The sequence below is a fragment of the Loxodonta africana genome, chromosome 22, assembly GCF_030014295.1.
Source record: "Loxodonta africana isolate mLoxAfr1 chromosome 22, mLoxAfr1.hap2, whole genome shotgun sequence".
NCBI lineage: Eukaryota > Metazoa > Chordata > Mammalia > Proboscidea > Elephantidae > Loxodonta > Loxodonta africana.
Window position 1 is genome coordinate 1,142,229 of NC_087363.1, and position 60,948 is coordinate 1,203,176.

Genomic DNA, 60,948 nt, shown 5'->3' on the forward strand with positions numbered 1-60,948 from the left:
AATGTCGGCTGTTTACTTATCTGTGCAGAAGAGGATTCCATATAATTTATGTACCATCCAGATGTACTTTTTGAGGGCCTTTGCCAATGTGGAATGTCTCATGTCTGCTGTCATGGTCTTTGACTGTCATGTAGCCGTTTAAAATCTACTTCTTTATACAATCTACTTCTTTATACAATTTCCATTCTGTGTTACCCAATTTCAGTCTGTGCCCTGGAGCAGTTGAGCCAATGAAACTTACTCCAGGTCAGAAAGAGAGAGAAAGTTTATTAGGAGTTGACACCAAAGGAAAGTCCAGCAACAACACAGGCTGTCTTTACGGAGTTCCAAAAAGCAATTTCTGCATCAGAGCTTATATATCATTTTTGCAAGGATTACATAGCATCTTCAAGCATACAGCCCACAGATGGTTGAATGTGTACACATCACAAAACAACTGCGAGAAACTCTTTATTAAACTAAAGATATGCATGCCAGACATCTGGACTCTAATCTTTTTGTTTGTAACAGGCAAAAAAACTTATATAAAAATCTCTCGGCTAGTGGAACTGGCCTGCCACATGTACTCTGACCGAGATAAGCAGTAAGAAGAAAGTTGCAGGCCAAAAGTGCCAGACAGCCTTCCTAGCTACCACCTTGTAGGCTGAAAGCCATCTCCCAAGAGAACAAAGAAGGAGAGGGAGACCAAGGCTGCCAAGAAGGCCCTGTACCCTTTTGGAAAGAGATCAGTGCAGCTAGTAATAAAAAAGGACATTGAAAGTGAGAGCGTAAAAAATACCACATCAAAAAAAAACACACAAAAACTTATAGGTTACTTAGAGTAGACATTTCCATTACAAATGGGAGAAATTGGAGAGAAAGAAGGCATAACAGGTACCGAGCAAGTCAGCAGAACACATTACTTTAGCCCTCAAGGCTTCACAAATAATCCTTTGTTCTATATTACCATTTACGCAATAGCTCTGTCTTCCAGGCTGTACGTATTAGCCACACTCTCCAGATTCTAAGTGGAGGTCCCTTGGCCCTGTGCTTCAGCATTGCCTTCCAGGCCCACTTGGAATGACAATTCTGCTCCCTCGGCTTTAGGTACACCATTCTCCTAGTCCATCTGAGTGGTAACTACACTATTATAAACACCAGAGGCAATGGCTCCACTCTGAAACCCCAGAGATCTTTACCATACCTTTTGAGACTGAGGCAGCTTGGCTTCCTGTGTTCCTTGGCCTCTAGGCCCTCAGGTTTCATGCCCTCTTCTGCCTGTTGGGGCAAGTGTGCCAAAGCTCAGTAGCTCCACAGATAAGTGCCTGGAGGTGCCCCACTCTGCCAGGAAGCCTCCTTCCCACAGGAACTCAGCTGTCTGGCTCCATGGGTCGACTCCAGCATATCTGGAGCTAGTCTCCTGGTTCAGCTGCTGCCAGTTCGCTGTTGCTGCCGGGCCTCTGCTGATGTTTCTCGTCATCTATGCCTTCTCTGGTGTTAATAGTTTTCTTCACTTCCTTCCAAGTCTTCTATCCATTCACAGTTTCAAAACTTCTTCCACATTTTAGGTACCTGTTAGAGCAGCACTCTACTTTTGGTACCAAATTATGTCTTAGTTATCTAGTGCTGTTATAACAGAAATACCACAGGTGGATGGCTGTAACAAAGAAAAATTTATTTTCACATGGTAGGATGAGTATGAAAGTAGGAAAAAAAAATAAAAAGGATGGGTGTGATGGTTAAGGTTGTGTGTCATCTTGCCTGGGCCTTGATTCTCAGTGGTTTGACATTCGTATGATGTAGTTATTCCTTTCATAAGGAGATTTGATATAATGTTACCACCTCTATGATGGGGACTTTGTTGAGTAGCCCATCAGTTGAAGAGAGGTTCCTTGGGTGTATAGTCTACATCAAGTACATGCAGACATTCTGGCAGGACTTGGAGGGCTTTTGCTCCTTCTAGATCCTGTTTGTCTGATCTCTAGTTCTCAGGACTTGAGCTTGCAACTTACCTGCAGTCTTGCTTGCCAATGTTGGGATTCATGGATCTTCACAATCTGTGAGCAAAAGCCCACTTTTCTAACCTGTTGATCTTGGGTTCACTAGCCCCTGTGGCTATGTGAACCAGGGGAAGCATCTATCCTGACCCAGGGACTTGGGACCTTCCAGCCTCTACAATCGTGTGAGCCATATCCTTGGTATAAATCTCTGTATATACTTATGTGTTTTAGTAGTTTTGCTTCTCTAGAGAGCACAGCCTAAGACAATGGGTGATGCTTCTTTTGGACCTAATGCTTTCTCAATTAATCCTTGCTTTTTTGGAAATGTTACCTATGAACTAGTTGCTGTCTTGAATAGCAGCATGCAGGCGTTCTTTCAAATCATATTAAATTCCAAGCAAAGAAGGGTCTAATGAGTTTCCTCTATATCAGAAGGTACAAAGCTACCATCTAGCTAGCACACAGCTCTCCCATATGATGATTGTAGTGTGTTTAAAGTCAAATTTTAACTGCATATTGACCCCTATAAACTCATAGAATTATGATGATGCATTCTAATTCTAAACAGGATACTTTAATTTCATTCAATAAAGCATTTTAAGCTCAATAGAAGAGTGCCTAAATGGAATAAGCTGATTTGTAAAATTTATAAGATACCTGTGCCTAAATTTGTACAAGTAGAGGATGAATAATCCCTCATTAGACACATTGTTTGGGGAATTCATGATTCAACTAGGGGTTTGGGCAGATGACTTATAAGACCTTTCTATCTTGGTCTTCTATAGGGAAAGCTAATATTCAAATATTTTAATCTGTCCTACTCTAATTCAAACCTACCCTTTTCCTTCACTCTGTCTTTCCAACTCTTATGCTTCTCATCTTCCCACCATCTAAATACTATTTAATAATATTTTAGACATTAATAAGAAATAAGACATTAGCCATCCCTGTTTATAATGAATTAATATTTTTGGCCTTTTTTTTTTTTTTTTAAATCTTGGTTGCTTCCTTCTGCACAGCACCAGTATACCTAAACACAAGCATAACACAGCCATCACAGATTAGAGTACGTTGTTGTTGTTGTTAGGTACCATTAAGTCGATTCTGACTCATAGTGATATAGGTATAGTACTAACCACTAGCTACATATTGGTGATAACCTAGCTAGAAAAATTTGATAAACTGAAAAGGTAATAATGTTCAATAATCCAGTGTGTTTTTCACTATTAAGTGCAGTAATTCTAAGGTAGTTTGATATCCACTCTAGAAACATTATGAACTAGGAAAATAATAGAGGGAAAAATGGGTCTGAGTCTCTGTCTAAATTTACAGTAAGTGTGACCTTTAGCAAATCCTGTTTTCTTTGGGCCTTAGTTCCTTCTCTGTGAAAAGAGAGGTGTTAACTAGATAATCTTTATTGTGCTTTGTTCTGTATCTATATATACATTACGCTATGACTGCTTTAATTTATTTAGGAGAGATTAAATACATAAATAAAACAGCTGGGTGGTATGATATTTATCCAAAGGACTGTGTTGCATCTCTAGGCCAGTTTTACCTGAAATGGCAGTGACAATGATGACAGTAAAATAGCATGTGATGCAGGATTCCCAGTACCACTAAGACAGACACATTTAACCTGTCTCTGACTCCACACTTTTATTTTAATGGACACTTCATAAAAGTGGATATCCAACCGTCTTAGTCATGAATAAAATAACATGTTCTACCTAATGGCCAAACTTGAAATAACAGTCATATTAAGGATTGGTGATTGTGTGGACCAACTAGATGTTTCATACGTTGGTGAAGTGTCTCCTTCTTAGGAAAACAGTTTGGCAGCGCCTTCTAAATCTGACTGTATATAGCATATTCCAACTCCTAGTTTACCACCAAAGAGAAATGTGTACATCTCCACCAAGAGACATGCATAAGAATGTTCACAATGATATTATTGGTAACAGAAAAAAGGAAAACAATTCAACTGCCTATCAACATTAGAATAGATAAATAAATGATGACATATTTATACAATGGAATATCCACCATACAACAACGAAAATGAATTTCCTACAACTGCATGCAACAACAAGGAAGGCTCTTACAAACACCATGTTAAAAACAGCACATACTCTAAGTGTACACTCATGTATGAGTCAGAAAACAATCTATCATAATGAAAGTTAGGAAAGTAGTTAACCCTGCAGATAATGGGCTTATGACTTAAGAAGGAAGATGTAGAAAGGCAATATTTTGTTTCTTGGTTTGTATGCAAGTTATGCAAGTTTCAAGGTATTTTTGTTTTGTAAAAATTCCCATAACTGTGCGTCTATTACTTGAGTACTTTTTATGTGTTCCTTACACACCAAAAGACTTTTCTAAGCACAGCCTATTCACCATTTGATTGTAAGAAATTTCAAAATTTCTTAAGTATAAATTTTGATTTTTAGCATTGCCTTGTGTACAATAAATTTCAACATATTTTTGGAAAATTAAAGGTGAAATTTTCATCAGATATTTCAGTGAATAATTATTCTTTTTATAATTAAAACTTGCTGTCTTGCAATGAAACTTAATGTACACTGATATCAGTATATACACTTAATTTATTTCAAAAAGCCCATGCCCTAGGGCAAGACAACTATTTTCTGAAGGAAGTGTGCTTATAAGTAAACGTTTGCATTGTGTTAGTGGCACTAGTGACATTAGGGAATTTGTTTAGGTACCGTTTTTATTTTTTTCCTAACTTGCTTCCTTCTGATGTCTTAAATTCTGCCTTAAAGAATTTTTCCCCATGATCTAAGGAATCCATCTTCAATTATATATAAATACCTTTGGGAGGTTAAATAGCTTATCCAATTTTTAATGAGAATATAGCCACCATGGTTCAGTTTTAATGGGAAGGGTGGAAAGGAAGTTAGACTAGATAGTCTGGAGGGACAGTCTTGTTTTGGTAGGAAAAGTATGGGTCTTGCCTAATTAGAGTGTAGCTAGAGTGAATTTGGCATCCCAGGAGACAGGAAAATGCTTGAGGGGAAAATTAGTTTGGAAAGAAATTAGAAGAATAAGATCAAGAATGACTTTGCCTCTTCCAAATGTACACCAGAAAAGTAGGTAATTGTAGCAAAGCTCTTGAGTAACATAAAGGCATCAACTTCATGAGATTACTTGGTGGACAATTACTAACAATTAGTGAGGTTGTTGGATCTTTGTCTCAATAATGTCTAGCATAGGAGTACATTGGGTACTGTAGTATTGGAATCATCATGTAAAAAATTACAAAGAAATATGAAAAATCATTGAAATGTATCAACTAACAGCACTTTGCTCAATATCAGGAATGCTTTATTTTAATGAGTGCAGCTTAAGGCGTGATCATACTTTATAAGAAAAATGAAAAAGGCTATTTCTGTCTACTCCCAGTGAGGGTTCAGAATAAACAAGAAATTATCTGGAATGTTGAGTAGATTCACTGGCTTATGTCTATCACTTCTTTTTTTTCTTTCCCTGTATATGCAAATTTCACAATAATTTCTTTTGTTGTAAAGAAATAAGTGAACTGCTTTAAGATACAAGGTACCATGGTTGAATATAATTATTATGCATTATCTAAAAATATCAACTGACAGTAAATGCTTAATAAACGTAGAAATGTGAGCTTGCCAGTGTCCTGAAACAATTCACAATTATCAAATATGACTCAGAATGTGGCCCATACAGTCAACTTTCACAGAGCTGCCGTCTTGTACAATTTCAGGTGATACCATCTTTCTTATTATTTACGCCCTCCCTGGAATTATGCAGTACAGTACCCCATTTCACACTAAAGTTAATAACATTGAAGTTTCCAGCTAAGATAAATAAAATAGATTATGTTTCAAATCTGGTGACACTTTCTATTTGCTTTTTTTAACCTTAATTGTTGTTAGAATCCTGATTTGGTGGGACTTTGATGACCTTTATGTTCTCTTAGATCTCTGAAAATATTTGGATTGCTATTTTTGTGTATTTGCAACCTTGGTTTTAACATAAAATCACTATAAAGCCCTAAGAGTCACAAAGGAAGTTATTTTTTAAAGAGCAATCTGTTTTATTACATCATAGTAATTTTTTTTTTTTTTTTTTAGTCAGGCATCAGTTGTGAGCAAATGCTTTGGAGTCAGATAAACTTAATGCCAGTGATCCTCCAGATGTTTATTTACTAGCTCTGGTCTCACTTCCCACATTTATAAAATGCGATTGTTAGAGATAACTTAGGATGCATAAGATAATACAAGAAATACATAATATATTGTGAAAAGTTAACATATGAAAACTCCTGTCACTAGTAAGAACACTACAATGGACTATATTTAAAATCATACTTCTGTCCCTGAAAGTTCATTGTTGAATGAAAAGGTACTTAAAGTACACATTTATAGAAGGAAGGGGGGATAGATATTTTTATGATTTAGAACAAGATGAAGACATGATTGAGCTCTGGGCCCTGATGAAGAAGTCCTGTCAAGGCCAAGGCGACTGAAATGATGGACTAACATTCAGGGAATGTGGCGAAATACATTGATAGCTATGGAGATCAGGGGAAGAGTGAGTAGGTACAAAATCATGTTTCTAGTACCTCCCAATTATCCATGCGCTTAATGAAGAATAATACAAAAAAAGTTTTTTATGGTTGATTTAAAAAAAATCTATTTTGATATATATATATATATACACATACATACATATCTATATATAGATATATATGAAACACTGGTGGCATAGTGGTTAGGTGCTACAGCTCCTAACGAAAAGGTCAGTAGTTTGAATCTGCCAGGAGCTCCTTGGAAACTCTATAGGGCAGTTCTACTCTGTGATTTATGGTTGCCATGAGTCAGAATTGACACTACACCAATGGATTTTTATATATGAAAACATATATATATGTAAGTTCAAATGCTAATATGTAAGCCTAAGTTGAAACTGACAAAAATTGGAACAAGTGCCTGAGAACTAAAGTACGACCTTGAGTATACCCTATCTGAATTTAGAGACCATCTAAGAATAGATTTGACACATTGGACACAAATGATCGTAGACCAGATGAGTTGTGGAAGGACATCAAGGACATCATACATGAAGAAAGCAGGAGATCATTGAAAAGACAGGAAAGAAAGAAAAGACCAAGATGGATGTCAGAAAATACCCTGAAACTTGCTCTTGAACATCAAGTAGCTAAAGCAAAAGGAAGAAATGATGAAATAAAAGAACTGAAGAGAAGATTTCAAAGGGTGACTTGAGAAGACAAAGTAAAGTATTATAATGACATGTGCAGAGATCTGTTCTTCTCTGCGGAAAGGGAAGATCAATTTCAGCATTGCTCAAGCTGAAAGAACTGAAGAAAAAATTCAAGTCTTGAGTTGCAATATTGAAGGATTCTACAGGGAAAATATTAAATGACATAGCAAGCATCAAAAGAAGATGGAAGGAATACACAGAGTCATTATACCAAAAAGAATTGGTCAGAGTTCAACCATTTCAGGAGGTAGCATATGATCAGGAACCAATGGTACTAAACAAAGAAGTCCAAGCTATACTGAAGACATTGGCAAAAAACAAGGGTCAGGGAATTGACGGAATACCAGTTGAGATGTTTCAACAAACAGATGCAGCTCTGGAAGTAGTCACTCATTCAAGCCAAGAAATTTGGAAGACAGACACTTGACCAGCTAACTGGAAGCAATCCATATTTATGCCTATTCCAAAGAAAGGTGATCCATCCAAATGTCGGAATTACCAAACAATATCAATAATATCACAGACAAGGAAAGTTTTGCTTAAGACCATTTAAAAGCAGTTGCAGCATTACATCAGCAGGGAACTGCCAGAAATTCAACGTGGATTCAGAAGGGGATATGGAACTTGGGATACATGGGTAATGTCAGATGGATCCTGAACGAAAGTAGAGAATACCAGAAAGATGTTTACCTGTGTTTTATTGACTATGCAAAGGCATTCAACTGTGTGCATCATAAAAAATTATGGATAACGTAGGGAAGAACGCGAATTCCAGAACACTTAGCTGTGCTCCTGAGGAACCTGAAAGTAGATCAAGAGCCAGTCATTCAGACAGAACAAGGGATACTTCAGGGTTTAAAATCAGGAAAGCTGGGTGTCAGGGTTGTACCCTTTCAAAATACCTATTTAATCAGTAGAACCCTGGTGGTGCAGTGGTTAAGTATGTGGCTGCTAACCAAAAGGTCAGCAGTTTGAATCCATCCCCGCTCCTTGGAAACCCTTTGGGTTAGTTCTACTCTGTCCTATGGGGTCACTACAAGTCCAAATGAACTGAATGGCAATGGGTTTGAATTTGGTTTATTCAATCTGTATGCTGTGCAAATAATCTGAGTAGATTGACCACATGAAGAAGAATGAAACAGCAGGATTGGAGACAGACTCATTAACAACCTGCCTTGTGGAAATGGCACAACCTTGATTGCTGAAAGTGAGGAGGACTTGAAACACTTGTTTATGAAGATCAAAGGCCACAATATTCAGTATGGATTATACTTTAACATGAAGAAAATAAAACTATCATAACTGGACCAATAAACAACATTGTGATAAATGGAGAAAACACTGAAGTTGTCAAGGATTTCATTTTTCTTGGATTCACAATCAATACCCATGGAAACAGCAGTCAAGAAGTCAAAAGACACATTTCATTGGGCAAATCTGCTGCAAAAGACCTCTTTAAAGTGTTGAAGAGCAAAGATGTCATCTTGAAGACTCAGGTGTGCCTGGCCCAAGCCATGGTGTTTTCAATCACCTCATATGCTGCAAAAGCTAGCCAATGAATAAGGAAGACCAAAGAACTGACACCTTTGAATTATGATGTTGGTTAAAATATCGAATATTCCATGGACTGCCAAAAGAATGAACAAATCTGCCTTGGAAGACGCACAAGCAGAATTCAAACCTTAGAAGCCAGGATGGCAGCAACTAAGGCTCACACACTTTGGCCATGTTATGTGGAACGATCAGTCCCTGGAGAAAGACCTCAGGCTCAGTGAAGAACAGCATCAGTGAAAAGGAGAAAGACTCTCAAGAAGATGTATTGACACAGTGGCTGCAATAATGGACTCAAGCATAACACAGATTGTGAGTATGGCGCAGAACAGGGCAGTGTTTCATTCTGTTTTACACAGGGTCTCTATGAGTTGGACCTGACTGGAGGCACCTAACAACAACATAGATAGATAGAGAAAGAAAGAGAGAAAAAAGAGAACTAAGTTTATATTTTCTTGAAAGTATCATCCTAACACATATGTTTCCTTAAAAAGATTCATCATTGCACCTATCAACCATGAGAGTAGAAAGAGCCCTTAAAGTCTATTTATTTCTACTCTTCGTTCTTTATCCACCAAAGAACCAGAAAATACATAAGAGCAAACATATAATGACCCATTACTTTTGGAAATTCTTATTCTAGAGACTAAGAATTTTGAGAGAAATAAATATAAACAGAAAAAAAAATTCAAGACAGATTGGATTATGTGTAATGGATGTTATACACTCATAAAGTCATTGGATTGGGGGTGGGTGACATGTGGGTGGGGGAAGAGAATCAGACAGTGACTAATGAAATAAAAACCGTTATAGGATTGTCATATATCTAAATAAGGTAGTAAAGAAGTTTCTTCAGAAGTGGGGGGAAAAAAAAAAAACAGGATGAACAATGGAAAAGATATGAAAATCACTTAGTAGAGAGGATTTGAGCTTCATTAGATGTGTGATGTGACTGAAGGATATTGTAGATTCAAGGTGGCCATAAAGCATAGCATTAAACTCAATTGTTACTGGACATTGATCAGTTTGTATAAAAACTTCAGTCTTTGCTAAAGTTGTTGCAACATTCACAGGGGAAAAATAGCGAACAAGGAATCTAATTAATCCCATGTTTACGCAACATAGAAAAATGAGGGCACAGGCTTTAGAGACCTAAGTCCCAAATGTCACTAAGTAAAAATAAAATATGACCTGTCTAGTGTTCACCTACCCAAAATCAGAACAGAAAGACATGCTCATCTCAGATAGGTTTCTGAATTGACAAATTAAGAGACCGTAGGGGAAAAAAAAAATTTTTTTTTGGAAAAGCAGGGAGTCAACTATTGAGGACCTTGTAAATGAATCATTTTGTACCTACTTTTTTTTTTATGCTGGGTATGTGCCTAAATAAACTCTGCAATCTAACAGCCAAACCATATCTTGTTAAAGCTGTGGAATTTGACTGACCTCATTTGCATAAGTAAATATGTTATTAATTTATATTTTAACAAAAATTCATAAGCAAATCATTACGTTTTATTACTGTTTAAGTGATTTCACTACATACGTGAATTTAAGATTTGTTCTAGTGCTATTCCAACCATAAAAAAAAAAAAATTATAGCTGAGGTTAAATAAAAAAAAAAACAGTGCCCTTGAGTCGATTCCGACTCATTGTGACCCTATAGGAAGGAGTAGAACTGCCCCAGAGAGTTTCCAAGGAGCGCCTGGTGGATTCGAACTGCCGACCCTTTGGTCAGCAGCCATAGCACTTAACCACTACGCCACCAGGGTTTCCATAGTTGAGGTAGCACATTAAAAATACCAATATGTATAAATTCGAGTTCATATGGAACACACGCTATAATACATAAGTACAGAAAGAAATAAAAATCAGAACACCATTCCCGTTTCAATTTTTATGTGCTAACACAGAGATACACACACACTAACAGACACACACACAGAGTCACACACACACAGAGTCACAGAAGGAAATGAACCCTTAATATTTCTTGAAACATTTATTATTCTTCTTTCTATTTTCAATTTTTATGGAAAATTCAATGTAAAAATCCAAAGACATACAGATGTGTATGTTAAATCCTATATTTCCCACCTTGTATGATTTCTCTTCAGTTTGTCAGTGGGCATATCCCTTGGGATCTGGTCAGTCATGTAACCGGACAACACGTGGTCAGCAAAGAGGAGACGAGGGTGATGGAAAAGTTGGATAAAACAGATTGTATTCACTTTTGGTTATTCAGATAACACTAAAGACATCATACACCAAAGCACCATAAGAACTTTCATTTATTAACTTATGTGCTGTAGCATTTACAGTTTCTGAATAAATCAATTATATTTCTGTATGAATACAAAAACTGTGATCACTTCTGTGGCGCAGCTAGGTAGTGCTCTCTGCGCGTCCGACCCTGAGGCCTGTGTCTTCCGGCTGCGCCTCCCTGAATAGCGGGGGTTTATCGTTTAAAATCGGGAACGAGCCTTGGATTTATTCAGACCTACCGCCTCAGACAAGACACAAACGTCGGATACCGAGAGGGACGTATCAAAGCTCCTCACTAGTCAAGACAGTTTGGATTTTTTTAATAACAACAGTGCCACTTTGTTAGTGACATTTATCTGGGCTAATTTCCTAGGATAAAGAAGACAATTTAGAAAAAGAAAGTGTTCTGCCTTGTGATAATATTTTGTGGCTGTCCAACAGAGTTAAACCCTGATCTGTCATTGTCTTGATCATTTTTATAACCATTTAGAATAAGAACAAAGAAGAATGGATGGAGAGAATTGCTCCTCCTTGACTGGATTCCACCTCGTGGGAATTACTAATAACCCTGAGATCAAAGTGACCATATTCACCTTGTTTCTGGTGGTTTATCTCATTATTCTTATGGCAAATCTTGGAATGATCATTTTAATAAGAATGGACTCCCAGCTTCAAACACCAATGTACTTTTTCCTCAGCCACCTCTCCTTCTGTGACCTCCGCTATTCCACAGCAGTTGGGCCCAAGATGCTGATAGACCTCTTAACCAAAGACAAATCAATTTCCTTCTACGGGTGTGCTCTGCAATTCTTCATTTTCTGTATCTTTGCCGATTCCGAGTGTCTCCTGCTGGCAGTGATGGCCTTTGATAGGTACAAGGCCATTAGCAACCCCTTGCTCTATACAGTCAGCATGTCCAGCAGAGTGTGCTCCGTGCTCATGGCTGGGATTTACCTGGTGGACATGGTGGACGCTTTGATACATACGACATTAACTTTCCGCTTATGTTTCTGTGGGTCAAGTGAAATTAATCATTTCTTCTGTGATGTCCCTCCTCTTCTGTTGCTATCTTGTTCGGACACGCAGGTCAATGAATTAGTGATATTCACCATTTTTGGCTTCATTGAACTGAGTACCCTTTCAGGGGTTTTAGTCTCTTACTGTCACATCATCCTCTCAGTCTTAAAGATCCGCTCTGCTGAGGGAAAGTTCAAAGCTTTCTCCACCTGCACCTCCCACTTAGCTGCTGTTGCAATTTTCCAGGGAACTATGCTCTTTACGTATTTCCGACCAAGTTCTGCCTACTCTCTAGATCAAGACAAGATGACCTCATTGTTTTATACCCTTATTATTCCCATGTTAAACCCCCTGGTACACAGCCTAAGAAATAAAGACGTGAAAGAAGCTCTGGAAAAACTCAAAAATAAAATGTGGTTTTAAATAGTTAAACACACACTTAAGGAGTTGCAATATTCTTCAAATCATACAGTACAGCATAATGTGGTCTCAAACTCAATACAGTCAGTATTTTTACAAATTATCTACTATACCAATTATTAAGTACTTTCTTAAATATGCTATACTTTCTTAAGTGTCTTCAGTTTAAATACAGTACTGTCTAATTTTAGAAAACTTTCTGGTCTCCTTATTAGTGTTTCAAAATTTTATTTGTTCAATGTTTCCTCTATGCATTAACTGAATTATTACAGGAGTTATTGATTATTTATTTAACACCTACTACACTTCTAAGGGTTTTGTATTTTATGGTCAATCCAGTGGTTTCTATACTAATGAACTCTATAATTCAGTGTAAGTGATGAACTTTAATTAACTAATAATCTGAATAATTTATAATATCATGAAATGATAAGGTAGGGTGCTCTTAAGCCAAAGTAAAATGTTTCAATCTACTGTAAAAAGAAGAAAAACTTCTTTGAAATGGGCTCATGTATTTTCTGATCTAAATGATCAATGGATATGCAAAGTGGGGTAGAGGAAAGTATTCGAGGCAGAAGGATTGGTAATTAGTGGTCAAGAGGTGGGTATTCCTACAATTTTTTAGAGAAAATGAAGCCTCAAATTATTAGCTATAGAAGAACAAAAAGAAGGAACCTTGGTGAAGCCCATCCTTGTGCGGTAATTCTTAACTCTCCCCTCCCTTCCTCTAGGAAGACTTCCTTTCATTCCCTCCCTCCAGCCTATCTCAGGCCTGGACAAATTCCCCTAGTCTTGGGCATAAACCACCCTCTCCTCAGGGTATCACTTTATTTGTCACTTGGTTTGTTAAATCATTGTGTATAAGCTGAGATTATGAGCATTCTGTGATGATGAGTGGTCCATCCCTGTTATAGCAAGCACCTGCATTGTGTCCATGACATAGAATGGGAAAACACATACACGATAATATCAACATACTTGATAACATTTTTTGAGGGATGTTTACATGGCAGACAAAACAAAATTAACTGAGAGAATAGTATACACCTTGAACATATTTGTTTACACCTTGTAAAAATGTTCATATTATGGTTGTGGTTATTAGGGGTAATGCATCTATAAAGATATGCATATTAATTACTTGAGAATTAAAGAATATGCATTTGGGTACTTTCTTGAGGTGTGCCTACTTCATCGGCCTCTGGTCTTGTTTTTTGATAGTCAAAAGAAAGCAAGTGGCTTTTTCAGAAAACATGAATATAATCCTATATTCAAAGGACTACACAAATGGTTAAGTGCTAGGGCTGCTAACTAAAAGGTCCACAGTTCTAACCCACCAGCTGGCCCTTGGAAACCCTATAGGGCAGTTCTACTCTGTCCTACAGGGTTGCTAGAGTCTGAATCAACTTGATGGCAAAGGGTTTTTTGTTTCTTTTATTTTTTGATGCAACACCCAAGGACACTGTTAATTATTCCTAACAAACATAGAAGCTAAAAAGCCACTGAATGTCATAGGCAATATAGCTGCCACTGCAAAATGTCATTTTATGAAAACATTTCAGAATTCCAGTAAATCCCAAGAGCTCCTCTGCTTTTCCAAATGGCATTTCTGTTTTGGACACTGTGACATGTTTGTGAAAGGTAAGATGGTGGAAAAAAGTGTATGGGAATGGATTGCTTTAAATCCCTCTTCCACAATATTTTCTCAATTAATCCACACTCTTTTGGAATTGATACTTACATACGGCAGAATGGCATAAAAGTGTGCTTCACGTATATTAATGCCCAAACAACGTATTGGGGGGTACCAGCTTCAGTAGATTTTCTCTAATTCAGATTATATATTCGTGGACTCTAATTAACCCAGCTTCCTTCCATATCACAGTTATATATGACACCATCAAAGAGTGATTTGGTGGCAAAATGGCCTCTTTAATTACATCAAATGGCTTTGAGCTGAAGTAAATTTTAAGCCTGATAAATAATTCATTCTAAGCTCAAAAAATGGATATCTGAAATGGATTAAACAATTTGATTAATTTCAGGCATCTCCCTGAATTTATGCAAAGACAAGCTGAAAAACTCCTTCATGGGAATCTTTTTTAGGGATATTATGTTTCACACAGGAACTTTGTCAGATGGCTTAAACTAATCCTTCTCCATTTCTCCTTGGGATTCAACAGAAATGGAAAAAACATAATATCAAAGGCTTTAATCTATCCTAAGCCATCTATAATCCTCACTGCTATCTTCCATTCTTTCTCTCTTTACATCACACCCTTCTCATGCATTCACTAATGACCGATGGTAAATATCATTATCCAAATACTATACTACCAATGCCTGAGGATAGCGGGTTAATAAAACCAAACCAAACCTGTTGTAGTTGAGTTGATTCCGACTCATAGCGACCCTATGGGACAGAATAGAACTATCCCATAGGGTTTGTGAAGAGTATCTGGTTGATTTGAACTAACATCCTCTCGGTTAGCAGCTAAGCTCTTAACCACTGCACCACCAAAGCTCCAGTGGGCTAATACTATAGGTGAATTCCTGTATCTTGACTCCTTTCTTCAGGCTTAATGATGAAATCCCTAAACATGAGAGTGGCTAGTGATTTGGTTATATGTAAAACACAGCAAACAGATTATACTGTTGATAGGGGCTGTTTAACCACATTTGTAAGAAAAGAGCTGTAATAATGGTCTAGGACTTTGTAAGGGAGAGTGCTCTTTTAAAGACAGAGGCAGCAAATTTTAACCTTCCCAGTAAATCTTCCCCAGAAACATGCTAGGAGCCAGGCATGCAGTGCCACTCTAATCATTGTACCATTTCATAAGTTGCCCTTCCTCACAAAACCCAGTTTTCCCTATGTTAAACACGAGGTCAGAATAGCTTATCTCTCCAATCAGTTCCAACTGACAAATTCTGACTCTGTATCTAGGATTCTAAACCAAAACTGAAACAAACAAACAAAAAAATATTGCCAAGTTGATTTTAACTCATGGTGACCCCATGTATTGAGGAGTGGAACTTCTCTACAAGGTTTCCTTGACTGTAATTGTTATAGAAGCACATACCCAGGCCTTTCTTCCTTGGTGCTGTGGGGTGGGTTAAAAGCCTCCAACCTCTAGGCTGGTAGTTGAGCATAATCTGTTAGCACCTCCCAGGGACCAATATAAGATTCTACTGTTGTGTAATCCCATCCCCACTACTGAACACATTAAAAAAAAAAAAAAAAAGATTAATGACTTAATCTTCCTACAAAAGGACTACATTGCACCTCTAGTCTGTTTGATCTGAAATGCCTGTGACAATGAAGTCAGCTAATAATGTTAGTTACAGAAAGCCAAATGCCTTTAAAAATTGCTCCTTTGACTGGCCTCCTAGTCTGCATTGACAACTTAATATGCATTTTATATTTTGAAAAAAGGTTATACAACTTTATTTGTGCTCAGATTAAAAAAAGTAAATTTCAATAGAGTACAATACCTCAGCTACAGAATGGCAAAAACAAAAATAATGGACAATATCCAGTATTGGTGAGAATGCAGAAAAATCATAGCTCTCATACATAGATAGTAGAAGTGGGCATTGGCATCCCACATTGCAAAACCATATGGCAGTACCTACTATAGCTGGGTATACACATGCCCAATGGCTCAAAAATCATATTCCTAGCTTTATACCCAAGAGAAATAAGTGAATATCCACCATTCGCAACACGTACAAAAATATTAAAGGTCACATTATTTGCAATAGCATAAAACTAAGAACTCAAATTTCTATTAAAACATTCAATCAAAAACTGATTAACATTTTCTTCAAGTCAATGGCACAGTGGTTAAAGCACTCCTAACCAATAGATTGGCAGTTCGAAACCACCAACAGTTCTGCCAGAGAAAGACATGGTAGTTTGCTTCTGTAGTTTTACAGCCTTTGAAACTCTACAGGGTCACTGCGAGTTGAAATTGACAGAGTGGCAGTGGATGCATTAGAATCAGGATATGTTGGGCTTTGTTGTTGTTAGGTGCCATTGAGTTGGTTCTGGCTCATAGCCACCCCATGTACAACCTAACAAAACACTGCCCGGTCCTGCACTATTCTCAAAATCATTGTGCTTATCCTATTGTTGTAACCACTGTGTCAATCTATCTTGTTGAGGGTCTTCCTTTCTTTCACAGACCCTCTGCTTTGCCAAGCATGTGTCTTTCTCCAGGGACTGACTTCTCCTGACAACATGTCCAATGTATGTGAGATGTAGTGTCTCCACCCCTCCTTCTAAGGAGCATTCTGGTAGTACTTCTTCCAAGACAGGTTTATTCTTTCTTTTGGCAGTCCATGGTATATATAATATTTTTTGCCAACTCCACAATTCAAAGGTGTCAATTCTTCTTTAGTATTGTTCACTCTTTGTTCAGCTTTCACATGCATATGAGGCGATTGAAAACACCATGGCTTGGGTCAGGCACACCTTAGTCTTCCAGGTGACATCATTGTTTTTCAACACTTTAAAGAGTTCTTCTGCAGCGTATTTTCCCAATGCAATGCCTCTTTTGATTTCTTGACTGTTGTTTCCATGGATGCAGATTGTTGATCCAAGTAATATGAATTCCTGACAACTTCAAACTTTTCTCCATTTATCATGATATTGCTTATTGGTCCAGTTGTGAAGAGTTTGGTTTTCTTTATGTTGAGGTGTAATGCGTACTGCCAGCTGTGGTTTTTGATCTTCATCAGTAAGTGCTTCAAGTCCTCTTCACTTTGGGCAAGCAAGGTTGTGTCATCTGCATATCAAAGGTTATTAATGACTCCTCCAACTCTGATGCCCCATTCTTCTTCATATAGTCCAGGTTCTCGGATTATTTGCTCAGCATACACATTAAATAGGTATGATGAAAGGTTACAACCCTGAGGCACACCTTTCCTGACTTCAAATCACACAGTATCCTTTTGTTCTGTTTGAATGACTGCCTCTTGATCTGTGTACAGGTTCCTCATGAGCACAATTAAGTGTTCTGGAATTCCCATTCTTCACAAAGTTATCCATAATTTATTACGATCCACACAGTCAAATGTATTTGCATAGTCCATAAAACACAGGTAAGTATCTTTTTGGTATTCTCTGCTTTTAGCCAGGGTCCATCTGACATCAGCAATGTTCTCCCTCATTCCAGTTCATCTTCTGAATCTGGATTGAATTTCTTGCAGTTCCTTGTTGTTATACTGCTACAGCCACTTTTGAATGATCTTTAGCAAAATTTTACTTGTGTGTGATATTAAAGATACTGTTCAATAGTTTCTGTATTTGGTGGGATTGCCTTTCTTGGAAATAGATATGTTTTGTTCATCTAGTGCTGATATAACAGAAATACCACAAGTGAGTGACTTTAACAAAAATAAATTTATTTTCACACCATCTAGTAGGCTAGAAGTCCAAATTCAGGGTGTTGGCTCCAAGGAAGTCTTTCTCTGACAGCTTTGGAGGAAGGTTGCTGTCATCAATCTTCACCTGGACTAGGAGCTTCTCTGCACAAGGACCGGAATTCAAAGGATATACTCTGCTCCTGGCACTGCTGTCTTGGTGGTATGAGGTCCCCAATTCTCTGCTTGCTTTCCTTTCCTTTTATCTCTTGAAAGATAAAAGGTGGTATAGGCCTCAGGGAAACTCCCTTTATATTGGATCAGGGATGTGACCTGAGTAAGGATGTTACATTCCTCCCTAATCCTCTTTAACCACAGGCAGAGATTATGATCCAAAAATCATGAAATGGAGGACAACCACACAATATTGGGAATCATGGTCTGACCAAGTTGACACATATTTTGGGGGCACACAATTCAATCCATGACAGGGCATAAATATGGCTCTTTTCCAGTCAGTTGGCCAGGTAATTTTTTTAGGTTTTGGAGACCATAAACTTTGTGTTACAGCCATTTACATCTGCCCTTGTATTGATAAAACCAGCCATAGGCAATGATACATAAATGAATGAGGGGATCAATTAAGCCTTATAGGTCATAGTTTGCTTACCCTTGAACTGGATTAGATAAATAACATATGGTATGTTTGTACATTCCCCCAAGTGTCTGTCAGTTTGTCGTACTGTGGGGGCTTGTGTGTTGCTGTGATGCTGGAAACTATGCCACCAGCATTCAGATAACAGCAGGGTCAGCCATGGAGGACAGGTTTCAGCTAAGCTTCCAGACTAGGACAGACTAGGAAGAAGGGCCCAGTAGTCTACTTCTGAAAAGCATTAGCCAGTGAAAACCTTATGAATAGCAGCAGAACATTGTCTGACATAGTGCTGGAAGATGAGCCCCCCCAGGTTGGAAGGCACTCAAAAGATGGCTGGGGAAGAGCTACCTCCACAAAGTAGAGTCGACCTTAATGACGTGGATGGAGTCAAGCTTTCAGGACCTTTATTTGCTGATGTCGCACGACTCAAAATGAGAAGAAACAGCTGCAAACATCCATTAATAATCAGAACCTGGAATGTACGAAGTATGAATCTAGGAAAATTGGAAATCATCAAAAATGAAAAACAACACATAAACATCAATATCCTAGGCATTAGTGTGATGAAATGGACTGGTATTGGCCATTTTGAATTGGACAATCATATAGTCTACTATGCTGGGAATGACAACTTGAAGAAATACTATCTCTCTATCATCATTAGAAAGAACATTTCAAGATCTATTCTGAAGTACAACGCTGCCAGTGATAGGGTAATATCCATACACCTACAAGGAAGACCAATTAATATGACTCTTATTCAAATTTATGCACCAATCACTAGGGCCAAAGGTGAAGAAATAGAAGATTTTTATCAGCTGCTGCAGTGTGAAATTGATCGAATATGCAATCAAGATGCATTGATAATTACTGGCGATTGGAATGCAAAAGTTAGAAACAAAGAAGAAGGATCAGTAGTTGGAAAATATGGCCTTGGTGATAGAAACAATGCCGGAGATCGAATGATAGAATTTTGCAAGACCAATGACTTCTTCATTGCAAATACTTTCTTTCACCAATGTAAACGGTGACTATACACATGGACCTCGCAAGATGGAACACACAGAAATCAAATTGACTACCTCTGTGGAAAGCTCAATATCATCAGTCAGAACAAGGCCAGGGGCTGACTACGGAACAGAGCATCAATTGCTCATATGCTAGTTCAAGGTGAAACTGAAGAAAATCAGAGCAAGTCCATGAGAGCCAAAATATGACCTTGAGTATATCCCACCTGAATTTAGAGACCATCTCAAGAACAGATTTGATGCATTGAACACTAGTGACCAAAGACCAGACAAGTTGTGAAATGACATCAAGGACACCATCCATGAAGAAAGCAAGAGGTCACTGAAAAGACAGGAAAGAAAGACCAAGATGGATGTCAGAGGGAGACTCTGAAACTTGCTCTTGAGCATCGAGCAGCTAAAGCAAAAGGAAGAATTGATGAAGTAAGAGAACCGAATAGAACATTTCAAAGGAACTCTCGAGAAGACAAAGTGAAGTATTCTAATGACATGTGCAAAGAGCTGAAGATGGAAAACCAAAAGGGAAAAACACACTCGGTGTTTCTCAAGCTGAAAGAACTGAAGAAAAAAAATCAAGCCTCAAGTTGCAATAGTGAAGGATTCTATGAGGAAAATATTAAACGATGCAGGAAACATCAAAAGAAGATAGAAGGAATACACAGAGTCATTATACCAAAAAGAATTAGTTGGTATTCAACCATTTCAAGAGGTGGCATATGATCAGGAACTGATGGTACTGAAGGAAGAAGTCCAAGCTGTTCTGAAGGCATTGGCTAAAACAAGGCTCCAGGAATTGATGGAATATCAATTGAGATGTTTCAACAAACAGATGCAGCACTGGAGGTGCTCACTCGTCCATGCCAAGAAATATGGAAGACAGCTTCCTGGCCAACTGACTGGAAAAGATCCATATTTATGCCTATTCCCAAGAAGGGTGATCCAACCGAATGTGGAAATTATAGAACAATATCATTAATATCACACGCAAGCAAAATTTTGCTGAAGATCATTCAAAAACGGCTGCAGCAGTATGTCAACAGGGAACTGCCAGAAATTCAGGCCAATTTCAGAAGAGGATGTGGAACCAGGGATACTGTTGCTGATGTCAGATGGATCCTGGCTGAAAGCAGAGAATACCAGAAGGATGTTTACCTGTGTTTTATTGACTATGCAAAGGCATCCGACTGTGTGGATCATAACAAACTATGGATAACACTGGGAAGAACGGGAATTCCAGAACACTTAATTGTGCTCGTGAGGAACCTTTACATAGATCAAGAGGCAGTTGTTCGGACAGAACAAGGGGATACTGATTGGTTTAAAGTCAGGAAAGCTGTGCGTCAGGGTTGTACTCTTTTCACCATACCTATTTAATCTGTATGCTGAACAAAGAATATGAGAAGCTGGTCTGTATGAAGAAGAACGGGGCGTCAGAATCGGAGGAAGACTCGTTAACAACCTGTGTTATGCAGATGACACAACCTTGCTTGCTGAAAGTGAAGAGGACTTGAAGCACCTACTAATGAAGATCAAAGACCATAGCCTTCAGTATGGATTACACCTCAACATAAAGAAAACAAAAATCCTCACAACTGGACCAATGAACAACATCATGATAAACGGAGAAAAGATTGAAGTTGTCAAGGATTTCATTTTACTTGGATCCACAATCAACAGCCATGGAAGCAGCAATCAAGAAATCAAAAGACACATTGCATTGGGTAAATCTGTTGCAAAGGGACTCTTCAAAGTGCTGAAGAGCAAAGATGTCACCCTGAAGACTAAGGTGCTCCTGACCCAAGGCATGGTATTTTCAATCACATCATATATATGTGAAAGCTGGACAATGAATAAGGAAGACCGAAGAAGAGTCGATGCCTTTGAATTTTGGTGCTGACGAAGAATATTGAATATACCATGGACTGCCAAAAGAACAAACAAACCTGTTTTGGAGGAAGTGCGGCCAGAATGCTCCTTAGAGGCAAGGATGGCGAGACTGTGTCTTACACACTTTGGAGATGTTGTCAGGAGGGATGAATCCCTGGAAAATGACATAATGCTTGGCAGAGTACAGGGTCAGCGGAAAAGAGGAAGACCCTCAGCAAGGTCGATTGACAGTGGCTGTAACAATGAGCTCAAGGAGAACAGCGATTGTAAGGATGGCCCAGGGCTGGGCAGTGTTTCGTTCTGTTGTGCATAGGGTCACTATGAGTCAGAACCAACTTGACGGCACCTAACAACAAGAACAACAACATGTTTGTACATTAAAATATTACTCAGAAGTGAGAATGAATGAACTACTGCCAATCACAACATGGAGAAATCTCAGAATCATATTGATGAACGAAATAAACTAGAAATAAAAGTGCAAACACTGTATGATTTCACTTCTAAATAGTTCAAAAACATACAAAACGAATCTACTATATTGGATATCGTTATTTTATGGGGCCCATGGACAGTCTCCAAAAAGCGGATAATTTTGTGTTTTTTGATCTGTGTTCTCACTTCAGGGACATTTCTGAAAATGCATTTGCTGTACAATTTATTACTTGAGAATTTTTATATGCATATTATACCTTAGTTGGTATTATATAGTGTATTCATTATGAGATTGTAAACAACAGAATATCATTATTACCTTTTACATCTCTAGCAATTTCTTGCACACAGTAAGTTTTCACATTAAAAAAATTTTTATTTCTTTTTAATTATGTTTGTAAAATTAGTCAATTGTACAGCTTTCATAGACTATTTCAGTAAATAATGATCCTTTATGTTACTAAAAATGTGCTACCTGGATAAGAACAGTAACGTTCTTATAAACTAACAAGCTCTGCTAGTCTTATTTCCAGCACCAGGGAGGCTGAATGACTCTGGTTCACTTTGGGGCCAGTATCCTGCACTCAATTTATCTCATTACAGCCGTACTTCACTGCCAGACAACTGTTCTTTGATGTTCATAAGTAGACAGTTACTTACATAGTATGTTAAGGGTACTCGTGACACCAGGGAAACTGTTTAGTTACAGCTTTAAATTCCACTCAAATCTTTTTATCTTGTGTGTATATGATGCTTTAATTCGATGTTTTGAATTCCATTCAAATATTTTTTCTAATGAAGAATTGTTTGCATACCAAATGATCGTTGCCACGGGATAGATTACTTAAATCAATGTATATAAATAAAAAGGAATGCAATATTATTCATAATACTTATTTACACACAAAGTGGGTTCATTCTGAAGTCATTTTTGTTTAAATTTTTTTTTTTTTTAATCTGGTAGTTTCTGTAACAAAACGTGGTTATCCCCGGGTAGTAAGATTTTGGTTAGTTTTTTCTGTCTTTAAACAATTCTTTATTTTGTGCATTTTATTTTAAAGGGAAAGTGTTGGGGTGTGTGTGTGTGTAGTGTGTGGGTATGTGCAAGTTTGTAGTACATATCATGAAATTAAAACATAATGCTTGTATAGGAAGTGGTGAGCAAGAAATAATGAATGACGGTTGACTAGAGATTGCTTAAGTATTATTTTATCAGGTATAATAGTGGATGTCAAAATAGATAGAAACAAAACAATAATGGGGAATAAGTTGGATTTATTTTTAACCACCCAACCTGTATGAAATAACAGGTGATAAATCATGTAATTATATCAGTCACATATTCCTATGAGACAAACTTTTGAACACCCAGAGACCAGACACAAAGGTAGTTATATAATCTCAGTCATCAAAAGACAACACTGAAGGTCCACACAGAGACAGCTGCATCTAAGGGATAAGTCACTAGCTCTAGATCAGGTACTAGTATTTACTGTTGTTGCTGTTCGTTTCTTTTTTTAATTAACTTTTTATGTTTCTTTTTCCTCTTGCCACTATAATTTTATTTATAAAACCAGGGGAGGTTATGGTTCTTTGCATAAGCTTTTATTTTAATTAAATATGTTAACATCCCTAGATAACAGAACATACAACAAAATGCAAGAAGTAATTGGAGTGGTGGTCAGAATTGTTTTTATTATTACTATTATTTTTAATCTTTTAATTAAATTTTCTGCATTTTAAAAATGTTCCTTCCCTGGGAAGGAAAACATTTCTAAAGATGTGTCTACAGGGATATTTAAATGAGTTCATGTCAAGGTTTTGGAGACCTACACTTTGTTTTTGTTTGTTTGTTTTGTTTTTTTATTGTGCTTTAAGTGAAAGTTTACAAACCAAGTCAGTCTCTCATACAAAAATTTGTACCTACCTTGCTATGTACTTCTAGTTGTTCTTCCACTAATGAGACAGCAAACTCCTTCTCTCCACCCTGTATTCCCCGTGTCCTTTCAGCCAGCTTCTGTCCCCCCTCTGCCTTCTCATCTCCCCTCCAGACAGAAGCTGCCCACATAGTCTCATGTGTCCACATGAGCCAAGAAGCTCACTCCTTACCAGCATCATTTTCTATCCCATAGTCCAGTCCAGTCCCTGTCTGAAGAGTTGGTTTTGGGGATGGTTCCAGTCTTGGGCCAACAGAAGATCTGGTGACCATGACCTCTGGGGTCCCTCTAATCTCAGTCAGACTATTAAGTCTGGTTTTTTATGAGAATTTGAGGTGTGCACCCCACTGCTTTCCTGTTCCATCAGGGATTCTCTGTTGTGTTCCCTGTCAGGGCAGTCATCAGTTGTAGCCAGGCACCATCTAGTACTTCTGGTCTCAGGCTAATGTAATCTCTGATTCATGTGGCCCTTTCTGTCTCTTGTTAGAGCTCTGTACTTTGATCACTAGGTCATTATTCAGATGTCATCCATTTCACAATCCCCCTTTTTTAAATCTATCTTCATTCCATTTTTTTTTAATCCCCACAGAGCAGGAGGTACACGTATGATATAATATATGATAAAATTGATTTCAGTAAAACATAACAGTAGGACCCAAAATTCAGTTGTACTCCCAAGTTCCACAACATCTTCTTAACCAAGGGCAAGCGGATTTCAAAGGTATTGAAGAGAAAGAACAACACAATATTATAAGTTCTGGAAATTGAGAAGGAGAACACAAATCAGACATGACTTTGAGGTTATGAGAGTTGATCGAACATGTATTACTATCACAGGTCTTACACATGTAATCTGTTTGTGAATAGAGACCATTAGTTCTTGTAGGTTGCTTTAGAGGGACAACACAGGAAACCATACTCCCTTTCAGGCTTCTCTGCCACTTGTGTTAACAGCACCCTTACGATTAGTTTCAAAATGCTCTTCATATGTCCCTTGAGCAACAGAAATTTGCTGAAGGGAGCATGGTTAGCCCTGGCATATCTTTGTCTATTCACTTCAGCCTATTGCTCATGGGGACCCCGGTAGTGCAATGGTTAAAAGCTATGGCTGCTAACCAAAAGGTCGGCAGTTTGAATCCACCAGCCTCTCTTTGGAAACTCTATAGGGCAGTTCTACTCTGTCCCACAGGGTTGCTATGAATTGAAATCAACTTGACAGCAAAGAGTTTTTTGTTTTTGTTTTTTTTTCTTATTGCTCATGAAGATCTTTCAACCCCCTTTTCTAGAAACCACTACCTGTTCTACTCTGGCAGGTCCTGATTCACAGACTATGTCCACCGCATGGACAATGGGATGCAGTTTTGTTTGTTGAGTCTGGATAGGACCTGAGGGGTTAATGGGATAAAAACGGGAATGTTTTATCCAAAACCTGCTACAGCTCTATCTGCTCTACAATCTGTGATGATCTGAGTGAAAAAATAAAGGACTATTTTAAGTACCTGAACTGCTCACTTAAATATGCTTCCCTGTTACTGAGTCCAACTACAAAATTGGGGAAAAAAAGAGCTTCTTATCAGGTGATGTGGATTAGCTGGACCAATTAATTGTAAGAATCATGACCCTAAATTCTCAAATTATCAATTTCTTAATCCACACAATAAAAATATTAAGAATGTCATGAATACTATGTAGGTGTGTGGAAATAACATGATTTAATTAGAATGAAAGTGTCCTGCAAACTCTGAATAAAACCAAACCAAGCCATTGCTGTTGAGTCAGTCTGACTCATAGTGACTCCAAGTGTTGTAGAGTAGAACTGTGTTCCATAGGGTTTTCTTGGCTGTAAACTTTATGGAAGCAGATTGCCAGGCCTTTCTCCCAAGGTGCCAATCCCTAAGTTAATAGTGCAGTACTTACCCCTTTATGCCACCCAAGGACCTTGCAAATTCTGTACGGAGCTATAAAAATGTAAAAGGCAGTATTGCCATTATTATTTAGTAGATTTGTATATCAATGTGTATATTTCCAGTTGGGTCAATTGACTTGGAGCAATCCTAGTATTCTTTCTTTACTTATTTTTAATTACCAAAACTGAGAAAGGACCCGAGGTTAAACTGTGAAGACAGTAAGATGATGCTAACCTTTCACTTCCATTTCCTTCTTTCAGGGGTTTCATAAATCTAAGTGATGGCTGCTGAGAACCACACTTTCTTTGCTGACTTCATATTCTTAGGGTTTTTTGACAGAAAGGGTGTGCAACAGGGGCTCTTTGTACTCTTTCTCCTGGTTTATGGCATAACCGTGATTGCAAATCTAGGGATGATCCTACTGATCAAGATAGACTCCAGACTTCACACACCCATGTATTACTTCCTGAGCAATCTGTCTTTCTGTGATGTCTGCTACTCCTCCACTGTCTCTCCCAAGATGCTGGCTGATTTCTTATCTGAGCAAAAAAGGATTTCATATAACTTATGTGCCACTCAGATGTATTTTTTTGGGACCTTTGCTGATGTGGAATGTCTCATTTTGGCTGCCATGGCCTATGACCGTTACGTAGCCATTTGTAATCCACTTCTTTATACAATTGCCATGTCCAGGAGGGTCTATACCCAACTAGTGGCTGGTGTTTACATTGTGGGGCTGGTGGATTCAGCAATCCACACTTGCTTCACATTTCGACTGTCCTTCTGCAAGTCCAATGTTATCCATCACTTTTTCTGTGACATCCCACCTTTGCTAGCCCTCTCCTGCTCAGATACATCCATCAATGAGATAGTGATGTTCGCTTTTATTGGTTGTGTTGTAGGGTGCAGCATCGTAACCGTTCTTCTCTCCTATAGCTCTATCATAACTACCATCTTTAGAATGAACTCAACTGAGGGGAGACGCAAAGCCTTTTCCACATGTGCCTCCCACTTAACTGCTGTGGCTATATTCCATGGTACACTCCTGTTCATGTATTTCCGACCAAGTTCAAGTTACTCAATGGACACTGACAAAATAGCCTCTGTCTTCTACACAGTCGTGCTCCCTGCGTTAAACCCACTGATCTATAGCCTGAGGAATAAGTATGTGAAAGATGCCCTGAAAAAAACAATAAGCATTAAATTATGTTCTGGGTGAAACTGCGTTTTCAACCCAGAAGTATTTATGTAAAGATTCTCCGAGCTAAAGTTGAAGGACTTTGACATAAGTGCCTGCAGTTTCACCAATACACTCTTGTAGGTTTTTTTGTTGTTGTTGTTAGTGATTTTGCGCCTAAGCTGAGTATTAAAAAAACAAAACAAAACAAAAAAACCATGATTAAGTTGATTCCAACTCATAGCTACCCCACAGGGTTTCCAAGGCTGTAAATCTCTGCAGAAACTGACTGCTACGTTTTTTTCCTGGTGGATCAGCTGGTGGTTTTGGAAGGCAGACCTCGGGGCCAGCAGTCGATGGCTTTAACCATTGCATCACCAGGACTCCAACTGCGCGTAAGGAGCTTTTACTATTGGTCTTATTCTTCTCTCCAGAGTAAGAAAGAGTAGTAATGGTTTAACTTTGCTATTATGCAGAAGGAGCTCCTCTATTCTGTGCCCATGAGTATGCCTGAGTGAGATATCATGGGTTATAGCAGCATAGCTTCTAACACCAATTCAACATACCCTCATTAAAAAAATTAGGAGTCAATTATTTTTTAAAATGAGTCTAATGAATATAAGGAGGCCTGGTACACAGTGGTTAAAGCAATCGACTGATAATTGAAAGGTCAGTCGTTCGAAACCACCAGTGGTTATGCAGGAGAAAGATGTGGCAGTTGGCTTCCATAGAGATTTATAGCCTTGGAAACTGTATGGAGTCACCATCAGTCAGAATCAACTTGATGGCAGTGGATTTGGGTTAATAAATACAGTTGCTCAGCCAGAAGGAAGTTTTCATGAATCAAAAGTAGCCTTATTTGTAACCTTCCTATCTATTAGCATGGCCCCCGGAAATGTTGCATCATAACACGTAGATGTAGATAATCCATATGGGTAAATCTGCTGCAATAGATTTAAAGTTTCACAAAGGCAAGATCCTTCTGTCTTGTTCACCATTATTTTTGCATAGCTATTCTTTTTTTTTATTCTCAATACTAGGCTCCAAAATGTCCATCAAAAATACTTACTGAATAAATACATCAGTGCTTCCCTGGCAAAACTGATACAAATTTTGTCCTTCTATATACAAGTAGAACATCTATCCTTTAATTTTGTTTTAGCACATTCACTTTACATGAAATATGTCTGCACCTCTTATCATTTGGCCTTGTCTAAAATAAGAAATCAGGGACAGGGCTCATTTGACATAAAAACCATCTCAGGCCCTTCATTCCTCATTGCTGTTGCTATTGCTAGTTGTCTTCGAATTGATTCTGACTCATGGTGACCCCATGTATGCAGAGTAGAACCGCTGCATGAATTTTCAAAGCCATGACATTTCAGAAGCCAATGGCCAGGCCTGTCTTCCAAGGCACTTCTGAGTTGGTTCAAACTGCCAGCCTTTCAGTTAGTAGTTGAGAGCTTCACTGTTTGTGTCCCCAGGGGACCCCTCCATTCTTCCTTAACCTGCAGCAATAGTATCAGCAGATGTCCTCAGGATCAGTGGTTCATGGTTTATATTGCACCTTCCAGCCTGAGAATCAAACTGCAGGTTTTTTCTTGCTCTCACTCTGGGGATTAGATGTGGTGATGTGGTACTATTGAGAGTGGTATGTGAACTTCAAGAATGGAAGTTAAGTGTGAAGGGCCTGGACCTTCTCTAAAGGCCACTGCAAAAGGTACTCTGTCTCCCCTGATGTGTCCATGGCATTATACATGGCATTAAAATATAAACAGCGGAAATACCCAGTTACACATTTTAAGTTGCAAAGGAAGAGTTATTAATGTGAAAATATGTGCAGTGGGGAAAATACAAATAAATAAATAAATAAAGGTTAAGACCGTATTTATATTACTATTCCATTTATAATAATTAAATTGTCTTTATGCATATCTGTGAAATAAACTGAAACCCTATTTTGAGCAAAAATTTGATACCCACCCACTGCTGTCGAGATTTTAATAGTAGTTTTAAAAGCAGTGTGGAGACTTAGTCTGACCTCTTCTCACTTCATAAGAGGGAAGGAGAATCGAGATCAACAGCCCAAGGCTGATTCCTATGAGATGGAGGTCTGACATGTCTCCTCTCTTGTCATCTTTACCAAATCTGACACCCACAATCCCTCCCACAGCACTGTCTGCTTCTCTGCTGGGTTCAATAATTCACTGCAAGGCCACACAGAACTCATAGACAATACTCACAATTATGGGGTTCATTAGGGGAGTACAGGTTACAATTCAATCTCAGGAACACTCAAGGGTACAGTTCTTCCGTCAGAACAGCCTCTTCCCAGCTGTGCTCACAGGCATGCCTCTCCCTTGCCCTAGGGCTCTGCACAAAGGCACTGAGCTTTTTCTCTTGGTGGGCCAGGAAGCCCACCTCACCTTTTCCAGCTGCCAGGTCTCTGCTGGGTCTCACCTGCCACTGCTTCTCAGCACCTTCAGGGTTACAGATCACTGTCTCTCTGAGCCTCCTTCTCCCAAGAGCTTCTCAGCCCAGGGATACTGGGTCCAAAGGACATGCTGGCTTCTAGCTGTTCTTCCTTGATGGTGGCGGTATTCTTTCTTTCCGGCATCTGGGGAGGCTTATTTCAAGCAGACCTGGATAACTAAACTGACCAATCCCTTTGGTGGGCCACAATTAGCATATCTGCATGGTCCTTCCCAATCACTTAGGTGAAAGTTACAAGACTATGGCTAGAAAGGCCACACAGAAGTGATCCATCACATTGCAGTGGTCATCTCTAAGGGATTGGAAGATATCGTGTAAAATAATTTTTTTCTTTTATATATCAGTGTACTTGAAAAAATCCATAAAACATACGTATTGCATTAAGAATGAGAAAAAAAATAAACTTGTTTTATAATAGCAGTTTATGTACGGACATTATTTATGAGTATGCACACGTGTGTGTGTGTGTGTGTATGTAACCATGTGTAGATATGTGAGTCTGTATAATTGACATATTTACAAATTCATTAAAACCAATTTATTCCAAATAAAGTATTTCTTGTAATTTGTTAATCATTTACTTCATAGACAGAATTTCTTAATTATACAATTATGAATTGTTTTGGAATAATCCTGTCATCTTTTCCAGTGACTTAATTGAGTTAATTGCATATGCTGTTCTCATTGTAAGCAATTAACAATTAATCCAGTTATGAAAAACATGACACAATTTCAGGTGCCCAGGTGTACACATTTTATTTTAGGTTTTTGTTAAGAAGGAAACATGAAGACATTCTCTCCTGGATCTGAGACTACAGAGCAGTAATTTACAAGAGGTCTTTCATTTAGATCTTGCCTAATTTTATACATTCCTTTAGTGTATAAAATGAGCTGAGTGTTTTTTACTTTAAAAATTATAGAGATGAAATAATTCATTGAAAATGATATTCCACATGCTATTTGTTTCGCGTTGCTTATTAGACAGGTTTTGAAAACAAATAAAATTATTTGATAATCTCTTAAATATGTGTTTTCCTCTATAATCTCAAATACTTTAATTGGTGCTCATAGAATAATTTATATTATTTATCAGGACACCACAATTACTGTCCAATCCTTTCCAAACTCAATGTTTTCTATTAGAATAATGTATTAGTTAACAATATCCTCATCTATGAAATTAGGCCTACTCATGTTATCAAAAATTGGTTTTCACCACCACCTTTCAGCAATATGTATAAGGAAAAATATATCCTTTATTATTATTATTATTTATCCTTTTCATTGAAGGCACTGATTTACATATGGGTAGAAAACCAGAATTTTTAAAATTTTGCTCGATTATTTTTGTTTTAAGAAAATTATCAAGATGAGAGTTTAAGATAAGAACTTGAACTTTGAAGTAAGACGGACCTAGAAGTTCATAAACTACCATTTACTTGTTAGCTGTATGACCTTTCTCAGGTTACTTAACCCTGCTAGGCCTCAGTTTCTTCACCTGCTTAGCAGGGATTAAAAACCATATATATCACTGGGTATATCACTGTCATAAGTGTGCCTGACATTATTAAAAGGTTTGAAAATTCAGAAACAAATATTTATTTTTAAAGAGAGTTCACACAACTACCTAAGTTTGATCAAGAAAATTCCTAAGGTGATAAAAAAAAAAAGCCCTTAATAACTAGCTCCCCAGCCAGCGGCTGAAACTTGATATGACTGAACACTGGGGGCAGGGGATGCTATTCATTGCATTATCTCAAACAGTGAGTCTCCAAGCCCCATCTTTCGACCCTCTTTAGAACCTGCTCACCCTGTCTGGGAGACCCCAGTTGTAGATCCTAACCTCAAAATTCACATGTGTGTAGCTTTCTCCCCAGCCACCTTAAGGCATGTTCTTCAAACCTGCCTTACTCCTTGTTATTGCTTAGTAGAGGTTTCTTCATGGCTACCAATTTTGGTCACAACATTCCCATGTTCCATCGCCAGCTACCTGCAACCATACTACTGATCTAAGGCCCACACTTCTTATACCCAAGAAGCGAGTTTGGATATTTAATGTCAGAGTACTTGATTTTACATTATCCTTTATGACCCTATCTCCAGGGCCATGGCCAAATGGGCACACATAGCTGCACTTGGATCGCTAGCTACTAATTATGATTCTCCCACGCCTTTCAGACAGCATTCCCTGCTCAGTATTTAGAAAGAAGCACTTGATTCTCAACAGCCTTGAATCACAATGCACAAAACTCTTCACTGTTGAAAACATACAGTGTCCAGGGCCCTGTCCCACCAGTAATCTACATGGACAAACCCCTTCTTGTGAAAATAAATCCCACCTCAGTGAATCAAACTGTGGTCTAGATTTAGAACCCAACACACATTGCCATTGTCAGAAGGTATTGTTCTCTTGGTCATCCTCTTTCCTATGCCTCAATCTTACCTTTGGCTATAGCACTTTTTTTAGATTTTACAGCCTTCTCCATGGGTCATGCCCCAGTTGCAGACCAGGTTATCGTTCTGCCATTAGTGGGCTCCAAGTCTTACCTCTGTCTGCCAGAGCCCAACTTCTCTCAGATTGTTCAGCTTGGTGCTTACCAATATAGATTCCAGACTGAATATGTTGTTGATGAAATAGTCTATGAATTAGATTTTAATCTAGTCAACTTTGTTTTTTTAAGCCACCATACTGAAAAACATTCTTTAATAGTTATTTGTGTATATACTGCCACTCTAGAGAAAAAAAAACAAAAATACTGGAAAGAAAATACGGCACTGGGTTTTTTTTGGGGGGGGGAGTTAGAGGCATATATTCAATATGAAAAACAATCAACAGTAAAATTAATTAGGGCTTTTTCATAAAAATTCATTCAATAATTACACTGGGGAAGATACCATGGTAGAGGCAAGGGATCAAATAATGAGTAAGGAATTAATGAATAAGTCTAATAGAGTTATAGAACACAGTCACAAGTAGCTTCACGGTAAGATAGGAATTGATGAGAGTGTTAAAAGAAGCACACTCAAGATTCGAGTGGCATTCAGATTGTAAGTTATCATCTGTAATTGAAGGGTGATTCAGAAAAAAATCATGTAAGGTTTAAATTAGAGCAGGACTTTTTTAGAGTGAGTAGGATTTGAACAGCTAAGCTACCATGTGCACTTATTTACATGGGGATAAAAATAAGTTGAAAAAGAGTCTCAATGATTTGTATTCATTTATGTTCACAAAAGAGGTAGTTACAGTATGTCATTGACTTATCCCATATGGGGAACAATCATGGTGTGAGATTAGGATGGAAAGAAAGCTTGGAATATAGGAAATAAAATGAAGGGCAAATCTTATCCAGAAATAAATATTACAAAAGTCAACTTTAAAATGGTAGAGATAGACATAATATATAAAAATCATGTGAGAGGGCCAGTTCTGATGTTAAGTCCTGGCCACATTCTATGGCCGAGTATTTATTACCTGCAACTTGGGAGAACATCCATATTAAACTTTCATCTCCAGCATTCCAACCATAGGCCAAGAAACATATATTGCTGAAAGGTTTCAAGTCTTATTTCATCCTTTCCTAAGAAAGCAATTTTCAACTGATAAGTTTTCTAAAGGCATTTTTGACATCTTTGTTCCTTAGACTGTAAATCAGGGGATTCAACATAGGTACAATCAATGTATAGAACACAGAGGTCACTTTGTCGATATCCAGTGAATGACCTGTACCAGGGCGCAAATAAATGAAGATCAAGGTACCATGGTAGACAGTGACAACGATCAGGTGGGAAGCACAAGTGAGGAAACCTTTCTTTCTTCCCTCAGCAGAACTTATCTTGAGGAGAGCTGCTATGATGAAGACATATGAGAGAAGAACTGTTAGAAGACAGACAGCTTCAAACAAACTAGCAAAGACCACCAGAACTATGTCATGAATGTAGGTGTCTCTGCAGGACAGTGAAAATAGAGGAGAGACATCACAAAAGAAATGGTTAATTTCTTTGGAGCAGAAAGTGAGATGGAAGATGTTGTGGTGTGGATAATGGAGCTACGGTAATACTATCTCTCTATGTCCCATTGCAAGCTGGCAACAAATTCTCTTGGACATAATAACAGTATAAAGCAGTGGCTTGCAGATTGCTATGTACAGGTCATAAGCCATGGCAGCCAAGAGGAAAGATTCTCTATCAACCAAAGAAATGAAAAAATAGAGCTGTGCAGCACACCCATTGTAAGAAATTGTCTTCTTATCAGAAACCAAGTCCACCAGTAATTTGGGAGCAATGACAGAAAAGTAGCATGCATCTATGAGGGACAATATGCAGAGGAAAAAGTACATAGGTGTGTGCAGGTGGGAGCTGCTTGTGGTTAAAAAAAATCATCCCAAGGTTCCCCATGAGCATCACTGAGTAGATGGAAAAGAACACAGCAAAAAGAAGCCTCTGAAGTTCTGGGTGGTCACTAAATCCCAGGAGGAAGAACTCAGTCTTCACTGTGCCGTTCACTTTCTCCATCTCTTTGCAGTGCTTTGTGGATTCAGGAGCAGTGACAGATATAATGATGACAATGTGAATAACAACCCAGACATTGACTTAAAAAAAATGAAAGTGCCAGAATAAATAGAACAGCCATTCTAAAATCTACTGGGTCATCCTTATGGCACCTAGTCACACCTACAGTTAATCCAACAGAATGCATAGGTTTTCAAATATTTTAGCAGCAGAAGCTTATATAAAAAAGCCCAGAAGCTTATATATGTATATATATACACATATTTTAGCTAAACTGCCAACTGAGCCACTTCGTATTACTTAAAGCTATTTGTTCCCACATTAAACGGCACTACCCTCAAGCTAGTTGCTGACTCTAAACTTGGTATTCAGCCTTAATTTCTCTAACTCTGTCTTCCACCACTTTCTGTGCATCTAAAATTTCAAAACTAAACATCTCACCTCTGTCCAGTCCACTCAGTCAGGACTACCATATTAATCACTGCTTCTTTCATCTTTGCCTTTATCTGTTGCACAAGCCAGTTCATCAGCTGCTCCACCTCCAATCTTGTCTGATGCAATCTGTTCACCCCTCATTCACTGTCCTCCAGTCATGCAAACTCCCTGTAATGCACTACAATCTTACCTCCCTCAGCTGGGCCACTGCTTGTCTCTACAGTGTGTTGGTGGATCTAATAGAAATTTGCCGCCTATGGAATAATGTAGTCTCATATGCCTAGAGCTTGGTTACCAAAAGCGAACCTAAACCCTTTACTATCAAGCTAATTCTAACTCATTGCAACCAGGCCTATATTTTTGTGCAAAGGAAAAATTACACTATTATTTAGGTTGTCTCAGCCCTTTGCCGGAGAACAGCTCAGCAAACATAGAACAATAGGATTTGAGTTGACAATCACTCTCCTAGGCTGGTGTTTTGGTGAAGTTCTGTATGAGCTCTGTGCTTCAGGGCCTTTGCACATACAATTTCTTCTACCCAGAACATTATTCTTCCAACATCCTTTATTCTCCGAGCTCAGCTTAAATCCTGACTTTCAGCAAGGTCTCTACTGACCAACTCTAAGTAGTTCCTCCATTATTCTCCATCTCTCCATCCTAGTTATTCCCGTCATAGCACTTATCACAATTCGTAATTTTTTTATTATTCATCTATTTATTATACGTGTCCCTCCCTAGACTGTATGATTTCTGACAACATGAATGATGTCTTTAATTTTTTTTTAGTTTCCATCATTGTAGAATCAATGCCTTATATAATCCTGACCCATAGTAGACTCTCGATCAACAAAGATTAATAAATAAAGTTTAATTCTGAATACATAAACAGTGACAGATTGAATATACAAATAGGCATTGTCCAGACCATATATCACAATAGAACTCTGACCCACAACCTCTTCATCAAATAACCCAGGAAGCCAAATCAGAATGTTCTCAGTAATTGATCCAGAATTATGACCAAATTATGATTTTGTCGTTGTTTTGCTTGCTTTCCTGAATTTTGTCTGACTTCTGTTAAAAATCTAAATGTGCAGAGAAACATCAGAAATGTATATAACAGACTATATTTATTGTGAGTAAATACAGTTCTAATTGGGCAGCTTCAACCAGAAAGTATCGGAAAGGTGGTCCGAAGAGGGGACAGTGAAAGGGTTACATAGTGGCCTTTAGATATAGCACCACAGCATTCGTTCTTCAAGGCTTCAAGGATCAGGTGCATGAATCCTCAAGGTGGCCAGCTGTCAAGGATCCTAAGTACCTGGGTCTGGCAAGACAGTCCCCTGAAGGTCACTGTCTTGTTAATTTCTCAGGAGATAGCATCAAAGCACTTACAAGGTTTCAGGGTCAGTCAGTTGTAGAAACAAAGTCACTAAGGACATGCATACATCTCCCAGTCAGACCATTGAGTTCCTGCTTTTCCAAACTGGGTACACATAGATCATTCTCTAGGGGACCCAATGCCTAAGGCAAAATGATCTCTGCTAATCTGTTTATGAGGCTGTTTGACCTGAAGTTGGCTCCAGGAAAACCAGCTCCTTAAAGCCTTAAGTTTCAAAAGAACACTTAAGGGTGAATGACATGGGTGGGTCACTGGAACTCCATGAACACAGAAATGTAGATTGCAAGAGAACTAAAACAGTTTCTCACTTCTAATTAATGACAAAAGAGAAAAAGCCAAATAGACTCCCAAGACAATCAATTGCATAAAATGCCCCATTTCTAATAAGTCCAATTCCAGCTTTCCTACTTCAACAATCTCCAATCAGGGCATACTTTAAGCCTTCCCTTTTTCTCATGTAAACTTTCCCACTCCTCTGCCTGCCTTTGAGTTCCTGTCAAATACAAGTGATGGCAATGAACCACCTTGATATAGCAAACTGAATAAACAGGCTTTATTTGTCCCCAGTTGGATTGCTTTCATTTATTTCTACAACAGATAAAAACATTACTGTTCCAGGTGAAGATTTTTGGATAGAAGAGCAGAATTTCTGTATTTCTCATTTTCAGATGTAGTTTGACTCTGAGGAAAAAGGGATCCATTAGAACAGCTTGAAATCCACTGATAATATAGAAAGACCAAAGACTGAATTAGTAAGGTAAGTGCTGAATTCTTCCCCTGTCACACAGTAGCTGGGAATACTTGGGCAGTACAATTAATCTCTTAGTTTTAGTTTCTTCATCTATAATATGACAATGAGAGTACCTTTCTCATCAAGTTACAATGGTAAGTGTTAAACAAATTTCCATTAATGATCTCAATATTCTCACCATCTTGTTCCTTTACTGTTCAAAGTGGCAACATAGAAAGAAATTCTGGGTAGATCCAGACATCTATTTTATTTTATCCATATCCAATCTATGGAATGCAACTTGAGAAATGTTTATAATAACAAATTTATTATTTTTCAACTCAGGCATCTGCTTTAATTATATGCAAGGTGATTTCTATTCTTTCTACAGGGAATAACTGTAATAGATATTCAAATGGGCTCATCTATCCGTTCATCTGGGCTATTTCCACTTTTATTGCCCTTGCCTTAATTTACAACTCTGCAACTTGTAGACAATCACTAGCAATGCAAATGATACTGGTTCATGGAAAAGTATATTTTGTCCAGTGAACATGGATTTGATTTCCCTCCCCCCGTGGAAAAACACAGTTTTATATCTATTTGTAAATGTACTTGTGTATTCCGATGCATAAAAGTACGTCTCCTTAAATTTCCCTTTGTAGCATTTGTTATTCCATGCCATTTCCCCAATTTCTTAAAGGTTTTACTAAAGTTAAATATTTTTACTAAAACGTTGTATACATTTAGGGTAAATAAGCAGAGTGTAGCTATCAGAAGAGTTATTCTTTCACTAGACAGAACAAAGTATACATACAACAATGATCACGAAATCTGCAATATTGGTCGTTTCTTTTTCTACCTTGGTACAGTTTCTGACAAGCTAAGGTAGATTAATTCTGAGCAAGTGTCACATACTTCGCCTTAACATATTTTGATCTCATTATTTCCAAAGTAATTTCACATTTAATTCTCATAACTCTTTAAAATATGTTAACAAGTGAATATAAGACATGATCTTGTAGAACCCCATTCAGCCATAAAATTGTTTGATTCTGTTAAGAATACTTACCGGATTAATGACTTTCTATTACCCACCTTCTTACTACACTGTTGTCAATCTCAGTTCATTTTCTAGTGGGAAAATCAAGTATGACACTTAGAGACAAAAACATTCAGTTCGTTACAACATTTATCTGAACCCATTAGGGGTGTGCCTTCTGTGTTGCTGGAACCAGTTCTTGCCTCCCATAGGAAGGATTTGGTTCCTATGAGAATGCACAGCCTTTTTATGCTTGCTTTGTGACTTTTGAGGTCATCTTCCTGATCGGACATAAGTTCTCAGGGACGTACACTCTCATATCTAAATCCCAAATGGAAAAGACATATGAGCAATTAAACAGTTCTGATCAAAAGTTTTAATCAAAAGTTGGTTAAACACAAAATAAAATGAAGTGATATGTTTTTGTGTATCTTGAAAATGTCCAAAGAAACATGTCTTGGCTTCAGAGTGGTAGATTATTAAAATCAGCCTGAAACCAGAAGAACTAGATGATGCCAGGCTACCACCAATGACCACCCTGACAACGAACACAACAGACAATCCCTGACAGAGCAGGAGAAAAGTGGAGTGCAGAACTTAAATTCTACTAAAAAGACCAGACTTAATTGTCTGACTGAGATTGGAGGAACCCTGGAAGACAGGGTGCCCATGGGCTCTGTTAGGCCAAAACTAAAACCATCCCTGAAGCCAGTTTTTCAGACAAAGATTAGACTGGACTATAAGACATAAAATGATACTCCAGAAGAGTGTGCTTCTTAGCAAGTACATACATGAGACTAAATAGGCACCTCCTATCTGGAGACGAGATGAGAAAGGGACAGGAGCTGGTTGAACGGACATGGGAAATCCAGGGTGGGATGAGGAGTGTGCTGTCACATTATAGGAAGAGCAACTAGGATCACATAACAATGTATGCATGAATTTTTGTATGAGAAACTGACTTAAACTGTAAACTTTCAATTAAAGCACAAAAAAATAATTAAAATGAGGTCTAGAGAGAATGTGCTGTCTAATGAAGAAAAGTATGGCAGGAAAGATATATTTGATTTAGACAAAACAGCCTTGAATTTCACTTCAAGCTTTGTAAACACAGGGAAGTTCAATGTGAAAGGTTCCTATGAGAAGGCTGGAGCTGAAGTATATTGATCCACTAGTTCAGTGGTTCCAAGAATGGGTAATTTTTCTCCTCATGGAACATTTGACAATGCCTGCAGATAGCTTTGCTTGTCAGAATTCTCAGAGGTGGGTCAGGGAGGAGAGTAAGGGTGCTGTTTTCATCTAATAAGTAGAGGCCAGAAAGGCTGTCACATCCTACAGTTCCCAGGGCTGAACTCCATGGCAATGAATTGTCTGACCCAAAATGGCAAGATCACCAAGGTTGATAAACTGCTCCAGTTGGAGGTTGAAGGTGAACAATTTCCCTTACCTTTATCTTAAAATGCAAAATCGCTCAGATAATATAAGAAATCTCACCTCATTTAAAACATTTGAATTTCAAGGCAGTACTGTATTTTCATTTTAAATACAGCATAACTCCATATTTTTCACCTAACATGTGTTCATTTATTTAATTGAAATAATAAGTAACTGTGCCAGGGATACTGGAATATTTTCTAAATAGTTAACACATGATCTTTGCTCCAAATATAACTTTTTAGGATATGTTAGTAAGAGTGCTTTCTATGTGTGCCATGTCCTTGCAGTTTTATGATTTAGCATGTAAATAAACACACCTGGAGAAAGATGTTGTGAAGACAGAAGAGAGGTTTGAAGATGATGGCATTGAAGGTTGGAGTGATAGGGCCACAAGCCAAGCAAAACTGGAAGTCACCAAAAGCTGTGAGACAAGGAATTAATTCTTCCCATGAGCCCCTAGAGAGAGTTTGGCCCTGACAAAATCTTGATTTCAGCCCAATGATACTGATTTCAGATTTTTGATCTCCAGAACTAACATGAGAATAAATTTCTGTCCTTTCAAGTCATCAACATTGTGATAATCTGTTCAGGAGCCTCAGGAAATTAATACTATAGGTAAGATTTACAAATGTAAAAATGGTTAAAATAATTTCAAAAACAACATTAACAAAGACACCGAAACTTGAAAAAGATAAGGGGTCAAATACATGATTTACTTGTTTAATCAAGAATTAAAATGAAATACAGAGCATAAAGTATGGTGCAGCACAGAGCAAAAACCACAATAATAATGAATGCAACTAATTTACTAATCAAATATATTTATTATACCATATATAACACTAAGAATTTGAGATTCATTGTTCATTTAATTTCCGTGATAAAATTATGAGAAGTACCAACCATTTGTCCTCAACTTGACTCCGAATTTCAGCGACCCCATGTATGTCAGAGTAGAAATTTGTTTCATACAGTTTTTGATAGCTGACCTTTTCAGAAGCATGCCATTGGGCCTTTCTTCTGAGGCACACCTGGGTGGACTTCAGCTTCCAAACTCTTGGTATATAGCCAAGTTCCTTAACTGTTTGCACCACCCAGGAACTCATGAGACAAGTAGAATAATATTACATTCATTTTACAGGTAAGAATTTTTTTAAAAGGTGCAAAACTGCCAACATTGCAATAGAAAAAAGTAGAAAAAGAGAAAATGACTAAAAATTAATTCCTACAAATATCCAAAAACGTATGGGAAGCTCAGTCCAAGTTAAAAAACATATATATGCATATTTATTTATGTATGTATTATATGCTCAGAGCCCTGGTGCCACAGTGGTTAAGAGCTCAGCTGCTAACCAAAAGGTTAGCAGTTGGAATCCACCAGCCTCCCCTTGGGAACCCTATGGGGCAGTTGTACTCTGTCCTATAGAGTCGCTATGAGTCAGAATCGACTTGATGGTATCGGGTTTATATATATAAATACGAGACAAATGTATAGTTACTCCTCTGAAGAAAAGGAATTATTTAATTCAATAAGAATGGTTATATGCATTAAGGGCATTGTAAAGACATGTCTCATTATATGTACTTTGTTGGAAATACATTTGTGTAACCACAAATCAAAAAAATGAGGCTTAACAGTACCATCCCACAAACCCTATCAAAACACCCGGAGACTGGAGGATACAGCAAAGATGCCAGATACATTTGAAAAATGCTCTTATCTGGGAAATTTAAGAGTAGTCTAAAAGGTGAGTAGACAACAAAGACTCATGCATAGCAGCCTAGTTCACTAATGTCCTTCCCCGGTTTCCATTCATCCATTTCTACCAAAACTCAAACCCATCTTTAAAGGTTCCTTTTGAAACTTTAAGTCCAGCTAAGAAAATGGCCCCTTGGAAAGTAAGTTAAATCCCATCACTTTCCTGAGAGCTTCTTTCACATCCTTGTTCCTCAGGCTGTAGATCAGGGGGTTCAGCATGGGAATCACTGCAGTGTAGAACACCGCAGCTATCTTGTCTGTATCCGGAATGTTGCCTGAGCTGGGACTGCAATAAACGAAAAGAATTGTTACGTGAAAGACAACGATGGCTGTGAAGTGGGAAGCACAGGTGGAAAACGCTCTGCGCCTTCCCTCTGCAGAGCGCATTCTCAGGATGGTGATGAGAATAAACAAGTAGGAGGTGAGGATGACCACAATGGTGATGATCTCATTGGCAGTGGTCACAATGTACAAAAGCAATTCATTCATAGAGACATCAGAACAGGCAAGAGATAAGAGAGGGAGTAGATCACAGAAGTAGTGATTAATCATATTTGATCGATAGGACGGGATCTCAAGAGCTAAACACAAGTGCATCAGAGAACACACTGTTCCACACAGGTAGCAGCCAGACATCAGCTCCACACGGAGCTTCTGGGACATGATGACCATGTACAGCAGTGGGCTGCAGATGGCCACGAAGCGGTCGTAGGCCATCACAGCCAGCAAGTTAACCTCAGTGAGTCCATAAGCACAAAACAAATAGAATTGCACCATGCATTCCAGGAAAGAAATGGCTTTGTCCTTGTTTATGATATTGGCCAGCGTCTTAGGCACAATGATGGTGGAGTAACAGAAATCCACAAAGGATAAGTGGCTGAGGAAAAAGTACATGGGGGTGTGAAGCTGACTGCTGACCTGAATCAGTGCAATCATGCCCAAGTTGCCCACAACTGTGATGCCATAGATTAGAAGGAAAAACAGGAAGAGGAAGACTCTCAGCTCCGGGATGTCTGATAATCCCTGAAGGATGAACTCTGTCACCACGGTGCAGTTTTCCTCCACCATTTTCTGCTATGTTTCAGGTTTGGGAAAACAAATTAAATCTTTTGTCTTTCTCCTAGAAGAGAATAAGAGTTTCGTATCAGCTTCACAGAAACAGAATATTGATATGAAAAATAGTTTTTATGAGAAAACTATATATAAGAAAGATGCAATTGTCAAACCATTCAAAACGTGAATAACTTCTGTTGATCCCACCAATTAAAAGTAGTCATCAACCGAAGCCTTGAATGTTTCTCAGAATTTATCTGCATACAGATTGAGGTGACCTATTGACTTAGTGGCTTGATGGAATTTTGAAATAGATTCAATGTTATGCTTTACAGCTCCATAGAAATTAGCTCCTGTTCCCTGAAAACCTTAACGAGCTATATCCAGTTAGGACAACAGCTGTTGTGATCCTGTATAACACATTTTTTTTTTTTTTGTCTTTCAGTTTATCAGTAACATATTTGCAGTACAAGAGCTACATACTGTGTATATCCAATGCTATGGAATGTGACAAACTTCCTTGAGATCAGTGGCTTATAAAGACCTTTTTACATACGATATTATGCAGAATGAAAGAAGATAATTAGACTGTGGAATTCATAATCTTTTTACTTTATCTAATTAACCAAGTGATTTTGTTAATTACAAGGGTAATAGTCAATGCTAGCAACACTAACTGTCGTATAAACTTTTCCAGGAAGCATTTAAAAAGCAAATATCCCAAACATTAACATTAATCCAAAACAACAAAAAAAGTTAAATGATCTTTCTCATGGAAGAGAAATTTTATTCTTAGCCATGTATTGTAAGAAATGTTTAATTTTACTCTCTGCCCTCCCTCCTAGAGTCAGACAGGTGTGCTATGACAATTCAGCGAGGAAAGACAGGATTATCAACAAAATTTTGAAAAATCATGTTCAAAGCTACATTTCAGTGATGTTTATATTAAAAATAAGAAAATATTATGTATAAAAAACAGATAAATTGTTAAAAGTGCTATACAGCATGAGTATAATAGAAAATCACGATAGTGTTTGAAATTAAGTTTCAGACATAGTTAATTAAAGACAGGATAACTAATAGTATACCTGGGAACAGATGTAGCTGTTGATGTAGGTGTAGAGGTATGAATGGAGAGAGATGTTACATGTAATCAATTTAGTATCAGCCTACAATCCTGAAAACCACATATTTTATCCATGTTAAAAAAGAGGCAAATAAAAGTTTTCCAAAGTCCTCACAGAGTAGACTAGGGGGAGTGGTTATGTTACCTAGTCTATGCAAGTGGGAGCTGCAATCCGGACATTTTGCACAGAGCAAAAACATACAGAAGTTGAGGAATTTTACTCTCTGCCCTCCCTCCTGCATTCATAGATACATGTGCTATCATGATTGTGTGATACACAGCTTGGTATTTGGACTAATTTTAAAGAAATGGGGACAAATAGTTGTCCTGAAGTCATGGTTTGACCATCTACCTGATCGTAACTGCATACATACATACATACTTTCATACAACTCTTTGCCAACCCCTAAATTAAAGAGGAAAATAAACTTGGAAATGTTTCTTTCCAATCTAGGCTGATAGTATAAACTAGGTCATGGTAAAGTCAATCATTATTTGAAAAGAATTAAATCCTTTCCTGAGTAAAGATAACCAACAAGTCCATGTGTCCTCATACTAGCTGTGTGGGCACATTAATGTAACCCTCAGAATTAGGGTGACATTACGGAACATCTCAGTGGTCATCTTTACTAGATTTAATGAAGGAAATTTGTGTAAAAGAAGAAGGAAAGAGAAAGAAAAGGAGGAAAAAAGATTTACCATTTTGTTTACTGTGCATTCTAACACACATTATTGGATGTCACCCAGTGTTTGGTGTTACAGAGGAATTGTTCTAATTTCCAAACAAGTATCTCTTAATATTAAAGATGAAATTATCTTAAATAATAAGTACACAGGAAAAGGGTTCCTGTGTAAACACACTGTAATTAGAAGAGCAGAAGAGTGCTTATAACTATTATAGAAACTTATTACAGAGCTTATATTATTATGGAAGCTTGTAAGTCTTCCAAAAAAAAAAAAAAAGTCTTCTACATGATGAAAATGATTAGATATATTTTTAGAATATTTTCTAGTTCATAAAATGTATTCATTTCAATATTCAAGTAACTAGAGTCTGGTTCTAGCTAACAAACCTGGCTGGCAGGCATTTTTCCCTGGCCCCAAAGATGTCCTGCTAGCTATTATACAGAGTTAGAGACTTTATACTATAACTTAAGCTGCTGGGGACTGGGTCCCTTAAATTCCCAAAACAATTATTAGTCTTTACGGAATACCAAAAATAAATAATTAAGAATAAAACTTTCTTTACATATAAGACACAAATGATTGTTAATCTCTGCAACATGTCAATTGAAAATTAATAAAACATGCTGCATATCCTAACTTGGGAACCAATTCTGGAAAACCAAACAAACCTCCTCCGAAATTTCATGGTGTGTTTTGGGAAACTAAAGTCCCAGTACTGTATATGTGAGCTGCAGCTAGTACTGACATTCTGAAATAACACAAATGTTCTTTCTGAATTTTCCTTTTCCCATCTGTTTTGTTACTGGGTGCAGGCCAGTTGATTCCAACTCATCGTGACTTCATGTTAAACAGAATGAGACACCGCCTGGTACTGTACCATCCTCACAATCACTGCTGTGTTTGAGCTCATTGTTTCAGCCACTGTATCAATCCACCTCGTTGAGGGTCTTCCTCTTTTTCACTGACCCTCTATTTTACCATAGTATTCCATTCGCTAACCCATACTTTACATAGTATTCCTTTGTCGCAGTAATACAAAGTATGCTAACATTCTGGATGGCGTAGTGTCTACCAAAAAAAAAAAAAACCTGTTGCCCTCGAGTTGATTCCAACTCATAGAAACCCTATAGGACAGAGTAAAACTTCCCCATAGAGTTTTCAAGGAGCACCTGGTGGATTTGAACTGCTGACCTTTTGGTTAGCAACCATAGCACTTAACCAGTACTCCTCCAGGGTTTCCACAGCCACAACTAAAACCAATCTAGTCAGTAGTAGAGCTGGGCTTCAGTTTTGCTGATCCTATGGTTACCTCTTTATGGTTACCTCAGTGCAACACAAGCTTCAAATTTCTGTAGTATTAGCTCACACTTAGCGTGAGGGCTGCTGGTTTGTCATTGACATGATGTTCAATACAACCCAGGTGTTAGGTCTTCCCTTTCACCTCCGCATCAGAGAGGATCTCTTTCCAGATCACTCTCCCTCCCCTGGCAGTGAAATGCTGGTACAGGTTACTCAATGCTCGCGTTAGCTGATCTTCCAGTGACCTCAGTTATCTAATGTGTTCCAGAAAGGCTGTGATTTTGCAGAATATGCTTGTCCTTTAATAATGGAAACAAATCCATTTTCAGCTTTCTACCTCCTGAACTGAATCCAGAGTCTGATTATACTGTTTTAAAGAATATTTGACTAAGTTAAATTGCAACAAGCTTTTAAAATTGTTATTTAGTATATAACATACTGAAGGCTTTTTCAAATAATTTTCTCAGATAATGAAATGGAGAATGCCTCTAATGACTAGATAACAATTCCATTTGAAGATAAGGAGATTAACAGATTTTCCTTCAACAAAAATGAAAAAAAATCTGATAATATTTAATAAATTATTAAAATAATCATTGATAATAAGTGACTATGAAAGCTTTCACATATGAGGTCGATGATAGAAAATTCAGTGCCACTGCTGTTTTAATAAAACAATTCTTTTCTATCTTTGTTTTACTATCAGATTAAAGATGCTGAATCTGTATTATTCTAACAATGATAAATATTCATCCATGGATAGTTTTACTAATTGAAGTAAAGAAAAATAAAATCAACCTCATTAATATCGTTGGGATGTGTTTCCAATGACATTATATAGTTTCTCCTTGAAAATTTTATCAAATCTATAAATGCACTTAAGTTTTCAAATAATAATATAGTGATGACAGTTATGCTAATTCATTGTAGACAAAAATCGCATAGAGTTTTATTACCACAGAAAACGATAGGTCAATTTATATACAGTGTCTTTTATGTTGCAAAGTAGTCTGCTAGTAGGATACAGTTCTGAAGAGTAAGGGAAATTTAAATAGTTCAGAAGTAAAAAGAAATTGTACAAAATCTGATGATTCATGGGTCTTGAATGAATCATAATGGACTCCAGATAGCTACAGAATGCACTGGAAATTACTGGTCTACCTTTTTCAATTCAAACTTATGATGGATAACACCAATATAAATTATCCTCAACATAGCAGCTATGAAAGCTACCAAAGATAACCTTAGAATCTAATGTTAGATAACTGGAAGAATATGAGATTTAACATCAGGGTTTATTGAAAACTGTTACTGCCCATGTGTTTGAAGTCCCAAATTTAAAACCTTGGTCAGAGCACCAAAAACATATAGACCTCCATTTCCTCGGAATAAAAGTGGTTGTGTCTCTTCCTTCATAAATTTTTATCATCCTCTGGCAATTTAGGGGAGAAAAATAACAGTTTATTTTTTGAAAAGGGATTATTTAATTTTTCTAATACTTTTCACCAGCTCCAAGTAAATGACAATTTGGAGTTTATTTGCGGCTGTCTAAAACTATGCTGGCCTCCATTAGATAGCCAAATATTAACTAACAAAGGATGATCTTAATGAAACACTGTAAATTTACATTCATATTATCTTTCCCAATAATTCATTGAACCAACATAAAAATTGTTGTCAAGTTTTCATTTTACACTCATGAAAACAGTATTTTTCCCTATTATGATTCTGACTGAATTCGGAATTCCATCCAGACACTAAGGGGAAAAGAAAAGATTACTAAGAAAAAATAAATCTGATGTTATAAAATTTTCCAGTTAGATACCAATGTCTATGAGGGCTTTTTTTTTGTAGTAACTATTATATTTGTTAAAGGAAAACCAATTCTTCCTAATAAACACAATAATTTTGGTCTTTGATTATTTCTTAATTTAGATTATAATTAGAAATGACGATTAATTTAAAACCATAGTAAAGCCCAAAGAAGGTATTTAGCTCTCAATAGTTATCACAACCCCACTCTATTATTGTATGAAGACTGCCTGGAGTGTTCTGATGATGAACTTTGAGATTATGCCCTTGATCAAACTGCCATATTGGATTAACAATATGTTTACACTTATTAATAGATGATAGAACGGAATCAAAAAACACAGTACATAAACATATCATCTCTGTGTTTGTTCTCAACATTCTAATCTTCCAGATACAGGGAAAGAAAGGAGAGAATAAGCATTCATTTAACGTATACAATATGGCAGATGGGGTATTTCCATTTTATTTTGCTCCATACAGAGGGCCAATCTATCTAAACCTTGTTTTTATATCCCGTCATCCTCCACAGTGAAATTCTTTCCTGAAATAATTTAGAATAGTAATTATATTTCATTCTAATTTGCATTCCTTCCAGCAACTAACAAGATACCTTTTACATAGGTGGTAAAAAACAGAAACTCAAAACAGTTTGTTCAATCATTGACTTAATTATACATTCTTGCCTTCTGAACATTGCTCATACTGTTTAATCTTGTATAAAACTTCTTTCTTTTTTAAAATTTTTAATGTATTTTTATTTATTATGTTGTTGAGAATATACACAGTAAAACATACACCAGTTCAGCAGTTCATACCTGTGTTATTTAGTGACATTGATTACATTCTTCAAGTCGTATAACCATTCTCACCCTCCTTTTGTGAGTTGTTCCTTCCTCATTAACAAAACTTCTCTGTCCCCTAAGGTTTCTATCTAATCTTTCAAGTTGCTGCTATCAATTTGACTCCATATAGATAATTCCTAACCTTTCATTATTAATTTTTTTTTTAATTTGATGCTATGTGTTTTCACTAATTGTGGCATGCTGATTCAAAGACCTATTTGGAATTTTTGATATGAATTATGTGTTTTGAGATATATGATCTGGTAATACAATCCACCAGTAAGACAGGTGGCACTGTAGTGCCACAGATCAGTGGCAAAACAATATAACAGTAAGAATTAAGTAGTTTATTGTGAGTGCCTTTCCATTAGGTTACATGGGGAATCTCTGGTTTTCTAAATATGACACAGAATAAAAAACAAAACAAACCCATCAGGTATCCCTAACTATCACATAGGAAAGCCGTAATTATGCTTGTAATCCTTATCTCACAGAAATAAAAGAAAAAAAAGGGCAAAAGTTTACAAAACTAAAACATCCAGGAAGCATCACCTAATAGAATCCTCAACATACACAACAATGAGGCTCCAACTCTGGTCTACTGAGCTTCACACGTTTCAAAAGCAACCCACCTTGACACTAAATGCATTTGAACTAAAATAATATATTGTTTTGATAATGAAGGTTTACAGCTGTTTCTTCTCAGTTTGAGTCATGGCACAGCAGCAAATGAAGGTCCTGAAAGCTTGACTCCATCCACCTCATTAAGGTCGACTCTACTTTGAGGAGACAGCTCTTCACAAGTCATATTTTGAGTGTTTCCCAATCTGAGAGGCTCATCTTCTGGCACTGTGTCAGACAATGTTCTGCTGCTATTCATAACCTTTTCACTGGCTAATTCCTTTCAGAAGTAGACTGCCAGGTGTTTCTTCCTAGTCTGTTTTAGCCTGGAATCTTGACTGAAACCTGTCCACCATGGATGATGCTGCTGGTGGCATGACTTCCAGCATCACAGCAACACACAAGCCCCCACAGTATGACAGACTGACAGACACATGGAGGATAACATAGGAATTAGCCTTTTAACTATCAGCATGAAACACTTAATGATCGTCTCATAATTAGTGGTTGTTCTAGATGCATATGCCTTTCTCAACCACACCCACGGCCGTCCACTCAATTCTGATTCACAGCAAAAATATAGGGTTTACAAGGGTATAAATTTCTATGGAAACAGACTGCCACATCTTTCTCCTGCAGAGCTACTGGTGGTTTTGAACTGCTGAACTTTCGACTACCAGCAAATTGCTTTAAACACTGTGCAAACAGGGAGTGCATAGATATTGATATCCTAGGCATTAGTGAACTGAAATGGGCTGTTATTGGCCATTTTGAATCAGACAATCATATGGTCTACTATGCCAGGAATGACAACTTGAAGAGGAATGCCTTGCATTTATCTTCAAAAAGAACATTTCAAGATCTATCCGGAAGTGCAACTCTGTCAGTGACAGGATAATATCCATATGTGTACAAGGAAGAGCAGTTAATACAACTATTATTCAAATTTATGCACCAATCACCAAGGCCAAAGATAAAGAAACTGAAGATTTTTACCAACTTCTGCTGTCAGAAATTGATCAAATATGCAATCAGAATGCATTGATAATTACTGTCGATTGGAATGAAAAGTTGGAAACAAAGAGGAAGGATCAGTAATAAAAAAAACATGGCGTTGGTGATAGAAATGATGCCAGAGATCACATGACAGAATTTTGCGAGACCAATGACTTCTTCATTGCAAATACAATTTTTCACCAATGTAAATAGAAACTATACACATGGACCTCTCCAGATGGAATACACAGGAATCAAATTGACTATATCTGTGGAGAGTGATGATGGAAAAGCTCAAAATCATCAGTCAGAAAAAGGCCAGGGGCAGACTGTGGAACAGACCATCTGTTGCTCATATGCAAGTTCAAGTTGAAACTGAAGAAAATTAGAACAAATCCACAAGAGACAAAGTATGGCCTTGAGCATATGTCACCTGAATTTAAAGACCATCTCCATCTCAAGAATAGATTTGATTCATTGAAAATTAATGACTGAAGACCAGACAACTTGTGAAAATGACATCAAGGGCATCATACATGAAGAAAGCAAGATGTCATTAAAAAGAAAACAAAGAAAGAAAAGACCAAAATGGATGTCAGAAGAGACGCTGAAACTTGCCCTTGAAATTCGAGTAGCTAAAGCAAAAGGAAGAAATGCTGAAGTAAAAGAATTGAACAGAAGATTTCAAAGGGCAGCTCAAGAGGACAAAGTAAAGTATTATAATGACATGTGCTAAGAGATAGAAAACCAAAAGTGAAGAACACACTCGGTATTTCTCAAGCTGAAAGAACTGCAAAAAAGTTCAGACCTCAAGTTGCAATACTGAAGTATTCTGTGGAGAAAATATTAAACTACGCAGGAAGCATCAAAAGAAGATGGAAGGAATGCACAAAGTCACTATACCAAAAATAATTGGTCAATGTTTAACCATTTCGGGACGTAGCATGTGATCAGGAATGGATGGTACTGAAGGAAGAAGTCCAAGCTGCACTGAAGGCATTGATGAAAAACAAGGCTGCAGGAATTGACCGAGTACTAATTGAGATGTTTCAACAAACAGATACAGCCCTGGAAGTGCTCACATGTCTATGCCAAGAAATTTGGAAGACAGCTATCTGGCCAACTGACAGGAAGAGATCTGTATTTATACCTATTTCCAAGAAAGGTGATCTTACCAAATGTGGAAATTATTGAACATCATTAATATCACACGCAAGTAAAAATTTTGCTGAAGATAATTCAAAAGCAGCCATATTAATATATTGACAGGGAACTGCCAGAAATACAAGCCAGATTCAGAAGAAGACATGGAACCAAGGATATCATTGCTGATGTCAAACGGATCCTGGCTCAAAGCAGAGAATACGAGAAAGATGTTTATCTGTGTTTTATTGACTATGCAAAACCGTTTGACTGTGCGAACCATAACAAATTATGAATAACATTGTGAAGAATGGGAATTCCAGAACACTTAATTGTGTTCATGAGGAAACTGTACATAGTTCAAGAGGCAGACGTTTGAACAGAACAAGGGGATACTGCATGATTTAAAATCAGAAAATATGTGCATCAGGGTTGTATCCTTTCACCATACCTATTCGATCTGTATGCTGAGCAAATAATCTGAGACACTGGACTATATGAAGGAAGTATGGGGTATCAGAATTGGAAACAAACTCATTAACAACCTGTGTTACCCAGATGACACAACATTGCTTGCTGAAAGTGAAGAGGACTTGAAGCACTTACTGATGAAGATCAAAAACCACAGCCTTCAGTATGGATTGTACCTCAATATATAGAAAACAAAAATCCTCACAACTGGACCAATAAGCAACATCATGATAAATGGAGAAAAGACTGAAGTCGTCAAGGATTTCATTTTACTTGGATCCACAGTCAAGATCCATGGAAGCAGCAGTCAAGAAACGAAAACATGCATTTCATTGGGCAAATCTGCTGCAAAAGACCTCTTTAAGGTGTTGAAAAACAAAGATGTCACCTTGAAGACTAAGGTGTGCCTGACCCAAGCCATGGAGTTTGCGATCACCTCATATGCATGCGAAAGTGGTATGATGAAGAAGGAAGAAAGGAAGGAGAACTGATGCCTTTGAATTGTGGTGTTTTTGAAGAATATTGGCTACACACTGGACTGCCAAAAGAAGGAACAAATCTGTCTTGGAAGAAGTACCATCAAAATTCTCCTTAGAAGCAAGGATGGCAAGACTATATCTCACATACTTTGGGCGTGTAATCAGGAGGGATGATGTCCCTGGAGAAGGACATCAGGCTTGGTAAATTAGAGGATCATCGAAAAAGATGAAGACCCTCAACAAGACGGATTGATACTGAGGCTGCAACAATGGGCTCAAGCATAACAATGATCGTGAGGATGGCATAGGACGGGCTATGTTTTGTTTTGTGATACACAGGGTCACTATGAGTCCGAACCAACTCGAGGGCACCTAACGACAACACCAACAATGTCCTATCTATGAGATGCAGAGGTGTAAAAAGTGGCTAGAACACAGTTACACCAATAGTAAGGAAAAAGTTAAAAGAACATAATGCTCTAGGCAGATATTTTTTACTACGCAAGCTAAACCACTGTTTGGTTTTAAGAAGACTTCACGGAATGTTTTTGGTTTAAGATGTAAAGATTATCTCAGGGCCTCATTCAACATTCATTGCTCCAGGAAGTCTGGTGTCCATGAGAATTTGGAATTTGTTCTGCATTTTTCCCTTTTGATCAGAAATCGTCTATGGAGTTTTTGGTCAAAATGTTCAGTAATGGTATCAAGACACTGTCCAGTTGTTCTGGTCTCAGGGCAAAGGAGGCCGTTGTTCATGGAGGCAATTAGTCACACATTCCACATTCTCCTCCTAGTCATGACTCTCCTTTTTTCTCTGTTGCTCCAGGAAAATAAAGACCAGTTGTTATACTTTGGATGACCAGCTTCAAGCTTTTAAAACCCCAGGCACTATGCACCAAAGAAGGAGGTAGAACAGAAGCACTAAATCCATTATTAGGCTAATTAACTGGAATACATCATGAAACCATAATCCTAAACCTCCAAACCAAGAAGCCAAATTCCATGAGCTTTTTAGTTGTACATAACCAAGCTTAGCAGCTACTCTTTTTTTTTTTGCCATTGTTGTAAATATATCTATCACACTTTTGACAACTCAACTTTTTACAGGTGTACAACTTAATCTTGCTCTTGTGCTTGTCTTAAAATCTCATCTATTCTTAAAGACCAAGTTAAAAGAGCATGTCAATTATGAAGCAATTCCTTTATTATCCTCTAATGAATATGAACTCTCATGTCACTCACCCAGTTAGTTATGAAGTTTGCTATACTGAACATTGTAAAGTGGCTACTTTTTTGCTTGCCACACTACCGCCACTGGATTTTAAGGTCCCTGAGGATGAGGAAGATACTTTTTTTTTTTTTAACTGTGATTTATTTTACTAATTTTACAATAGTAATTTGGTTGTTAATTTAACAGCTATAATCTTTCCTCTGTCCTACAGGGTTGCTATGAGTTGGAATCAACTCAATGGCAACTTTTTTTGTAGTTTTTTTTTAAATAATCTTCTAGATACCAGAAAAGAAAGGATGAAAGAACAAACACTTACTCATTTCAAATATACAATGTGACAGATGTGGTGTTTCCAATTTCTTTTGCTTGACCCAGCATCTGGCTTATAAAAGCAGATCCAGGTACAGTCTCTCCAACCAAAAACTCATAGTATTTCTATTGTAAAATGTTCTCTATTTTTGAAGATCTAAAATGATACTTAATTATGAAACTTTGACCCACGATTCTTTTGCAAATCAGAGAAATGTATTCTGTAATAACTCAGCTACATGTTTAGCAATGGATGGATTCAATACGAAAAAACAAAAATTGTGTTCATGGTTTTCCTGACTGTATCTTTGACATCCTTATTCCTCAGACTGTAAATCAGAGGATGCAACATGGGGATCTCCACTGTGTAAAGCACAAAGGACCTTTTGACTCTGTGACCTGAGTTTTTGGAGTTGGGCACACACTAGAGGAAGGACATGATGCCATGGAAGACAGTAGTGGAGATCAGGTGTGAGGCACGTTACCCATTAGCTGAACACATCCTCAGGATGGTGACAAAGATGAACACAAAAGAGATGAGAAAGATGAGTTGTGTGCTCACCTCATTAAAGGTGACAAAGAAGAAAAGCAGCAACTGGTGGAGATGAATATCAAAGCAAAAAAAGAGAAATCAGGGAGGATAGCTCACAGAAGAAATGTCGGATTGTGTTGAAACCACAAAAAAAAAAAAATTGAAAACAGGGCATATGAATCTCAAAAAACACTCTAATGTGCATGCATATGATTTGGCCACCAACATGGCACAGAATCTCTGGGATGTGGCAACTGTGTACAGCAGAGTGTTATAAAAGGCCACAAAATAGTAATAGGTCATCACAGTGAATAAAATTTATTTGGTTACTGCGAAGTTATTTAAAAAAAAAAAAATTGCACCGTGTACCCTGAAAATGAAATGATTCTGTCCTCTAATATTAGATTCACCCATATCTTAGGAGCAATGATGGAGGAATAGCATCCACTAATGAAAGGCAACTGAGGAAAAAGTACATGCGGGTGTGCAGTTTGGGGTTAATTTTGATGATTTCAATCATACCAAGATTCCCAACAACACTGAAGCTCTAGATGAACAGAAATATCAAGAAAATGGCGATCTGAAGTTCTGGGTAATCTGAGAAGCCCAAGAGAGTAAACGTGGCCCAAGCATTTATATTTCTCTCTGCCAGGAACATGTTTCCTGTTGGTGGAATCTGAAAATCAATCTTGTAAATAAGTGATTAAGAAGAGTGATGGATACATGAAGCATGGTTAACTATCACCCAGGTAGAGCATTTAGGTGAGACAAAATAGATCTCTGTCATAATTCTGTTGGGTGTTAACTATCTAAAACATACAAGAATATCTAAAGTTTCAAAAACAGAATTACTAATTAATTTTCCTTTCTCAAAAACTGTAAAAATTAATTCTGTTCATGTTCTGAAATGTAATTTTAAAGACTGCAAGTGTCATTATTATTTACTCAAGCAATTTGGATGGCACCGTGCATCCCAATCTTCATTTAAGACATTCCAATCTCACTGAATCTATGAATTCTGGAAAGAATAGTCTAAGAAAATGAGAAGTATTCATATCTGACCTACTGAAACTAATGAAAAGTGAAAGCATCTGAAAGAACTTCTGTAATTAAAATCAATTTTTATGTAATATTGACATGTGCATACATTGCAATATAAAGAAAGAATAGTCATTATATTCATCTGCTATATCGATATTTATATCTACATTTTAAATGGCAGTTTAGCAGTTTCATCATCACTCTGTTTAAGGAAGTCAGACATCAAAGTCAATTCTGATTTATCATTTTCTGTAAAGACTCCCTATCAACCTGCCTTGTTCTACAGTTGAGAAAATAGAAGCCTAAGGAAGCCATGACTTGCCCAGTGACATACAGATTTTAGATCATCTGTCTATAACTAGAACCCACCTCCTCTGACTCCGTGCCATGTACGCATCCCTGTATACCAGGCTCTGACTCACACTACAGATTTTTCCCTTCTAAGGACCACAACCCTGGTGGCACAGTAGTTAAGTGCTATGGCTCACAATTTCAAACACTCCATTCTACTAACTTTTTGAGTGCTTATAAGACAAATTTTAGATTGTAAAACTATGGAAACGAGTTTAGTAAAAGTATTGTGGACCACAGAGATGTTCTGAAGATGTGTGTCAAGATGAAGCATACAGAAATGGAATTTAGGGACATGTCCCCATTCAAAAATAACTTTTGGAAAAACTCTTGAACTTTGATGATATTGCTTCACTTTTCTAAGCCCTTGTCTCTTCTTTCCCTTCAAGGCACCTAGAATACTGATTCTATCCCTGTATTTCCTGTTGAGAAGATGGGTGAGAATCTTAAAGTGAAGATATTTTTGAGGAAGAAGTTCTTAATATAAAGAGAATGGTGGGATTTCACAAATTGGTGTCAGGTGTATTTCCCAGATAAACTAAAGGATACCCAGTTAAATCTGAATCTTAGTTTTTTTTTTTTTTTAAGCATGTATCAGCTATTGGATGGGAAATTTCTACTTAAAAAAAAAAGATATTTATGTATCTGAAGTTCAAATTTAATGGGGTGTCCTGTATTTTTATTTTCTAAACTTGGCAACCCTATGCCCAGAAAAGCTCAGATTTTTAGGATTACAAACTCATCACAGTTCCCAGGGACCCTTCCTTGTTTTAGTACTATTTTAAATCCCACGTGTTATGAACGCCTTCAGTGAGTCTCTTATAAAGGGGATCTCTTACTCAGACTATGAATTCTGGTAAACTCATCTCGGGTTCTACCATCCAAGACACAGGTTCCAGATGTTCGAACACTAAAAGCCTCAGGTCCCATGTAACACTTAGAACTCTCAATAGCCCTATCTATTCAGATATTCAAGGATTTAAGAACAAACCGAAAGTCAATCTTTCTCAGACAATTCTCACTACTATAAATGTTTCCTTAACATCCTACTTCAGAGTTTCTCAACCTTGACACTATTAATATTTTGTGCTAGATAATTTCTATGCAGAGCTGCCTTGTGCATTGCATAATGTTTAGCAGCATCCCTGGCCTCTTTCCACTAGATTACAGTAGAACCTTCCCCTCTCAGTCTTTACAATCAAAAATGTCTCCAGATGTTGTCAGATGTTCACCGTGGGTGTGGAGGAGAGGTTCAGGGATAGCGAAACTGCACTTAGTACTTAATTAAATAAATTACACCTATTTCCTTGATGGTGGTAGATTTTAATGTTTCTGCTGCCTGAACTCGACTTGCAACTAATGTGCATATTTAATATCATGATTCCTTTTCTCTCAAATGTTGTTGTTATATGGATTAAATAATGCATATTATCTTTGAATCCAGGAAATGCGGTATTGAAAACCTTCTTCCTTTTAATTTCTTCTTTTGTTTATTTTCTCTTTGCCCTCATTAGCACATGAGCCAGTATTTTTTCCATGCTCTTAAATCTTATTTAGACTTGTTTCTGTGTATGAACTGTATGAAGAAAGATGGGGCATCAGGATTGGAGGAAGACTTATTAACAACCTGCGTTACACAAACGACGCATCTTGGTTGCTGGAAGTGAGGAGGATTTGAAGCACTCACTGATGAAGATCAAAGACAACAGCCTTCAGTATGGATTATACCCCAACATAAATAAAACAAAAATCCTCACAACTGGACCAATTAGCAACATCATGATAAACGGAGAAAAGATTGAAGTTGTCAAAGATTTCATTTTGCTTGGATCCACAGTCAACACCCATAAAAGCAGCAGTCGAGAATTCAAAAGATGTATTGCATTGGGCAAATCTGCTGTGAAATATCTCTTTAAAGTGTTGAAAATCAAAGATTTCACCTTGAAGACTAAGGCGCACCTGACTCAAGCTGTAGTATTTTCAATCACATCTTTTGCATGGGAAAGCTGGACAATGAATAAGGAAGACCAAAGAAAAATTGATCCTTCTGAATTGTGGTATTGGCTACTAATATTAAATATACCATGGACTTCAAAAGAACGAACAAATCTGTCTTGGAAGAAGTACAACCAGAATGCTCCTTAGAGGCAAGGATGGCGAGACTGCATCTTACATACTTTGGACATGTTATCAGGAGGGATCAGTCCCTGGAGAAGAACATCATGCTTGGTAGAATACAGGGTCAGGGAAAAAAAGGAAGACAGTCAACCAGATGGATTAGCACAGTGGCTATAACAATGGGCTTAAGCATAACAACAACTGTGAGCAGGGTGAAGGAAGGGGCAGTGTTTCATTCTGTGTACATAGGGTCGCTATGAGTTGGAACTGACTCGATGGCACCTAACAACAACAACTGTGTAATTTTTTTCCAGAAGGTTCATTTTATTCCTTTCAATTCAATTTTATGTAAATAAATGCTTATTCCCCCCTTTACAACTCTTCCAAAAATTCACAGAAGCAGGTAGGTAGACATTCCTGAAAACTCTGAAGATCGTCTGTTCTCTGACTCCCTGGAAATTGTTATCCAGGAAACTGCTACTGAGGTACTCATCTAAGCCAGGCTGTCTGTACAAACTTTTGTAGGAAAAATGAACATCCTGTTCCCTGAAAATCCAGATACGAAATGTCTGCAGTGACCAGAAATTTCCACAAATAATTTTTGCCTTTAAAACTGCCTGAAACTAAGACATTTTCTAGACTCCTTGCATGAAAAAGAATATCCTTGTTTTCTGAGAATCTGAAAACAACTCTGCTGTTAGAAAAGGCAGCCCCCCTTCTGTCTCTGGAGAGCTTGTTTAGGGGGGGATACTAAAATTCTTCCATCTACTTCCATTCCCTTTGACACCAGGACCCTAGAGAATATCTGTTGCCTTATTCTCCAGGGACCTCAAAACAAGCAATTAAAACCAGCTACTATTTTCTGATGTAATTTTGGCTTCTTAGAAAACTTTTTTTTTTTTTTTACTGTTTTCTGATGTAATTTTGGCTTCTTAGAAAACCTGAAGGTAAACAGCAGCAGCTTTAGAAACATGTTACTTTGAACTTAACTAGAAATTTAGAAGTCATCTCCTTGTACTCTGTGATCATTCCCATACTTTGCGAAAATTGTTGTATGCTATGAAATCATATTAGCAGTTATCTTTATATTTACTCAACAGAAATTTTTTAAGGGTCAACCATCTCGTTAGTCTCTGTAAGGAACAACATCCCACCTGTAACACTAACCACACTTGGGATGTAGAGAAATGCTGTCTTCAGGTCCCTCACTACTTAGTTACATTCCTGCCAGGGGCATTAGGTGCAGAGCATCTCTTCATATATGTTGACAATAGGACAATAATGTCAGACATTTACTTTCTCCGTGTCTCCAGAAGTAGCTACATCTGGCTAGAAACAGAATTTTTAGGATTTCTAAAGTTATTGCCAACCTCTCAGAGTACTGATATACAGAGAAATTGTCTACTGTTCACAGCAGGATCTCATTTTCACTTGTGATTTATCATATAGTTTTCACCAAGTCATCCAGATTTTACATCCCCTTAACATCACACATTGACACCACATTCTTGATTACATTCTCTTTTACAACTAACAATTCCTTAGATAGCATTTTTGTTATTTCACACCTACACTGTTCAGTAGTCTATATAGCATTTGACCCTACCTGATGATGTGCCCAAAACAAATGAGTCAGACAGTGTTCTGTTATGATCCATAAGGCTATTACTGTTTAAATTTTTTTTTTTTTTTTTTTTGATTGCCAGGACCTTCTAGCTTGCCTTAGTCTGGAAACTCCATTAAAACCTGTCTACCATGGCTGACCCTGCTGGTATTTTAAATACTGGTAGCATAGCTTCCAGTATCACAGCAACATGCAAGTCACCATAGTATGACAAACTCTTTACTTATTGTATGCAGTTTAATTTTCCTTAGAACCCTGTGAAACTATTATTAATATTGTCTCAATTTTTCAAATGAGAAAGTATTTGGAGTTTCAACACACCAGGCACTGCAATGACAACAACAGCAGCAAAATGAATAAAGGAAACAAGAAATAAACAAATATATGACAACAATTTTAAAATGAGATTTAAAAATGTATTCACATATGGAATTCTCATTTTATGCATAAACTGACAAAGGTGTGTCTTTCATTGTAAAAAAAAAAAGGAATTCAGTTTTGAAAAGAATCATATTTTCCATTACAGATACTGAAAAAGGTTGTCATGAATTCTCCATTAGATTTTTGAAGTTTTACAGTAAATTAAATGCCTGTGCCTTAACAGTGCCATTGTCATATCTACTTAAAACAATTACAGATTGGAGAAAAGCAAATAAATGTATTAAAAATATTTAAATATACTCATTTCTTCTCTTGTTAATTAGAAAGGCATAGAGATAAGTGAATGAAAAGTTATCATTCCTAACTATCTAGTTCCTTACTGTTTTCTCCAGTCCAACACTGTAGCCCACCTAATCACCCCTCCACCACCTTCCACTTTGAAACTCTCAGTCCTGTTAAGAAAATGTTCTCCAGAAAAATATTTTGGGACCTGCCATTTTCCTGATAGCTTCTTTCACATCTTTGTTCCTCAGGCAATAGATCAGGGGGTTCAGCATGGGAATCACTACAGTGTAGAACACTGTGGCTACCTTTTCTTTGTCCAAACTCTTGCCTGAACTAGGCCGGCAATAAATGAAAAGGATTGTTCCATGGAAGACAACGATGGCTGTGAGGTGGGAGGCACAGGTAGAAAAGGCTTTGTGCCGTCCCTCTGCAGAGTGCATCCTCAGAATGGTGATGAAAATAAAGAAGTAGGAGGTGAGGATTATCACAATGGTGCCGATCTCATTGACAGTGGCTACAATAAACAGCAGCACTTCATTCATAGAGACATCAGAGCAGGCAAGAGATAAGAGAGGGGGTAGATCACAGAAGTAGTGGTTAATCACATTTGATTGATAGAATGGAATTTCAAGAGCTAAAAACAGGTGCATCAGAGAACACACTGTTCCACACAGGTAGCAGCCAGACACCAGCTCTACACGGAGCTTCTGGGACATGATGACCATGTACAGCAGTGGGTTACAGATGGCCAAAAACCGGTCATAGGCCATTACGGCCAACAGTGTGACCTCCGTGACCACACAAGTGCAAAACAAGTAGAACTGTACAATAAAATACACCCCACAAAAGAAATGGCTTTGTCCTTGTTTAAGATATTGTCCAGCATCTTAGGCACAATAGTGGTAGAGTAGCAGAAATCCACAAAGGACAAGTGGCTGAGGAAAAAGTACATGGGGGTGTGAAGCTGAGAGCTGACCTGAATCACTGCTATCAAGCCCAGGTTACCCAATACCGTGAGTCCGTAAATTAGAAGGAACAGTAGAAAGATGAAGACTCTCAGCTCCGGGATGTCTGATAATCCAAGGAGAACGAACTCTGTCACCATGGTGCAGTTTTTCTGGTTCATGTTCCAACTTTATTTGGGGTTGGAGAAAATACATCAATAAACTAAAAGTTACTCTCCATTATGTGATCCAAATTTTAGGTCTGGCTCTCTGCTAAGAGGAGACATGAGAAGAAGTAAGAGAGTAATTTTGGAAGCAGAGGAATGGGACATTACTTTTGTGAATTTTAAGAAGAGTTCAGACATTGTAAAAAATAGCTGCATAAGGCTCACAGTTAGGTTTACAGATCACACGGAAACATTAACATCTACTAAAACCTATATGACTCTTTAAACACGCATCCTACAATTCAGAGATTATAACTTAATCATTAGAAAGGGATTAAAGTATTACTTAATTAACCTTATTGTTCCACGAAATTCAAATCCCTTTTTCCTGACAAACTTTATAATCAATATTCAAATATTGGGCTCCTAGAAAATAACCTTTAAAATGTATAGCACCCTTCTCTGGGTTTTCCATTGAAGTGATGGGAGGTATGCTCTTTAAGATCACTAACTCAGATGTGTTCATTTTTTATAGATATTGTTTAGATGGAGAATACAGCTTTTCTATAAAATTTTTGTAATTATTTTGGTAATTACACTATTTAATCTTGGTCATGGTTTATGGAATTGGATATTCTTAAATACCACCTTCCTATTTTTTTTCTTTTTATAACTATATCCCTGATAAGACCTATTTAACAGTGAAATTCCCTGCTTTTAATCAACT

General features: G+C 37.5%; 3 protein-coding genes and 2 pseudogenes across 3 annotated transcripts; 2 read left to right on the plus strand and 3 right to left on the minus strand.

The window, feature by feature from the left end:
* Positions 1–10,427: 10,427 nt before the first annotated feature.
* Positions 10,428–12,933, plus strand: LOC100667371 (olfactory receptor 5W2-like). The gene has a single exon (XM_003423246.3). It carries the CDS (start codon positions 11,580–11,582, stop codon positions 12,510–12,512), a length of 933 nt encoding a protein of 310 aa, XP_003423294.2. The 5' UTR covers positions 10,428–11,579; the 3' UTR covers positions 12,513–12,933.
* A 12,909-nt stretch (positions 12,934–25,842) lies between these two features.
* LOC100670490 (olfactory receptor-like protein OLF2) lies at positions 25,843–27,196 on the plus strand. The gene has a single exon (XM_010602380.3). The coding sequence runs from the start codon at positions 26,003–26,005 to the stop codon at positions 26,939–26,941; it is 939 nt and encodes a 312-aa protein (XP_010600682.2). The 5' UTR covers positions 25,843–26,002; the 3' UTR covers positions 26,942–27,196.
* A 5,361-nt stretch (positions 27,197–32,557) lies between these two features.
* Positions 32,558–34,395, minus strand: LOC100677131 (olfactory receptor 5I1-like; annotated as a pseudogene).
* A 6,058-nt stretch (positions 34,396–40,453) lies between these two features.
* Positions 40,454–41,969, minus strand: LOC100669917 (olfactory receptor 5L1-like). The gene has a single exon (XM_003423250.3). The coding sequence runs from the start codon at positions 41,772–41,774 to the stop codon at positions 40,824–40,826; it is 951 nt and encodes a 316-aa protein (XP_003423298.1). The 5' UTR covers positions 41,775–41,969; the 3' UTR covers positions 40,454–40,823.
* Positions 41,970–58,878: 16,909 nt separating this feature from the next.
* Positions 58,879–60,655, minus strand: LOC100656848 (olfactory receptor 5L1-like; annotated as a pseudogene).
* Between the last annotated feature and the right edge of the window lie 293 nt (positions 60,656–60,948).

Bases quoted from the DNA above. Each gene is read 5' to 3' on its own strand.
- LOC100667371 (XM_003423246.3), top strand. From the start codon at position 11,580: ATGGATGGAGAGAATTGCTCCTCCTTGACTGGATTCCACCTCGTGGGA.
- LOC100669917 (XM_003423250.3), bottom strand. From the start codon at position 41,774: ATGGTGGAGGAAAACTGCACCGTGGTGACAGAGTTCATCCTTCAGGGA.
- LOC100670490 (XM_010602380.3), top strand. From the start codon at position 26,003: ATGGCTGCTGAGAACCACACTTTCTTTGCTGACTTCATATTCTTAGGG.